We start from the raw sequence: 55974 nt of genomic DNA, 5'->3' as shown, positions 1-55974 counted from the left end.
TATGACATAACGGCGAGGAAACAGCACGCAGAGCTGCTTTTGGTTCTTAATGAGAGCGTTGGAGAACATTTCAGCAGATCATGAGGATGCGCTTTACTTTAGCTGTTTGAAAAAAAAACATGCTGTGGCTGGTGGTTCTGGTACGTTGTGGGTTCAAACCCCACTAGAGGCAACATTTCTAATTTTCGCTTACATTTTTAAAGTTTAAGTTTTTTTTAACCAAATACTTTTATTTTATTTCAGCCTTTACTTCCATTAAAAAGAAATAGCTTTAGTTTACAATAACAACCATACTTCTCTTTAGCTTAGTGTGTAAGACTGTGTCCAAACTAGGCCCAAACTGATTAGTTTAGTTTCCACTAACAAGAATTGTGTCTGCTCACTGAGCAAGCTATTGCTGTGCCATTCAGAAGATATTCTGATGTTTTATGAAGAGCATGATTTTGAACCAATGAGATTTCACTGTGGGCGGAGCACTGTACAATTTTTTTACATTTTTTTTTAAAGTATTATTATTTTTGTCCATACAATGGAAGTCAATGGCACCAAAACTGTTTCATTACCAACATTCTTCAAAATATCTTCTTTTATAATCCACAAAAAAGAAAAGACAAGAAATGACATCAGGGGGAGTAAATGATGACAGATTTTTCATTTTTGGGTGAATTATCAATTTAAGAGGCAATGTCAAATTGAATAAACACATTAACTAAGTACTAAAAAAATTATATTAAAATCTGACACACATGATGCATCCAAAATCGGATACTAATCTACTATTGTCGTGTTGGCTGTAGTAAAGCGCAACGAATGAGGAAACTAACTAGGAAGGCAGGCAAATCAGGAATGGAACACAGTGAAAACAAAACCAAAACAGAAGTGAACATACATGTTACATCTATAAAGTATCTATGAAATCAAACGATTTCAGACGCAGTGACTCAGTTCAGTTTATGGATCTCACTCCTAAAGAGTTCGGATTCATGATTGATCTAAATCAGGTGTGTAAAAAAGGAGGCATACAAAATGTGCAGAACAGTGGATCCCCAGGACCAGGATTAAAAACCACTGTATTATAAAACGATGCATTAACATGTTAATTTTGACAGTGCTAGTCCAAACACCTCCTGGGCCCTCTGTGTGCATGCATTTTTATTTGTGTGTATATACTGAGATATACAGTGATTGCATAAAAAGTGTGAAACCACGGCCTGAAATAATAAACCTCACTTCCTCCAGCGACCTTAAATCAACTCGTGAACCGTGACCCAAACCCCCCAAAAAAACCAGAGCACCAACATGCCTGAAAGTCACATCACCCATGAGTGCACATGCAAAACCACAAGTGTACCAGCATGCCATCTGCACCGTAATAAAATAATAAGTATACACACTTCTGAACTCAGCTGGGTTCTTCTGGAGAGAAGACACTGCTTGTAATGACAGAGCATTTGTTTCTGGTGGCGTGGCAGGTTCCTGAAAGGCAGATGTCCTGAAGGACAGAGTAAATTACTGTGTATCTGTGCGGCCTGCCAACTGTCAGCTCAACTCGTTGCCGATGACCTTGGAATACTATTGTTGCTCCTTTGACTAGGCTTGAGTAATTGCACTCAAAGCTTGTAAGGAAGGACAGTGTGATGGGGAGGGGGACTTTTGAAGACCAAAAACATAAATCAGGTTTAATGTGCGGAGTTAAGTGTAGGTCAGAGACGAAGAGATAGAGAAATACAGTAAGTGTACATGTAAGCTAATATATGATAATACACACACACTGAAACTAACTAAAAAAAGTTTTTTACATGTATGGCATATACTGTAAAGTGTATGGCATTAAACCTATTTACAGGATATAAGTTAAAGCATTAACTTTGGCAGCCCTAAAATGCTACAACTTAATTTTTTTTTAAACTTTATAAAAAATAAACCAACACTTAAAAATACAGACAATTAAACAGCAATGTTTCATTTATGAATCGAGTTACTTCAAACATAGACATGAATGAGACGGTTGAGATGCATAGCTCAGGTAATACTTTGGTCCTTGAAATGTCTGAGAAATGTTTCAGCTCATATTGAGAGCTCTGACTTTCAGTTGAGCAAATCTGAGTCAGTTTAAAGTTGTGATGAAACACAAGTAAAGAGATATTTTCTTCCAAATTGTGACAAACATCTGAGTGTAATGGATTATTGAAAATGAAAGCTGTAGGATGGGGACTTGGTTCTATACATCAGTTGTTGATTGGAGTTTTAAATGTGGGGCTCATACCATGGTAATTAAAGGATTATTGAGTTGAAGAAACCAAACCAATTCATTCAAGATTTATAGGATCATCAACTTTCTCTGTGAACTCAGGCTTTGATCCTGAGTTCATGGAGTGTATGCATGTAACCCCTCCACCCGGGTCCTACTCGCCCCGCTCTGTGCGGGCCTCAAACCCAGGTCTCCGGCGTGAGAGTTAGGCGCTCTAACAAGGAGGCTAAAGACTGCAGCGTCTAGCATCTGTCGCTAGAGCGCCTATTGAGATCAGAGGAGTCAAGTCAAGTTTATTTGTATAGCGCTTTTCACAATACAGATTGTATCAAAGCAGCTTCACAGTATTAAATTAAAATAATACAACAAAGTTTGTTTCAAGAGGAATTTATTGATTGATAAAATTAAATTAAATATCCCCAAAATATCCCCAACTGAGCAAGCCAAAGGCAACAGTGGCAAGGAACCGAAAAACTCCATCAAGTGACCTAATGGAGAAAAAAAAACCTTGGGAGAACCCAGGCTCAGTCGGGGGCCAGTTCTCCTCTGGCATTTATGAGCTAGAGGAGTGAGGTTTACTCGCACAGCGACTAATAGCTGGCCTCCGTTACATGCACATGAAAGTGTGACATCAGAAGTGAACAGACAATCAATGCCTTGAAACATAAAGAAACTGTGATTCACTTCTCGCGAGAGTCGGCACGATTCAATACTCTTTTCTGCCAAAGATTAAGAGATTTTAGAATGTGAAGTATATAAATGCATTTACACAGCAAGAAGAAAATATCTTGCTATATTAGTACAAGTGAAAGTTAGTTAAAATAGTTGATAATATATATAGGTATACAGAGACTCAAAAATATAATGCCACATCTGCCAGCTGGAGTGCCCATGATCAACACCAGAGGACACTCCTTCCGTCTTTGCTACCTCATGATTTCCCAGTACCCATTGCCCGACTCATTAGGTGTGATTAGGTTCAGCTGTGTGTCATTAGCTTGTTAAGCCCTGCCTATTTAAGCCCTGTGTTTTCACTCTTTCTTTGTGAGGTCTTGTTAGTGTCACACTGCATTTCTGAAAGTGCTCGCTTGACTCCATTATTATGGTCCTGTACCTTCTGCCTGGTTTCCAGGATTTCCCTGTTTGATTATCTTCCCTGTGGTTTTGACCCTTCCCTGTCATTTTGATTTTGATTATGGATTACCCTTAATAAATTGCTGCGTTTGTATAATTTTTAAAGCTTTATCTATAGATTCCGCAGCGACCATTGTAAAGCTGCATTCACGGCATGTTGTAATTATCACAATTTCACGAGTTTACACTTTCATATAATCAGATTTAGTATAGAATATGTGTATTTGGTGGCTGTGTGAGGAGAGGGCTCCGAGCTCGTAATTTGGCCTGAATAGTTGGGAGTGAGAAGTTGGGGAGGAGAATGGATTACAATGTCTCATAATTACAATGTGGCGTGAATGCACATTTTGTCCACAAGACCGTAAGTGAATATGATGTGTGCGATTTGGGACAGGACCAAAGTCTTGTCCTCGCCTATGGCTGCAGCCCAGAAACATCCCGAGCACAGCATTTCAAGATGAAAATATGAAAAAAACAGGCACAGAGCAGTGTCTCTGTAGACACTAGTCCACCACACACTAGTGGACCATAAGTAATGATTTAGAGGCATTATCTTTGTATGAGTCTAAACTTTTTTTCTCTCTTGAAAATCCTACATACAGTGCACTTTTAAACATTAGGCTACGAGGTCCAAAAAAATCAAGAAAAAAAGTAAACATGGATGAATTGTTAACAATAAGATCTATGATATTCATTTAGAAAATAGATTCTAAAGGCACATACAAGTCTTTTTCTCATCAAAAGATTATTTGCTAAATAAATGAGCCCCATTTTGAGCCTTATTCTGCTAAGAAAATAAAGTACTGAGGTTGTGCTATGGTGATGGAGTCAGATTGTAATACCATGATACTTTTAATATACTAAAAGATGACCATTTGTACTGTGCTTACATACTCCAAGGTGAAGTATGCATGGTACTTACATGGCACCTTCACGTCACATCTGCCAAAATTCTATTTTGTTAGTTAGTATCCTTACTGACTGTTACGACCTGTGTTTATTTAGCCTATTGTTTCTCTATTGCCCTAGGTTCCTCTTCTCTCCCGCCTTGTTTTGTCTGATTTCTAATAGGTTGTCCAGTGATGGGGTGTAAGAAAGCCATTGGTTGTCCAGTCGGGGCGTGGTCTTTATAAGGGTGCTGCTGGAACTCGTTTGAGAGATCAATGTTGGTTCGGTCGTACTCGGGTTGAGAGCTCCGGAATCCCTCCTCCGGCCGATGATCAAATTTGTGTGTATTAGAGATGTTAATTTGTTCAAGGGAACGTGTATCTTTTTGTAAAATCTGAAACCATTCCCCCTATGTCTAAACAACATATTCTAAAAGTGTGGAGCGTAGGGGTGTCTTGCCTTGTTTATTTTGAAATTGGTTTGAGCTCTGTTTTTGGCAGGGAGTTAGGTGAGTTTTAAATTTGTTTTGTTTGTTATTTTGGCCTTTGGGACACCCTGAAGAGATGCTCTTTTTTTCTCGTGTTATTCCTTAATAAATGTATTATTTTCTCTGCTTAGATTTGTGTATGTGTTTGATTATCGACTGGAGTGATTCGTTGCTGGGATTCCATAACCATAACCACAACCCAACTTTATTTATTACGCCTATTTAGAGTTTCCTATATTCCCCTAGACACGGGGCGTAATACTGACTGTTCCTGCTTCTTTCCGTTTCTCACAAGCTATTTGTTAAAACAGCACGATAAAAACGTCTCCGAGATGCCCTGAGTGCCTCGATCGCCCTGTCACGCCCTCATGACATACAGCAACGGACACACATATCTCAGTGCCACTTTCTCCTTTCTTTCTCTTTCTCCCACTCTTCACAAAGAGAAAGTACAAAGCCATTACATGATGCCAAGACCTTGGAATATGAACAAAAGAGTTCCTTTAAAGTGCGTTTATCTGAGACGGGCCATGATTGGAGGTCGAACGGAGGCTACAACGGTGAGGATGATGGTCCTATTCTCCTTCATCATACTCTAATGCCCCTGGAAGCCTCTGCAACTCAGAGTAATCTCCTGTCAGGTTAATGACAGAGCGAGCGAGCAAGTGATAGCCGAATTGAAGGACACAGGGCGCTGTTACCTGTGTTTCTTTCTTTTTAACACCTGTTCTGTCATCTAAATCTTCTCTGTCATGCACAAGCTTGACAGCGTGATACAAAAGGGAGAATTATAAATAAGCTCTTGGTACACAAGCTTTGTGTTTCTCAGCCACTCGGACACATTTGAGATAATTTAGCACGGATTAGCTGCATCAGCACAACATGTCAGTCCAAAGTTAGTTTTCCTCACACTTAAAGTGCAAGTGTAAAAAACTTGTAAATAGCTGCAAGCAGCAATTATTGGGGTTCAAGCGGTTTATAAGGCTTTTAAGCACGTGCACATTTTTTTACATTTTTATTTAGCAAGCCTGTTACCATCTCAATCATAGATGGAAATGACCACTTACAGCCAATACAGGAAATGTACCATAGGAAATAAGTTTAACAGTTACAGTAATTCATTGGCCGATGGCCGATGCGTTTTTTTTTTTTTTTTTTTGTCAATGTACGCATAGACAATCATGGCACCTCGGACAAAGACACTACATGACAATTTTCAAGTCAATCAGACTAACTGTTGCAAAGTTATAGCTACTTTTAAGTTTTTTTCCGTATTATAGCGCCACCAAGTGGTGAATCTGCAGATTTCTTGGTGTGACCACAGTTCGCCAAAGTTGTTTTTTAAAATAATCTCCAATTTAGGATTATGATATTTTTTTGTCCTAGAGGCAAAGTTATTTAGAATGAGGAGTTCTACCAATGTCGTTCTATGAATGTCGTGGGCGTGTGCCAAAAATCGCGTGATACACAACCCTTTACAAACGTTAAAAACCATTTCTTTCGATTTTCTTCCAGGCCTCTAGTGCTGTGAGTCAAACAGGCCCAGCGAGTTCCGTTCCAATCGGCCTCCATTAACCTTGTCTGTAGGGCTGGGTAAAAAAATATAGATTCTCCGATTTTAATCGATATTCAATTTAACAGAACGATATCGATTCGGGAAATCCCTGCATCGATTCTTGTGCGTGCTTTGCTTGAGGGGATGTGAATATTATCTGTACTTCGCCTCTCGTCCTGAAGATGTCGCCTTCATTCGAGATGCTCCACTTAAAACAAATCAAAACAAAACAAATAAGACAGAGGATCATGGCGGAAGGTCACGGTAGCCAATTGAAGCCAGCGCCGGCGAAATTAAAGTCTGATGTGTGGAAATATTTCATGTTCAAAGGCAGTGGCGGTAAAGACGAGGTCGACAAAACCACTGTCGTTTGCAAGTTGTGTCCGCAAGAGCTGAGATTCTGCAACAACACAACAAACCTACGAAACCACCTGTCCAGACGACACGCTGACAAGCTATTTGATTTTTGTGATTCTGGACAGCAACGGCTAGACGTTGCATTTGCCTGCAAACTACAGTCAGATTCACCTCGCGCTAAGAAAATAACAGACGCCATAGTAATGCTGATTTGCAAGGATTTACGCCCCTACAGCATAGTTGAGAACGAGGGCTTTCAAAATTGTATTAACGTTTTGGAACCACGCTACGTAATGGTAACGCGCAAGTACCTCAGTGAAATGGCGATACCGAAAAGTATGCAGCGGTTAAGACCAATGTCGCAGCGTCTCTACAGTCGGCAGAAAGAGTTGCCCTTACCTGTGACAGCTGGACATCCAGGGTGACTGACTCGTACTGTATGTCACCATCACGTCACTATATCGCAAGTGACTGGACACTCGTGTCGCATGTTTTGCAAACCCGAGCTGTCCACATCAAGTAACATCGCAGCATTGTTGAATGAGGCCTTAAATGAGTGGGGTGGGGTATTACCGAGAAAGAACTGTCCCTGGTTACCGACAATGCAGCTAATATGGTTCGTGCGGCGGAATTAATGAATGTGCTTCACGTCGGTTGCTACACGCACACGCTGAACTTAGCATCGCAAGCAGCACTCAAACTCCCAAAAGTGGCTCAATTGCTTGGCAAAGTCAGACGAATCACTGGCTTCTTTCATCGAAGCAGCCATACTCTGAAAGTCAAACAAAAGCTACTGGATCTACCCTTGCATAAACTGAAGACTGACGTCGTAACTCGGTGGAACAGCGCACTGGAGATGCTAGAGCGGTTCCTGGAACAGCAGCCAGCCATATCCGCAGCGCTGCTCTCACCTGAGGTTCACAGAAGTGAGAAAGATCTCTGCACTTTGTCAGACGCTGACATAACGGCAGTAGAAGATGTAGTGAAGGCTCTGAATCCCATGAAAGCTGCTACACTAGCCATGTCTGAGGAGTGCTCACCAACTTTTTCAGTCATTGGTCCTCTGCATGCACGGCTGTTACAGGAGATGAGAATTGCACCCAGCGACTCCACAATCATCAAGGACTATAAATCCACTATACATGACAACCTAATGTCAAGGTATGTTTACTTGTTTAACATTTTTATCAAACTTTTTTTTTAATTCTGTAGTAGGTGTTGATTTATTAAACTTTTTAAAAATTCTGTAGTAGTGTTGATTTATAGACCCTGTGTAAACTAAATACAGATTTACATACATTAAATAGATTTACAACGATATATACTGTAGATTAAAACAATCAATTAAATGCAATCAGCAACACTTTAATAAATTACTATGTGAAATTGACTTGTGGATGGACGTAACTGCATATGACAAAAAGTTATTTAAATATGTGGAATTTCCTTAATATATGCTGGCCTGAAGGAAACATTGTATACAGCATCAGCACTAGATCCTCATTTTAAGGCCCTTCCCTTCTTGTCTGAAGAGGATCGTGACAACACATTTTCAAGTCTGATGAGGGAAATTGTTAGTATGGAGCAAATGAAAACACTGAATGTAAGTTGTACCAGTGTAGAAAGGAAATAGTGTTTTGGTTTATTTTGATCAGAACTTCCAGATGGTCTTTTCTTTGTGATCATTTATTATCATATTTTAAATGTAATTTTTAATTATTTTATATTTAAGCAAAAAGGAACTGATGGTGCTTGCGGTGAAGTCACTGTGCCTGTTCAGCAGAATGACAACTCCTTGGGTCCTCCTGATGATGTGAGAGATGAAGCCCCCACATCTGCACTGATGGATCTCCTTGGACCAGTCTACAAAGCAGCAGCCCCAGCAACAGAGAAAACTGTCACTGAAATTGTAAAGGAGGAAGTGGCAAGGTACAGGGAAGTGAAACCTGTCCTTCTCTCTGAAAACCCACTAATCTGGTGGAAGATGCATGCAGAAGAGTATCCTCTTAGCACAACAAGCAAAGCGATATCTCTGTGTGCCTGGAACAAGTGTTCCTGCAGAGAGAGTTTTTTCAACTGCTGGTGATGTAATCACAGCGCAAAGGAGCTGCCTTAGGTCAGACCATGTTGACCAGCTAATCTTCTTGCACAAAAATCTGGCAATAAAAAAGATGAGTTGTAGGGCCGTTATATTTATGAACAGTTAGTATGTTTGGGTTAAGGTTAGCAATGTCCAGACAAGGGCTTTATGAGCGTGTTTTAAAATGTGTTTTATTTCTTAAAAGTTTCAAGGTGTTAATGAAGGTCAGTGTTGCATGTTTTTTTTTTTTTTTTTTACAGTAATGAGTATTGTGCAGTTTGTGCTATGTGCATATTTATGAATTCTTGTTAAAGAACTGTTAGTTATGTATAGTAGTTAGTGTGTATACACAATGTCCAGACAAGGGGTTTATGAGCCGTTTTGAATAAAAAATAAAAAATAAATAATTTAAATGTTGCACATTTACAATGTTTTTTTGTTTGTTTTGTTTTTTACAGTAATGTGCACTGTGCAGTTTGTGCCTACATGGTGTGCATTGTATGTGCATATTTATTATTATTTAAATCTGTAACAATGTTTGTTACTCAAAGTTAAAGTAAAAATGAATTAATCATAATTGTGTGGGCCCTGTTGTTATTGCAAATGTGTATTTCAGTAATATAGCTAAGTAGGAGGGTTTCAGTTACCAGCATTTATATTGAAATATGGATTCCATGTCTACAAAATTAACATTAATAATAAAATATTGATATTAATCGATATTGAATCGAAACTTTATAAATAAGAATCGAATCGAATCACCAAATTGTTCGCAATACCCAGCCCTACTTGTCTGATAGCTGCTCAAACTTCATTGGCCAATGGAGGACATGTTTTTTTTAGATACGTCAATGTACCCATAGACAATCACAGCAGCTCGGACAAAGACACGCCATGTCATTTTTCAAGTCAATCGGACTTTACAGTGAAGTATTAGTAGAAGCCGTTTTCATGTTTTTTTTTCTGTTATACCACCACCAAGTGGCCAGTCGCCGAGTCATTTTCAATACGACCACAGAATGAGCTCTTACATAGGGGTGCTGAGTTTGGTGAAAATATCTAATTCTGTTCACGAGTTATAGCCATTTTAGTAAAAGTGGCTCCTCCCACTTCAAGCCCTTACTGACCGGCGTGAACCAAAAAAAATTTTTTTTCATAACCATTGACAATCACACTCGAGAATCGTGCTGCACTGGTTTGGTTCAGATGGGCCTAAAAACCTAGAACTAGTTTGCAAAAGTAGTTTTAAAAGAAAATCTCAAATACCTGAAAATCCCGTCAAAACAACGAGCAAATCTGTTGGGCATGGATTTTGTCCGCCTTGAGCCAAGGATTCCATTGATATAAGACACTTATGCCCAGGGGTGGACTGGCGGGTGCCATCAGGCAGACCAGTCACTTCCCGGTGGGCCGACGTGCTTTTTGGGCCAATACATCTCCTGCTTAAAAATAAATAAATAATTTTTTTTTTTTTTTTTTTGTCTGAACAGCGTACATTGGCGGCCCATTCGTTTAGTTTTGTTTTGCTTAATTGGCGGCGTGGCATTGGGATCTTTGAGCAGGGGCACGTTCAAGTTCAAAACGGTGCGCAACGTTTTGCTACGGTTTCCGGGTTGAATGTCATGTTTCCTGGAAACGGCGTGCACCGGTGTGCAACAGGGTTTGAGATACATTTTCTCTTGTTTGGTGGGTGTGTCAGAACTGCAGTCCAATCAGCAGCAACATGTATATAAAGCACGCGGTATTAAAGTGATCTCGCACAGTGGGTTCAAGGAAAGTAATTTACAAATGTGTTCGATGCAGCTCGGTATACGCAACAACTGAGGATATTAGAAGACATGTTTGTCGTAAGTTTTATTGTAAAAATATAGGATATCAACATAATGATGTAGTTGTTTATATTTTTAGCTTCATTGCAAGTGAAATAAACAATGGTAATTAAGTGCTTTTCCTAAAAATGAGAAAGAAAATACAGGGTATTAAAACAGTATGAACTACAAATAAAGTCAGTATATGAGGCTAAATAGATGTGTTTTAGTCTGAATTAGGTAAGATGTGTGCTTCCATTTCAGTTTCAGCAATCCCTTCACTTGATTGGAATGTTCTCTTTTGTTCTGGGCGGCAAGTGCAGTAACTGTAACATCGGGCATATTTTGTAGTATTAAACACATATTTATACCGAATTCATCAGGCTCCGAAAATTCTTTACAAAGAACACAAAGAATGGCCTTCTCAGCTGCCATAGTTGCAACTCTTGCGTCATCAGAACAGTGTGTTCAACCAGGGGGGCAGGGTTTCATAAAATATTGAAGCTTCCCCGGGCGCCGCCATTGATTAGCGGACCATCACCTGCTGTTAGCATTCCATTGACTCCCATTCATTTTGGCGTCACTTTGACAGCAAATAACTTTACATCTGAGGTGTTTAAAGACTCCATTTGTCCATTAGTTATTTCTAAAGAAACACGAAAATGTATAAAAGGCTCTATTAACTTTTATCTTACGTTACGGCCCCGTAGAAGCAATTTTTGTAAAAATAGGCTAACGATTGCGTCATAACCACGCGACTCTCTGTCGCACAGTAGGGAGATTACCGTATGGACAGGAGGAGAAGCTTGCGGGCAATCGGGGGGACGTGGAGGCAAAATTACAAAGTAATTAATCAGAATACTTAGCAAAAGTTTCTCCTGCTCCAAGCTCATGGACACCTCCTACTCACACTCTCCGTCTCTGCAAGTTTCGGAAGGGAATGATTCAGATTTCTCTTGGCACAGCTACTAGAAGACAGACAGGTTGCTCATGTCACATGTACGTCGTCAAGCTCAGTTTGAGTCTGCGCAGTACAATCAGCCATCAGGAAGTGAGAGCTTCTAATTGACTTCACTTGTCTCCGTTGAATCCAATGGGGTCGCTGTGTCCAGTTTATATACTGTCTATGTGTTCAACGCATCACCGTTTCTGTTTAAAAAACGTTGTGCAACGTTTTGTCGGGGCTGAACGCAGCCCTGGTGTAATGTTTTTTTCTCACAGACCGGCCCATGAAACACGTAGATCAGCGGCCCATTGGTTCTTTTCTTGATTGAGACTGGGCTGGTCCAATCACATCTTTAAACACGCCCCCCTCTGGGCTTTGAGCAAGCGTGCAGTGTCAGTGTGTATGTAGTAGGCCTAGGTTGAAACATTTATGTATATAGGTTAAAATAAAAGAGGAAAAAAAGGACACCCCTTTAAATTTTGTATTGTTCATAAATGTCTGTGCCTTCAACATTCGTCTATTGATGGGTAAATTCATCGTTACATTCTTTGTTGTGGGTAAATAAAATGTTGCTGTTATTATTGTCTCCTGTTTAGCGCTGTTGAATTAAGGTACTGCACCGGGTGCTTCAGAGTTAATTAAACTTTGCCGCAGCTTACAGCCAGTACTCCTGCCTCACAGCGTTTCATTTATCATTCTACAGGTCAGCAAAAACGATTAAAAAACTAGTCGAAACTGATGTTAAATTCTGTGTTTCAAACATGTATATTTTGATTTTTGGTAAGTTGCTGAGAACGACTGTTAGTTTTATTAATACGCATGCAGTAGTAATGAGTCAAATATCAGATTACACATGAGTGACAAATATGTGAATTTGAAGTGAAATGAGAGTAAATGCTCATGTGAAAAGAGTTTAGGAAAGTTTCTAACGTGTTTTATATGTTGATTGTAATTGGATGATAAAGTTTAAGCGAGTTTAATGTACATTTGCTACTGGAGTTCTCTTACGAGAGATACTCTCGTACTGCGTAGAATACGCTAGGGGAAAATCCTTTTCCACGAGAATACTGAAGCCAAAAAAATTATCCTTTAATTTTGTATTAATGTAAAACGCGTTGCGGCAGCATACAGACATAGGCGAGGCAGCTCGCGCGCCTATTGGCTGGTCTGCTGGCAACTGCTTAAGCCTATCGAGCGAGACCTAGAGTGACGTCAGACCCAATGAGGGCGCTTCGCGCCCTCTGCGTCACGTCCCGCCGAGACGGGCGTGGCTTAGGTCTATAAATACCGCTCGCAGGCATTATTTCTCTGATTTTTCATCCTTCAGCGAAGCAACTCACATCTCTGGATCCGAGAAGAAGCCGCGCTGTTGAAGAAGCACCTCAGCGGGACGAGTCGACGAAGCTGCTGGCCGCGCCGCCTTCATCGCCTTCCTGCTGCGCTATCCAGCGCCCATATCCTTTTATTGCACTGTGTGTGTGTGTTCGCCGGCGCGACTCACACTGTCTAAAAGAGCTGCGTCTTTTTCAAGATGCCTGCTTGTGGCTCGTGCAAAGCCACACTCAGCGACGGGGACCGCCATGTCATCTGCGCTTCCTGCCTGGGTCAAGAACATGCAGCTCTCGCGCTCGCTGATGGCGGCTGCCATCACTGCGAGCTGTTGCCATTAGCGACTCTGAGGACTCGCTTGGCACTGTTCAACGAGACTGCGCCCACACCTGCTGTTGTGCCGCGCCGTAAAAAGCGCCGCGCTCAGCGAATCCCGGAGCCCTCTCTCAGCCGTCAAAGCTCGCCGGTGCGCCCGCCTGCTTCTCCGGTTTCATCAGCTTCACTTCCGGACGGACAGCGGCCGCGGTCTGCCGCCGCTTCTGTCGATGGCGCTGATGAGATCGACGCGCTGCTACGAGAGGGGGATTCCTGCTCTCTCATAGCATCAGGCAGTGAGGATTGGGCGAGCTCTGAGGATCCCGCCCCCCCTGCCCGTGCTTCCACGGGAAAGAGAGCGAGCATTGAGGCGGAGCTCATGCGCGTGCTCACTCAGGCCACGGCGAGCCTCGGCCTCGAGTGGATTACGCCTGAGCAGCCTGCTCACAACCGGCTGGACGGCTACTTCCTGCCTGGGGAGCGCGTTTCACCTGCATCCAAGCCAGCGCCTTTTCTTCCTGAGCTTCATGAAGAAGTCGCTAAGTCTTGGGGCTCCCCTTTTTCGGCCAGGACACGATCCTCTGTCTCTTTGGCGTTCTCCGCTGTCGACGACGCAAAGAACAGAGGCTACCACTCCCTACCGCCGGTCGAAGAGGCTATTGCAGCGCACTTATGCCCGCCCTCTGCTGGACGGCGTGCTAAGATGACGCTGCCCTCAAAAGCCTGCCGCACGACGTCAGCCCTGCTCCGCCGCGCTTTCTCCGCCGCCGGGCAGGCTGCGTCAGCGTTGCACACCATGGCCACGCTCCAGATATACCAGGCCGATCTCCTCCGCCAGCTGGACGAGAGAGGACCTGACGCAATCTGCGTGCCGGACTTGAGGAGCGCTACAGACTTCGCTCTTCGCGCCACCAAGTCAGCAGCACAGGCCATTGGACGGAGCATGGCCTCGCTCACCGTGTCTGAGAGACATCTGTGGCTTACGCTCTCTGACATGACTGAGTCAGAACGCACCGCGTTCCTCGACGCGCCGCTTTCCCCTGCCGGCCTCTTCGGAACCTCGGTCAAAGATTTCGCCGATAGGTTCGCTGAGGTGCAGAAAGCGACCCAGGCCATGAAGCAGAGACCGCGCTCTCACTCATCCGGCCGCCGCCCCGCCCCGCGTGGCTCGCGGCAGAAGATTGCGTTTAAGCCAGAGGCCACGAAATCGTCCTAGCACGCCTAGGAAAGCGACGGTGTCCAAGTCCCGCTGCGGCCGGACTTCCACCAAAGCTTGCCGCTCGTCCAGTTCCAGGAAATGTGACTGGTCCAGCGTATTTAGCAGCCAACAAGCCGGTTCCATTACCCGCTTGCCTGCACACAAAAGCCGTTTTTACGGCTACCCAGATAAATCCCTTAAAGAGTGTATTTTCTGGTGTCCCGGCCACGGCCGACGGTGTTTCATGTGTAGAAAAAATGCCCACTACTCAGTGCCCATTCCTACACACAAGCACAGCCCTTCACACAGGGCCCGCGCACATAAAATCGACTCAGATCGATTGCGCTTCAAATGTAGCAAAAGTGCCCACTACCCAGTGCCCACAAACGCTACTTCCCACATGTCTCACGGTCCCTGTAAATACAGGACCAGTATGCATATGCTCTGCTCACGCGAGCAATGCTGTAAAGGTGGTGTATGTGCCCGCTGCTCTGCGCCCACGCCCACACACAGACATGAAACTAGCCCAGCCCTCCTCCCTATCAGCTAAACACTGCGGAGGAGTCGAGCGCGGGCATTCTGCCCGCTGTTATCAGCGCGCCCCCTGCCTCAGATGTCATGAGCGCGACGCTTATGTCACAGCACACAAAAGCCGCTGTATCGCGAGCCGATCAGAGCGTGCTTCGCATCCAGCCCCTAGCTACTCGCGCACCTGCGTGGGAAAAGCTTCCCGGGGTTTCGAGATGGGTGCTGAACATCATAAAAGAAGGCTATTCGCTGCAGTTTCGCCGACGCCCTCGCCGCTTTATGGCGCGCGTCGAGACCACGGTAGAATCGAAAGTAGCTCATCTACTTCGAGCCGAGATTTTGAAACTGTTGAGCAAAGGGGCTATAGAACCCCTATCTCAAGCTCAAAGCGAAGGGGGGCTTTACAGCAGATACTTCCTGGTGCCCAAGAAAGACGGGGGTCTCAGACCCATACTAGATCTGCGGCAGCTGAACAGAGCGCTTATGAAGCGCCAGTTCAGGATGCTCACAACCAGAAAAATCCTCGCGCACGTCCGCCAGGGGGACTGGTTTGTGTCAATAGATCTAAAGGACGCGTATTTTCAAATACAGATAGCGTCACGTCACAGGCGATTTTTGAGATTCGCCTTCGAGGGCCAGGCATATCAGTACACAGTCCTGCCTTTCGGCTTGTCCCTGGCACCCCGTACATTTACGAAGTGCATGGACGCAGCGCTCGCACCCCTCAGATTACGGGGCATACGAGTGCTGAACTATCTGGACGACTGGCTGATTCTAGCCCAATCTCACTCAGAGCTCGTAGAGCACAGGACCATTTTACTCGATCACCTCGAGAATCTCGGTCTCGCAGTGAACTGGGAAAAGAGCTCGCTTTTCCCCAGACAGATTATATCTTTTCTGGGAATAGAGCTGAACTCGCTGCTAATGACAGCACGCCTGTCATCTCAGCGCACACTGGACATTCGGCGCGCAGCCGGCTCGTTCCGCTGCGGCGCGATAGTCCCTCTCAAAGCCTTTCAAAGGATGCTCGGTCTGATGGCCTCAGCATCTTCAGTTCTCCAGTTGGGCCTTCTGCGCATGCGCCCACTGCAGTTCTGGCTCAGAAAGAGAGTACCACGCACAGCGTGGGCCTCCGGTCGGCTTCGCATCAAGGTCAATCAAGCATGCATTGCAGCTTTGAAACCTTGGGAGGCAAAAGACTGGTACCAATCAGGTGTAAGCCTGGGGACTTCCTCGAGAGTGATGGTGGTGTCCACGGACGCATCCACCTCGGGATGGGGAGCGCTACTCGAGGGCAGACCGCTTTTTGGCCAATGGTCAAAGCAGGAGAAGCTCTTACATATCAACTGCCTCGAAATGTTGGCAGTGAGCAAAGCGCTCACGCGCTTTTGTCCCCTCATAAAGGGACACCACGTGCTAATACGTTCAGACAACGTCTCAGTGGTGTCCTACATAAATCGCCAGGGCGGCCTCAGGTCCCTGACTCTGTACAGGCTAACCAGGCGCCTCCTGATATGGGCCCGCAGCAACCTGCTCTCGCTGAGAGCAGCGCACGTGCCAGGGCTCCTAAATATAGGACCAGACAGACTGTCCAGGAACCAGGTTCCGACAGGAGAATGGTCTTTGCACCCACAGACAGTCCAGCTGCTGTGGAAGAAATTCGGCAGAGCGGAAGTAGACCTGTTCGCGTCTCAAGAAAACGCTCACTGTCCAGAATTTTTCTCGAAGAGCAAGGACGCACTGACCCACGAGTGGCCTCGCCGTCCTCTCTACGCTTTTCCCCCCGTCTCCCTCCTGACTCAGGTGGTAGAACGGGTCAGGGAAGAAGGATGCTCAGGGCTGCTTGTAGCCCCACTTTGGATGAGCCAACCTTGGTTCCCAATTGTGATGCAGTTAGCGAGCACCGCCCCGTGGCCAGTGCCTCTGAGGAGGGATCTCCTCTCTCAAGCCAACGGCTCGATTTGGCATCCTCACCCAGAGCTGTGGTCCCTCCATGTGTGGGCCATCAACGGGTACCCGCTGACCTCCCACAGGGAGTGTTAAACACTATCACACAGGCCAGAGCTCCGTCTACGCGACATCTCTATGCCTCAAAATGGTCAGTGTTCTCTAGCTGGTGCACAGCTCGTGGTGTGTCACCCCGGCATTGCGGTGTGACGGAGGTTCTCTCCTTCCTACAGGAGCTGTTGGATAAGGGCAGGTCCCCTTCCACGCTCAAAGTCTATGTAGCGGCCATAGGAGTGTTCTCTTCGACCACGCTCGGCCAGTCTATTGGAAGGAACGATTTAGTCATTCGCTTCCTTCGAGGAGCTAAGAGACTGAATCCTCCCAGACCTCCCACAGTCCCTATATGGGACCTTTCTACGGTACTGGAAGCCATGAAAGGTCATCCATTTGAGCCCTTGCAGGAGATTGATCTTAGACACCTGTCTTTCAAGACGGCGTTTCTTCTGGCTCTCGCTTCAGTGAAGCGCATAGGGGACTTACACGCGCTCTCAGTAAGCGCGACGTGCATGGAATTTGGGCCGAATGACTCTAGAGTTATACTCAAACCTAAGCACGGTTATGTTCCTAAATCCCTCAATACACCGTTCAGAGCACAGGTCATTTCCCTGTCTGCCCTGCCGGTCACTGAAGGAAATATGGACGAAAGCTCCCTTTGCCCAGTCAGGGCGTTAAGAGCTTATGTGTCTCGCTCGTCTGTTTTCAGACAGACGGAGCAGCTCTTTGTTTCGTTCAGCGGGCGTTCTAAGGGACTAGCCGCTTCGAAACAGACCCTATCCAGATGGGTAGTGGACGCAATAGCGCTAGCTTACACAACCAAGGGCATGCAGTGCCCGCTGGGTGTCAAAGCGCACTCCACGAGAAGCATGGCTTCATCGTGGGCATGGTCAAGTGGGATTGCCTTGCAAGATATTTGTATGGCGGCAGGCTGGGCCTCTCCGTCTACTTTTACAAGGTTTTACAACCTAGAGGTTCCCGCACTACAGGCCAGACTACTGTCGGTCTAGTATGGCCAAAATCTCATAACTGGCGCTGTCAGTTATGCAGCTATTGAGTATTGCAATCCTTGCTCTATGCTGCTATAAGGAAGATAGTGGCTAACCCCCCTCTCTTCCAGGATTCCCTGTGAGTCCCCTGGGTGATTATGTACTGTATGAACTCCGGGCTGTCGCCCTTGAGTCTATGGTATCAGATCCCAGCACGCACGGCGTTTTACAGTAGGTTCCCCTAGCGTATTCTACGCAGTACGAGAGTATCTCTCGTAAGAGAACGTACTCGGTTACTAACGTAACCTCGGTTCTCTCTAGAGAGAGGAACGAGTACTGCGTATCCTGCCGTGCCTGCACGCGCTCTGGTTGCTTCGACTATGAAAAACCATAGAAATAATGCCTGCGAGCGGTATTTATAGACCTAAGCCACGCCCGTCTCGGCGGGATGTGACGCAGAGGGCGCGAAGCGCCCTCATTGGGTCTGACGTCACTCTAGGTCTCGCTCGATAGGCTTAAGCAGTTGCCAGCAGACCAGCCAATAGGCGCGCGAGCTGCCTCGCCTATGTCTGTATGCTGCCGCAACGCGTTTTACATTAATACAAAATTAAAGGATAATTTTTTTGGCTTCAGTATTCTCGTGGAAAAGGATTTTCCCCTAGCGTATTCTACGCAGTACTCGTTCCTCTCTCTAGAGAGAACCGAGGTTACGTTAGTAACCGAGTACGTTATCTCGAGGCAAAATGGCAGTGCATGTATGCGTGAACTGGAGCCAAAATGGCGGCGTGCATTTAAAACATGACGTTAGTTTGAAACCAAATGCGAGATTCATTTATGTGACAGTATGAAAATGGAATTAATGTTCATGATGATGTGAAAACAGTAGCATGTCAATGTATTGTGATTGATTATAATGTGTTGCAGAACAAGTCAAGTATAGACAAAATGTGATTTCTGAAAAGCCTTTATTGAAAAGTTATTTTCTTTAATGGAATGTGTTGTTACAGAGAAACAAGTAATTGTTATGTAAAGTTAAATATGTTAATGTTGTGAATATAGAGAGTTAATTAAACTTAGCCGGAGCTTACAGCCAGTACTCCTGTCTCACAGCATTTCATTTATCATTCTACAGAGCCGGCAAAAGTGGTTAATTCACCTCACCCATTCATATCAGGCTTCCCAGCCCTGATGCGGGTAACATGTATCTGTCAAAATAGTCAGAGAGATGGAGAAGAAACGCAAGGAATGTGCAGAGAAATAGCGGAAAAGAAAAAAAAAACAGGCCCTTCAAGTGGCTGATGAGGATAAAAGGATAAGGAGAAAAATTAGTAGAGAACTGGGGTAAGCGGAACTTGTGGAACCCATTGCCCAGTTACAGATTATTTCCACATCTGCATATTTGACGATTACACATTTTACTAGAATTGTAATGAGACGCGTTTGTAAACCATGTTTTCCACCAAAATAAAAGCTTGATGCAGTTTCCGTCAAAATAAAAGTTCATGTGTTTATCTCTTTCAAGTATAGAAATTAGTACAAAACTAATTATGAAAGTTTCTATTAATTTTCAGTGCATTTTTTGCATATGGTTATTACTATCATAGACGTAATATTATAACTATTATTATGTAGTAGTGTAATGTAGACAGGCACTATATCACAACTAAAAGAGTTTTGAGTTTTTCTTTGTTAAATTTGCACACTAAATATGGGTTGGAGCTCTTAAAGGTGGGGTATGTAATTCTCTTTTTTGGCCATTTTTTCAAAATCACTTAAAATCCTATTCCTAACCCACTTACAGCCACTGAGTTAGAAGCACTGAAATAAAAATTAAGCAATTTAATCATCTGTGGAACGGGCAGGACTCGAAAAACTCCAGCCAATCATTTCCAAGACCACCTAGAATCATTGGACAGTAAGTGCGTCAATCAAACGGTCGTACCATCCCCCCCTCCCCCCATCCATGTCCATGTTCTTTGAATGGGTGGAGTCAAAGGAAAGAAGGTAGGACCATTTGAGTTGTGTATTTTCAAAATCTGCCGACCGTTTTGCAAATCACATACCCCACCTTTAATTTTGAACTCTCAAAGTGCACCAGATTGATGAATTTAACATTAAAAAGCACTACATTTTCTTACAGGGGAGCATGCCCCCGAACCCCCCTAGAGGGACAGAGGTCTACTCACCACAGATCTACCAAACATCCTGTTGGAAACACTGGTATTGATGTGCCTATGCAGCTTGTAGCTTGTTTTAGGATTCATCACTGTGGAGTATAGTTCAATTGTATTTTACAATTAGCAATTATTTCACCTGTTAACTTACTCGTTACTACTCACTCATTACATGGCATTAGTGGTTAAGGAATAGGAGTTGGTATACATTATTCAAGGGCGTGCAAAGATCGGTTGTGTTTATGATCATATGTAGTGGGCCAGTCTGGGCCAAAATGCCAGGGCCGATTTTTTTGTCCCAGTCCAGCCCTGCTTGTGCCTACCCCTGATGGTTTAGAAGTTATGAGCCATTTCTTACTTTTGACCGCTGTAGCACCCCCGTCAGGCCGAGCAGGGCGAGCATTGGTGACGTCGTAGGCGGTGTGAGTACTACCAGCCCTCAAAGTTTCAAGTCTCTATGACTTACAGTTTGGTCTGCCTGATCACTTTTAAAGGAGAATGCTGATCCTTGAAAAATGTAACAGTTACAATAGGGTTTCAGTGCTATGCGCTTGAACCCCTAAAAAACGCTGCAATCAAACCCAAATGTCTTTGTACAACTTATATGATATGTTAGCAATGCAAAATAAGGTTGTATTTGTATGCAAATCTTTATTCACAAAGAACAAATTAGATAAATCGTGTGCAGCAATGTGCAATTTGGGAACAAAATCTTTTGAGTCAAATCTTTTCAATGAATCAGTTCACAAATCCGTACAGAATGAAAGAGTCAAATCTGGTAATATCTGTCAATGGTAAACTGCCGTGGAATTTCAGGTTTTCTGGATGTATGGGGAAAATACAAGCCACTTTAAACAGAAAATTACAGAAAATTACACTTACATATACGACATGAATCTATATTTTTTACGGACATACACAGCTGAAACACTGCTGGTTGTGAGGACTGATACGTAGGTGTGAAGACCTTATCGGCAGTTAAAGGGGCTTGCTTTGTTCTTGGATGGAGGGAGGGGGATGATTGAGGGAAGTTTCACAAAATAGCCTCAAAATAGTCTTAATTTAAACTCAAATATAGATGTGACCGGTGATCAGTGGCCGTCTGAATGATTCGCTCATGAAACTGAAAAACTTGGTTTTGGTGATTGAAATTAAGCTGAACCTATAGAGAATGTGAAGATATGTTACGCTGCATTGCTTGAAGCTATTATGAGCTAAATTGTGGCTGCTGTAAAAATGCACAATTGATTCCTAAAAATGTATTCTCTTAATATGCTTGAGACACAATTAACATGTATTTCAAAGTTTGTGCTGCCAGGTTTAGTCATTAAAACTATAATACAGGCAACATTTGTAAGATCTAATCAATATTTTTCACAGTCAAATTCAATGTGGAGGCAAAGCACTGAATGTTACAGAAGAAGATATTATGTGGCATGAACACTAATCTCCATTAGAGTGGGCTCAAAACTGAACTGAGACATGAAATTACAATAAACACCCCAATTAAAATTAATCAGAAAAATGGTAATAAACCATTATCTGTGCATTAAAATGGAATTATGAGAATGTGTTAGAGTATTTAATATGCCACAAGTCAGGGAACAATAATGCAAAAGAACCACTGAATCGTTTTTGGTACTGGTTCATCAAAACTAATTGTCTGAAAGAACAAATTTGCAGAAATGAGTCAGACTTACCATTGCTAATGGATCTCTAAACCTTCAGAGGGTATTCAGGGAAAGGTGGTGACGATTCTCTGGGCCCCCGGCTTTATATATGTTTTTCAAATATCAATATCAATATATATATATATATACAGTATATATATATGTGTCCAGAACCAAGGCCACTGATAAAGTAATCACTGTTGCAATCAATAGTGACAAATTTGTGCATCTCTAAATGTAGCTGTTCTGCAGACTTTATCAACCGCAAGTCAATTAAACTATTCAAGTGTTATGCCAAATGCTTCTAGGTCTCAACTCGATTGTTTTCCATTTTTCTCCTTCTTGTCTATGACATAACAGCATAATTGTGAGAATGCATACTCGAGAATCACTCATTTCCTATACTTCACGGCTTGAAACAATTTAAAACTAAATGTCATGAGGAAGACAAAAAGGAAAAAGAAATGCAAGAGGCTTCCTAAGGCCAGTCAGGCTCTCTTGGTCCCTGTCCAGATGGTGATTTGAGTCTGTTATCCTTCTGCCAGAATTGGCCCAGCTGGGAAGTCATAAGGTCCATTACACACCAATGAAGCCCATTTGTTGATCCCATTTTGAGGGCTGATGTCTTGCTAACAAAGGATCACTTTCCCTCACTGAGGTGCATTTAAAGGCAGCGGGTTTGCTCAGATGTGCACTCGCAGGGACACACACAAACATCTCCGACAGACACGTTTTATAAATACTAAATGATGCCTCCACCTTCGCTGGTCTGTTCTGTCAGACGTTATGTTTGTCTGGGTATGTGCTCGTGTCCTCTGTGTCTGAGAGAATGAAAGGAAGCACAGCGATGAGGAAAAGAGGGGACTTGGGTATTTGAAGTGCACTTGTGTCCCTGTAGAGGAGAAACTGACAGAAGAAAAAGTTTAAACTAAACAAAAGTCACGCTAAGAGTGACGCATGGGTTACGACGAAAGGAAAAATTAAGTGAGCGTAACGATATATTATCATATTAAATCAGAAGTTTGTTCAAGTCAGTAGTCCGACGCTGCGCCTGAAATCGCGTATTGTCTGAGTAGGTACTTCATTTGAATTTAAATTTTCTTCGCAACCGTTAAAAAAGTATGTTCTATAAAGTATGAATATGGTATAAATAAAGTTCGGATGTACTACATCCGCCATGTTGTTACTGACCTACCAGCCAAAGTCACTAGAAGGCAAGCCTGCAACCTTTAGCCAAAAAAGCGTAACAGCTAATGCTAACTCTGCTGTGGCAGTAGCTACACAGGAAAGGAGACCAGAGGCTGTTTTTTTTTATGGATGTCAATAAGAGGCTTCACTACACTGAATAAACTGCTATAATTTAGTTTTAAATATTGTGTTATATTGCATGTTGTTTAATGAAAATAAAAAAATGAAGTGTTCTTTCTATTGCTGCTAGGTTACTCTTCTATTAAAATGATTTATGACTGCTGTGTGCCTATGATGATGATATAGGCCTAATGCTTTTTAATGAATGATGGTAAAAAAATACATATAATTTTAATGAATTGAATATGTAGGCTATTAAATTACAATGAAGTTTTTAGTGTAATCTTAAATGTAGTTTTATGCGCCCTGCAGTGACTATACTTATAGAGATGCCAATAGAGATATTCGTGCTCTTTTTTTCCACAATAAAGCACATTCCACAAACAATGCAGTAATAAATGTTCTATATTTGGTGTTATAATGCTAGTAAACATAGCGATATAACACCAAATATAGAACATTTATTCACAAGACCAACGCTCTAATCTAATATTCACTAATCCACAAGAAACTGATTAACATAAACTGTAACTGACTGTCATAAAACTTTGAACTGCGGTCACTGCAAATAAACGATGGGCTGAGGTCCCTCATGTGATCCAAGTTAGCCATTACGCTTTCTCCAATGGTAAGAGATACAGACCATCTCCCTATAATCAGACACTCTCTGTACCAGTGTCAGTTGCTTCACTTCAGTTTCATCCATAAATCCCATCCCGTGGCCTCCCGGGATGGCAAAGTGTCCATCGAATGCGCACATCAGAAGTAGTAGGTCATTCATAAACACAGTCTCACAGAATTATAATAACTTAAAAGTCATAGCTAATACAGTATAACTTGAGACAGCTAATATTACATTTTACTTCTTAAATGAATCCTCATGAATGCCCTAAATAAATAGTTTAAGACGGTGGGCCCTATTTTATCGATCTAAGTGCATGGTCTAAAGCACACGGCGCAAGTTCACTTAGGGCGTGTCCGAATCCACTTTTGCTAGTTTAACAATGGGAAAAATGATCTAAAAGGGTTGTCCCTATTCTCTTAATGAGAAATGGGTGTGTTTTGGGATTTACGTGTGTTAAACCAATCAGAGTCTCATCTCCAATTCCCTTAAATGCCAGTTGCGCTAGCGCCATGGCAGATTCGCTAAATGACAGAATTTGATAGTGGAAAGACCGAACGCGTCTCCAGAGCGCAAATGGAACTGCTTGTGTGCGAGGTTAAAGTGCGCAAGGAGACCATCTACAGGACAAGCCGGATTCCACCATATCTTTATGTACACAATAATAATATTTTACATTGTAATCCTTTTATTTTAAATATTTGGCATGTTTGTGTGCTGCTGTGCGTCCCTGTGTGTGTAATAAGCAGAGTGTACGTGGACCCGCCTATAGGCGCCCATTACTAACGCGCTCTTAAAAAAAAAAAAAAAAAGACTTTAGACCAGGTTTCAGTTGGTCAATGGCACAGTCTATTTCTGTTGCCTCAAAATAGCAACGCGCCAACAATGCGCCAGAACACACCTCGTTTTCAGACCAGCACGCCCGCCCATGGGCGCAAATGTATTTGCTAATTAAACAACGTGGCGCAGGACATGAAAATGATAACTGCGTCGGACTGAAACTAGCAAAAAACACTTGCGTTTCATTGCGTGGGGTGTAAGATAGGGCTCGGTAACTCTCAGAGGTGTTTTTGGAAAATCTTTTCAATGCCTTTTTTAGGCCATTTGATCTTAAAAAGGATAAAAAAAAAAACATATGTATGTGCATTACATTTAAATAAACAGCCATTTGACCAAAATATCTACAATTACCGCAACCATGGATTTAAAAAAAATAATAATAAAACTCAAATAAGTTGCATTTTCTGTGGGGTCCACTTTTGATTTAATATGCAAATATGTGAATATAATATTTTGCATATTTTAAAGGCTCAAATGGTTAGAGTCATATAAAGCACTTAATACTTAGATTACGTGATGTTCTGTATAGTAATGTTTCGGCCTACATGTGGACTGAGTGGCCCTTCACGATAAGATGAAATGCTCTGATTACCATATTAGAGTCGTTTAACCTCTAAGCTGCAGATCAGCCTGGTTTTAAATGAGTTAAAGACTGTAATTTCAGGTCCTTCAGAGTTATCTTTAAACTATCATTTAGCCTGCAATCCAGAGGACGTTTCTATGCATACTTTCTATCTCCCTCTCTCCCCTTTCTGTTCGCACTCTCATACACACAAGCATATTTGATTAAAAAGTAGTTTGCCACTCAACTTCTCTTACATAATTGGATATGTAAGCCTTTATAGTTTTAAATAGTTTTAAATACAATAGTTTTAAAGTGCAAAATCAAATGTTAAATTATTAATGTAAAATCAATGATTTTTTTCAATCTTGTTAGCTCTTAGAACGTTTTCTGCTTTTCAGAAACATTGCTAAACACATTTAGAATCTAAATGAAGTATAAATGCATATTTCCAAGGTTCTGTATGGGATGCGTACTCTGTATGGGGAATACAGAAAAAGATTTTTTGCCACAACTTACACTTGCATGGATTTATTTAGCAACCTGTCTTTTATTAGAAATTATTAAAATTCCTGTTATTGTCTCGAGAGTCCCAAGTCAAAGAATACATGTTCGATTCTTGTCCCTACAGAGCTGACATCAGCGGTAAAACACCAAAAACTTCTTTCATTAGAAATTCAACCAGTTTCAGTGTCACCAAGCGTCTAAAATAAATAGTTTTCATTCACATTTTACTGCTCTTTTATGCCGTCTTGCCTAAATTGTTTTTGCCGTCTGCCATTTTGTAAACACTTTCTTGATAGATTTTTATACTTCACTGCTGGTTATCTTTTGCTTCTCTATTGAGTCTTTTTAAATATTTACTTTGCCAAATATGTTGTGTCTGAACAGTGTTGTACATAAATCTGGATATGTGGGATTTGTTATGGTTATGTAAAACACGGCCAGATAAACATGTTGAAATAAATTTTCCATTGCCGCATATTCAGAAGAGCACTAATGCTCGTAATGGTCTAACGTCTGTGACGAACTGATGGTATCTTTTCTACACTGCATTTACGATGTGCACTGCGCAATGTTCATGATTTCGAAGTGTGTGAATGTCAGCCCTATCTAACCTAGCAGGGCTATCCGTGTTAACATGGATCTAAGAATAGACTCATGCTGGGAACATTACTTTACTAAAGTCTCTTGTACTGAAAGTCAGACAGGTGCAAGATAATTGGAATGAGGAGTGTGTGTTTGTGAGTTTATCCATGCATGTGTCCTCACAAATCAGTGGGTCATTACGCTGGAACTAGGCATCTTCCATGAGCTTATTTACTGAAGATGAAGCATTACCCATAATGCACCTTTCAGAAGGTGCCTTGTGCCATTTATCTGCTTGAAATAAATAAATAATTGAAAGGCTTGCTCAGCAGAGAGGTACAAAGACAAAGGCGGGAACAGCATGGGCACATCTTCCATGCTGTTGCATAAATTAGTTTAAACATTAAAGGCCAATTTGAGATTAAGATCCTGTAGCTGACGTGGCTCGAGCCCAATCACAGCATATGAATGCACAGTCTCTGGAGAGATTAAATTTATTACTCACATGCACTGACAAATAAGCCTTGGCAGGCCTGGCATCGCTGAGGCTGTGAACACGTACCGCACACATCTACGGGTCACGCAGATGTTGGAATGCATGGGTAATATGTGCGTATAGAGAAAGAGAGAGCGATTGATCTCTCTCTCTCATTATCCTGTTCATGCTGAGAGTCCTCCTGTTTAAATCTTCAGATCTTCTCTTTCAAATATATGACAATGGTCTTCAAACATCTGTAAAAGAGAACAGATTTAACATACTTTGACAGACCTCCAAACCCATGAGTTCTCCAGTCTACACAGAGAACACAGTCTATTAAACCTTCTTAAATGAAATCAAAGCCCATTCAGCTGCTCCATGGGTGTCCCAGTCTGATCATTGAGACATACGCATGGACTTCATCCGCCATATTTTACTTAGAACACAACCAAGACCACATAAATGATATGTGAAAGTGTTTTTGTCCTAACTGGAATCTTTCCAGTATGTGAGATTAGAATAAGCACATTCCAAATAATGATATGTTACCAAAGGTGTTCAGAGAGTAAGTGTGTCCCAATTTGTGCACTTATGCACAATTTTATGCCATTTTGTAGTATAAATACTATGAGTGGTGTGTTCACACTGAAAATTCCAAAAAGATAAAGTGCACTTCAAATACCAATGACACAATTATTTGGAAAAGCGAAGTGTGGGGCCTTGTGTTAAAATAACCGTATACATTACAGTACATAAGTGTAGTGCGTTATTTGGAACAAAACTAGTATTTTAGATTTTTATACTAAATATACTATTTTAGATTTTTTGAATAGTGCATCCATGAATGCTTTTTCTTACGCCAATGTGTGATAAAAACATTAACATCTGCTAAATAAATGAATGTAAATGTGAGGCTCATACATGTCCCAGTACTTAGCTGCCAATGCTTAGATTGAAAGGGGGGCTGTGATGTCAAAACACAAGTTTATGACTTGATTTAGCATCTCCTACTGGTGTATATATCTGCTAACACTTAACTATGCTTAATAAATAATAATACATACTATGCTAACACCTATAAGGAAATATGGGGGTCTGTGATACCAAGACACCAATTAATTGCTGAGTTCCAATTCGCCTACTTATACTACGCCCTTAAAGCATGTACTCTTTTTGTGAAGAAAAAGTACATACAGTACTTTTGAGTCTGCAGCAGAAGAGTAGGCAAGTTTGGAAACCAACTCCTGTCACCGTTTAAACTGCCCTGTCAATTATCTTGTCACAGTTAACATCCTCCCCATTTCATATCATTTAATATCCCACTGTATTGGAGAGAAGTGTAGTAGCACATTGAAATTGAGTGTGGGTCGTTCATGCGGAGACTCTCCTCATGTGTTTATCTCATTTCAACATAAGTTTTCACAAGACTGTTTAGCATGTCCCAATACTGGTGGAGTATCTTAATAGATGCTAACGCTTTGTTATGCTTAGCTAAAGCTTTCCCATCATCAGTGAAGTACATACTTTTAGCGCATAGTAGTCTATAAGTTTGCAAATTGATATGCAGCTAATGTGTAGGGAAGAAGAGAGAGAGACTCCGTAACTCAAAGTAATAAGAAAAGTACAAGTCAAAGCTTTAATATCAAAGCCAACTTCAAATGCTTTAATGATGAATGAACAGTTGTCATGAGCCGTTAGCATTATTCAGCACTCAGAAGGTTCAAATCTTTACCAGTTCTCATGTATTCCCACATATATTACTAGTTTAATCATTTCTGTCCTTAAACTGCTGACTTTGCACATCTATATGAATGTGCGTAGGTGTTTTTTATGAAGTGAGTCTTATCTGAATTTTACTTTCCTTTTTTTAAGTTCCTTGAGCATCAACTTACAGCTGCAGAGACTTCAGTTGGAATCTTTTACAGATGCTGGAGGCACATCAAATCTCGAAAATTAAGTTTCAACTGATCAGTCAGTTCTGATCATATCAATACAATGATAACATGCAGAATGAACCATGTTTGGAACATCTAGACTGCATTATATTGAATAAATTACAGATTAATGAGGATTAATATGATATCTTTAAGATAAGACAAGACTGGAAGTCAAGCATGGAATGGAAAAAAAAATGCAGAGTACTGTATAGTTGCATAATGTAGAGTGGGAGACTCTATAGAAATCAGCAAAGAAACTTCCCCCTCTTCTCCTATTCTCACATATTTCAATATGTGACAACAGGAGAATAGCTCTCTTCTCTCTCCCATGCACAAACGCCTCCCAGTCCATCCAAGCAGAGGTGGCTGGTCCAGAAACTTCCCACCCTAATCTCATTTGGAGTGTGTGCTGTGGATTTGAGCAATTTCGCCTCACTGGAATGCTTCAGTAATGTTGTTAATTGTGATTCATGAAATTGTGAGTCATGATTAATTTGTCAAACCCTGCTCTCCTTCGCAATGGCCCCACTCTCCCTTCTTTCGTTTAATTTTCATGTGCATTAAATAATACACAAATTGGTGGACTTTGGAGGACACTATGTTATTGCGAAGTTATTTAAGACTAAGAAAATCGTTTTAACAACACAGCTAAAGGGAAATTGATTTTGGCCTTCTAAACACATACTGTAGAGTATAAATTAACATGAATTTTTGTATAAAATATAAATCGGCAGTTATGTAATAAACAGCATAGGTTTTAAAATAAATTAAGAAAAACTGACCATTTTATGGGTACAAAAGCAGACACACAATAGAACTGCACAGTGGACAACCAAACACGTAGTACAAGTAATGTACAGCATTCATTCTGTAAAATAAAACTGTCATACTACATTTGCCTGGAAAATAAAATCAAGGGATTATGTAAGATGGTCGTATTAGTTAAGAAATTTGAGACATTCACTAATGTCCTGCTCTTCAAGCCATTCGGCAGTGATGCATGAGAGACTCCAGCAAAACCATCTACATCTATGATAGACAGCTTTGCCGCCTGATAAAATGTGCCTTTACTGGGCTTATACAGTAATTGTTTTTCTGGGTGAGCCAAACTTTGGGGTTTCTTTTCCTAAAAGGAAACCAAAGATTACAACTTCTGAAAATAACTTTTCAATCTACTTGATTGTGATGTAATGAATGAGGGTAAGGACAAAGCAGATGAGAGGAGCAGAGAGGATGAATGTGAAGGGGAAACCCCCGTTTCTCTCCTGCGTGTTGTATAAGATGCGATTTTTGGACATGGTGTTCTTACTGATGCTTCTCCTCCTACACCACTTATGGCTTTGCCATTTGCAAAAATGCGTCAATTGTCTGCAAGCACAGCAGGGTGGGACTGACCTAGTGGGCGTCAAATCCCCCAAAGATCCTATCTGCAGTGAAAGAAGGAGGTTTTAGAACTCAGTTTAAAAAAAATTTGTTCACTTTAAAGGGAAAATGTCATGTTGCCATACAATTTTATATGATTGATACTTTTAGGTAAGAATAATTTATATTTTTTAAAGGGTTCATAGAATGAGAATTCAAATGTTCCTTGATCATTTGACACTTAAGAGTTCGTTATACTATAAAAATACCCTGTAAGTTTCAAAACTCAAAACTTTCTTGTTATTCCAAAAACTGCTTTTATTGAAACCAATGCCAGCAAACGACAGGATCTAAAAAGTGGAGACTTGTGACGTAACACTTCAGCTTTGGCCCCGCCCACTGGAGCGTTAGTGAATAGTGACATGAGAATGAGAAAAGATCGATACAGGATCAATACCATTACCTTCCAAACGATCCTAATGCTAGGATAGTGTTTTTTTCCCCCTCAACAATGTGAATGTCTCAGTAGTGCATTATTTGTTTGTATTCGGGGTATTTGATTATTTGGTCAATTTCGGCGCAGGCTTTACAAACAGACTTTTACGATATGGATCTGCCACCAACAGCACAACAAGTATGTTTATTCTAATGCCTGATCTGTGATCAGTGATTTCTCATGTAATTATTCAAGTTCAGACAGATTATCTCACAAAATATCTTTCAATACCGTTTACGCATCAGTAAATCAAGCCAGTGACTAAACAATCAACTTTACGTTTTTTCTCTTAGTAGGATGAAAATAATCGTATTTAAACTGTGATGAAATTATATAAAGAAAGCGATCAAAGAACGCTCCCTTTCCAATTGGCCAAGCTGTCAATCAAACAGCGCGAGTTTATCTGGACACTTGCCAAAACTCGTTGAAATCAATCTTCGCAAAATCATGACGCTGTTACAATGTACAGTACAACAAAGCTCTTACTGTATTTACATCGTGTTTGCATTGTTATTTGGTGAAAGCCAGAGGTGTAATTTCATACGCGATGAACAGACTGTCTGTCATCTGCTCAATGCTCATCACTGCAACCTTTCATGTGATGGGAATAGATCATTATGATCAATACTTTTCACGATTCCTTAATCTCGATAGCTGTAATAGTAAACATTTTAGAGAGAGTTCCACATGTAATACTAGCTAAAAAATGTCAGCCAATCACAGCAGTAGGCATTTACACTGAAATCTCACAGCAGACACGCCCCTTCAAACAGAGTGTTCAAATCAGAGGCTAAAATTAGGCTTGGAAAAATGCCTTTTATTTATAAATTATGACAAATTTGTATGTTAAAATCATACTAACATTCTAAGGGCACCCCAGGAAACATTATAAAATAATAAAATAATCCAGTCTATGACCCCTTTAAATTGTGTTAACTCAAGAGATACAGATTATTCCTTTATGTATAGAAGTAGCGACAACATTTGTTAACTGAATTAAAACATAAATTGGGAAAATCTGACCAAAAATACACTTTATTGTACATACTGCTCCGAGACTTGGGTTGAAGAACCAAATGCTGCTTTGAGAGTAATCCATAATCGTAATCAGGTATAAGGTCAAAACCACAGAGCAAACCATCCAGAAAATAACAGAAGTCCAAGGCACAAGCAAACAGGGAAATCCAGGGAGACAGCCAGGCAAAAGATAAAGACTATGACACAGAAACCAGAAATAGCGTTCAGAAATGCAACATAACACAAACAAGACTTTGCAACAAGTGAATGAACACACGGGTTTAAAAAGGCAAACATAAGCGAGATAATCACACATAGGTGGCAGGAATCAGATAATGAATCATGGGAAATGCAGTTCATGATACGATCCAAGGAGACAGGAGGAGTTTTGTCAGGTGGCTATCATCGGTACTTCAGTGGACAGGCGTGACATTTATGATGAAAAAATTAATAAAATAAATAATCAATCAATTCCTTTTAGTTAAAAACCATTAGAAACATGGTATATTATAAAAGTGTAACACCAAAAAACACTCTAGTGTCTGCAGGCTCCTTTTGTAAAAGTCTCGCAAAATGAGTCAGTGTTGTCAAAGAAACAACAGATAAAGAAGATTGGTTAACAAACCATCATATCTGCCAGATAATTACAACTTGTACGAAACCAAAAGAAACAAGCTGAAACACACAATGGGGGAAAAAAAGGGATAAGAACTGCAAACTTGGACTGAGGCAAACCCACTTCAGCGAAGTTTCTAGCTTTGTAGTTTCATGAAAGAGCCAACAAATCAATAGTAATGCTAAAGAATAGTAAATTATCTTGTAATGCAGTAGAAGGGAACACATCGAGATGAATACTGTAAACTGTCAAATCTGGCTTTAGTCTGTGTGTGATACACAAAACTGAGCTCCAGCCTCTCACCGAAAGCTTTTAATGATAAATGAGAATTTCTGTTGAATGTTTCAATTGAAATGTCCTTGGGACCAGGCAGCATAATACAGATGATTTTCCTGAACTAAAAGAGATGCATATTCAGCTGTTCTCGCATGCGCGCGCACACACGCACACACTTCCTAAAGAGGAAAAAAAAAAAAAAGAAAGAAAAAAAACCTCTCTGTTGCCACTTTGATTCCGCGCCCCAAAATCCATTAAACAGCACATCTTAAGAAGCTGCTGTTTTTCTTTCTCTTTTACATCCTCCCTTCAGGGGGCCTGAAGAGATTATAGTGTCTGACACATTCCTTTTTCTATTTTTCATTCGTGGTACACTCCTGCTCTGTCAAGTTTGAAGTGAAAGCAATAGTTCATCCAGAAAAGAAAATTCAGAAATCATTTAGGCTTACTGACTTACTATTATTTTGGACTACTTATTATTTTGGATGTGAAACATACGTTACTTTCTTTCTTTTTTGACCATGTCTGTCAAATATGACTTTCAGTGAAAATCTACAAGTTTTACTCTGTTCGTCACACAACGCTATCAAATTACTTCAGAAGACTTGGAATATAATGCATTAGTTGTGTGATTACTGTTATGATGCTTTTATGGTGTGTTTTTATCCTTTTTGAAGCTTCACAGCCACTAGTTCCCATTCGTGTTAAAAAAGAACAGCTTAATTCTTACGCACTTCTGTACATTTCACAATAAAAACAAATAATAATGTAGAATTTCTTGAATTTTGAGCACATGCACTATACCGGTCAAAACTTTGGAATAATATATATATATATATATATATATATATATATATATATATATATTTTTTTTTTTTTTTAAATAAGTCTCGTACGCCATGCACCAAGGCTACATTTATATTAATAAAATACAGTAAAAACTGTAATATTTTGAAATAGAGTATTACAATTTAAAAAAAATTTACACATTTGAATATATTTTTTAAATGTAATTTACTCCTGTGATGACAGCTGAAATTTCTCCATCATTACTCCAGTCTTCATTCACATGATCCTTCAGAAATCATGCTAATGCTGATAAGCTGCTCAATAAACATTTATTATTATTATTACTGTTGAAAATATCTGCTTAATATTTGTAATATATAATAGCAGCTTACAATATTGACCAAATAACAAGAATTTAGCATCATTGACCAGAATGATGCTACAGTGAGTGGTTGCTCGGATGTTCAGGATGGTTTCTTTAATCAAAAGTGTCCACCCTAAGCATTCTGGTCACTATTTGACTCCAGTTTTATAATATATAGCACCAGTTTTATAATAGGCCTATATAGCACCACAAATTATTTACAATCAATCAGGACTGAAGTGCATGATGGGATATTGTTTGTCTTAGGCCACAATACAATTACAAGACTGATCATTTCTGTCACTTGCATCTGCAATAAAAGTAGACAGTTTGGTGTCTGCCACAGTTCTCTGAAACTGTAATCAGATTAATTGTGCTTGTGTATTCTGTATTTAATCAGAAGTGCTATAGTAATCAGTATCGAGCAATCAGCCTGTTAATCAGTAGCGTTGTTACTACAATAATTTCCTTCACACTGTAGGGCACTTCTGCTACTCTTGCCATTTAAATCCACAGAGAAAGTGACAATTAATAGGAAAAGGGCCCAATTTAATGTACTGAAATTAAATTACGATAATACATATTAACCAAACATCTGGATAAGCAATTTTTTTTTGCGTTTCATGCTTTAAGTAGATGCAAATACTTTGCCAGTATTAGAATTGAACACACAACTTTGGAAGATTTGCACCAGTTGCACACATTTCTAAATATATTTTACGGCCACTGAGGAAAGAAAATAATGGTGTCACATACTCTGTATTCATCAGTCGTCATGTCGGCATGTGTGTGCAGGTGTGTATGTTGGTGTGTCGGGCAGATGGTGGGGATGGACAAGACAAGAGGGATCTGCTTTGTGACCTGCTAAAAGGCAGAATAACACCTGGAAAAGACTTAGAGTTGAAAGGGAGGGAAATAATGAGTGGCGAAGACACTCTCGCACACAGACAAATACTCAGAGTAAAAGATAGAGGGCACAAAGGTTAAAACGGGATGCCAGTGCTCTCCGTTTATTTCTCTCACAGCAGAATCTCTCTTACATAAGGGTGGGCTATATGACCAAAATCTCATGAATACATGTCATTTATTACACAATAACGAAATAGATCACAATATAGTTATTTTTCCTGGAAATAAGGTTATGACGCCAGCATTTTAGATGACATAAAAAGTTCACAATTCAATTATTCTAACAGCAAATGAAAAACTAATACTAGCCTATAAGTAAAAAGTTCTCAAGCTTCTTAAAGACAAGTAAACGGTCAGTAATAAAATAAAAGCAAATGATAAACAGAAACAACAACAAACAGGAAAAATAGATACAAATGAATGGAAATGAAAAACACACAAAAAGAGATGTTTAGCAGAATGTTTAAGTCGCTCTTTTCTATAAAGAAAAAACACAAAGCTATCACATTACTTCAGAAGACTTGGAATATAACGCATTAGTTGTGTGATATACTGTTATGATGCTTTTATGATCCATTTTGATCCTTTTTGAAGCTTGACAGCCACTATTCCTCATTCACTTGATAACAAAATTCGGTACTATACGGTTATCCGGACCACACGTGACCACACGTAAATAATTTATCCGGACCACACATGACCACACGTGGTGTAGGTGTAGGTGTGGTCCGGATAACCGTATAGTACCCAAAATTCAGATGGAACACATTCAAATAATCTATCCAATCAGCACGAGAGAAGGCTATATCTGACTCACCTATGTTTCTCTACAGTTTTCTGCATTTGGCCCCGCTCTAAGTGCCCAACACGTCCGAAATTGAGTTCTCCCTATCCGATAAAGAATATTTCGTCCTTGGGGACACTCTGCCTCAAAGCCTAAGGAGCAATTCCCCTCCACCTAACACCGCTGCGAGCCCCAGCATTATCTCGGGCGCTTCGGCCCATCTAATTTGTCCTCGGATGCCAAGACGCCAAGCCCTTCTCTCACCCCGGCCCATTCAGTCATCCCTGCCATAGAGAAATGAACAGTTAAAGTGTTAAGACAAGCCCTGATTAATTCGGGCATTCAACACTCACGCTGAAGCCTCAGATTCCGTCCCGCCCAGCTCCCACTCTCTGCCCCGTCTGCTCATACCCACAAGAGCACTATTTTTGATTGGTTGAATTTTGCATTGCTTTCGGTCACTACACCAAAGTGCAAATCCCAAAAATACAACAGACTTAGCTTTCTTAGCAGGGAAAATACAAGCATAGTAGGCTTGAGACTGAACACAACTGAAAGAAAGAGGCATGCTTAAATAGGCCAACACAAACAAGCTATGAACCCCACAGGTGGGAGAAATCAAATACTAATGAGTGGCAGAAGCTGGGGCCACCTAGTGGCTGGGAGAGTCATTACAGCTCAGTACCAACTAGAGGCAGGGAGAGTCATTACAAGCTGGAGTTACAAGTAGTTACAGTTTTTTTTTTCAATTGCTAACAAGCATCGTCAATACTGAAGCCATATTTTCAAAACTCTTCAATACATTCAGCGAAAATAATCAAAAAAAATTTGTTGCTTTCACACAATGCATTCAATGACCAGATTTTCTAAAATCCATGAACATTTTTGTCATTCATACTTCACCATCTTTGCAGCACATTATGCACGTTAACACACTGCTTTCAAAACTGATAAAAGCACATTCTAATTGAATCCAGCCATCCATCGATCCCATACATTTTCCAAAGCGCTTGTCCTGTGTAGGGTCGTGGGGAGGCTGGAGTCTTTCCCAGCATCTCGGGTCATAGGCAGGAAAACACCCTGGACAGATGGCCGGTCCATCACAGACACACACGTAAATATTCAGTATTCACATTCGCACGTACAGGCAAACTTACAGTCTCCAATTCACCTGTCCTGTATGTCTTTGGGTTATGAGGGAAACGCAGAGGAAACACGGACAGAACATACAAATTCCACAGCTGATATGAATTTTGTATTATTATCTCTATTGCGGTTATGTTCATGTGGCATATGTTCATGTGGCTAGAGTTCTTAGAACCAGGAAGTATGACCATATTAGCCCGGTTCTGTCAACACTGCATTGGCTCCCTATTAAACATCATATACATTTTAAAATATTGCTGATCACTTATAAAGCAATAAAATGGTTTAGCTCCACAGTACTTGAGCGAGCTCTTAACGCATTATAGTCCTTCACGTCTATTAGGCTTTTAAAAATTCTGGCCAGTTGCTAATATCAAAATCGACTGCTGGCGGTAGATCCTTTTCCTATTTAGCACCAAAACTTTGAAACAATCCTCCTACCATTGTCCGGGAAGCAGACACACTCTGTCAGTTCAAAGCTAGACTAAAAACACATCTCTTTGACCTAGCATACACATAACACATTATAGACTTCTATAATTCAATGTTAGGCAGCATAGTTTAGGTCAGCCGGAACCGGGAACACTCCCCATAAATCCTGATGTACTTAATACATCATAATAAGGATGCCGTCTACACTAATATTAGTCTCTCTGTTTATCCGAGGTTTACCGCAGTCCGCCGGATCCAGGCCGTATCCAGATCCGATGAAGGACCTGCACCTGGACATGATGACAACGCAGTCCTGAAGTGTCAACCAGTCCCTCCCTGTTTACTGAAGTCAGCTGGATCCCGGCCGTATCCAGATCAGATGGTGGACCTGCACCTGGACCCATCCATGACGCATCCCTGAAGTGCCAGCCACATCAGCCCTGTGAAGGCCTCATCGACACGACCAATCTGATTTCTGACCTGTAATGCTGCCTGAATCATAATCATACACTGTTCGTTCATTGGCCAGAGGAGAACTGGCCCCCGACTGAGCCTGGTTTCTCCCAAGGTTTTTTTCTCCATTCTGTCACCTGATGGAGTTTTTGTTCCTTGCCACTGTTGCCTTGGCTTTTGGCTTGCTTAGTTGGGAACATTTAATATTCAACAATATGCCTTACTGGATCTGCCTTACTTAAGGTGGACAATTTTCTTCTAGAAACAAACTTTGTTGTATTATTTTCATTTTATCACTGTGAAGCTGCTTTGATACAATCTGTATTGTAAAAAGCGCTATATAAATAAAGGTGACTTGACTTGACTTGACTTGACGTTGTAACAAAAGTATAATGGTGTATGTGCAAAAGTCTTAGGCATGTTAATAAGACTTTTGACGTTAATAAGACCCCCCCCCCCCCCCCCCGAAAAAAAAAAAAGGTTTTAAGTCAGTTATTTACATCTTTTGCTGTGTCAGTAGGAAATATCAGTTTACATTTCCAAACATTCTTTTTGCCATTAATTGTAATAATCCAGTGAGATTTGTGTATGCACAAGGAGTCTGACAACAGCCGGTATGATCTGATCTCACCATCATCGAGTCCGTCTGTGATTACATGAAGAAACAGAAAAAACTGAGACAAACTAAATCCAGAAGAACTGCGGTAACGTCTCCAAGATGCTTGAAGAACTTGGTATTAACATGCCTAAGACTTTTGCACAAGATGTACACCATTACACTTTTGTTACAACGCCACATGAACATAACCGCAATAGAGTTAATAATACAAAATTCATATCAGCTGTGGAATTTCCACCGGTCTACCAGTATATCTCTGAGTCTGACCCCTACCTGACACAATGCTGAGCAAAAGAGAAGTTCTTAGTGACATAGAACATAGACATAGACATAGATTTATTCTGTTTGTTTTAAGTACTGCATAGTAATTCATCTCAGTTTGTGTGTGTGTGTGTGTGTGTGTGTGTGTGTGTGTGTGTGTGTGTGTGTGTGTGTGTGTGTGTGTGTGTGTGTGTGTGTGTGTGTGTGTGTGTGTGTGTGTGTGTGTGTGTGTGTGTGTGTGTGTGTGTGTGTGTGTGTGCGTGTGCGTGTGCGTGTGCGTGTGCGTGTGCGTGTGCGTGTGTGTGTGTGTGTAAAGCGGAAAATAAATTCTCTAACGCAGTGTAAATAGGTCACTTCTAATGAGATTCAAAACATTAAAATTCCTCAAGGCTCCAAACTTTCAAATCCTTGTTAGGGGTGTGGACTGCATCTTAAATGTTACCTATTATCAGAGGCAATACAAGCTCATTTTTCCCCCATTTCAAAACAAAACATTTCATCTTAGTCACGGCACACAAGGGTAATTACTCCGTATAGTCATCGTTTTGTTGCCGCATGTAAAGCATCCAACTGCAGACAGAACTTTTAATTAAGGTTGCATATATTATTCATTGCTGTTCGAGGACTTCTCAACATTGAGTTGACTGTACTTATAAACAATTCTAGCATGTATTTTCATTAATGATACTTTATTTTCCTCTGTGCACAGCGTAGGGCCTACTGACTTTCTGATAAACTGCAAAGAATAAAAAAGGGAAGAGGATGAGACCACAGACCCCAGAGAATGAAACAAGTGTGAACAGACTGTCACAGCAACCGCTGGGTGGACATTTCCTGAAGTTTTGACGAGACTAAAATAACTTGCTCTCTTGCACTATTAGAGTTATAGAATATTAGTTTGACTCATGCATCACCAGTACATTTCTTTGAACTTGGTGGTCAAAGAACAAATCCTGTCACAGTAAAACAATAATCTAAATAATAAATGTGGATGTTCAAATCATGTTCTTAATTATCAGATCAAAACTTTTCTTGTACTTAAGACTTATGACACATGATCTTGGACTTCACACATCTACCTCATAAAAGTTTTGGTTTGTTGTTTGGTTCTCTTTAGTGTTGATAGTCAAACAGGCAAAGATGAGCAGATCAGCAAAACTCAACAGAGCTACTCAGACTGAGAAAGCATTTAGCATTAGATGTTAATGTCTAACTATAAGACTAAAGATATCTGAGGTTATTTATGAGAGTGTGAGCAGGACTGAACTTCAGGACATTGCAGTGATGTTCAGGAAGTGCATGTGTCCTCTGGTCAGAAATCACTGAATTGAACCGATTATTATCTAAAAAATGAATCAGTATCATTTCACACAGAAAGCAGCACTGAACATCTAATGCTGATCTGTTGATGGATATCATTTGTAGATTTAAACAGCTTTTAACATACTAGTTTTATGTCACGTGATCTTGAGCTTCACACATTTATTTTTGACAGTTTCGTTGTTTACAAAGTTGTAGGCGATGATAAAAGCAGAAACGCAGAAGAGACGGGCAGAGCTGTATGACTGAAAGAACATTCAGCATTATCACAGAATAATCGCAGAAATGTCTAATGATATTTATGATGATGTGATCAGGAATGAGTCTAATGGAATGAACAGAGAGAGAGTTGACATGGTGGTGGCTATCTATAAGAGTGCAGATTGTGTGAGAGATCATGACTTCAGGACAGAGACAAACACACACCAACCGCTTCAGCAGACAGGTAATCATAATCATTTCTTTAATAAAATCATCATAGTCTGCACATTTAGTCATTTAACATAATATCTGTGGTGTTCAGGAAGTGATTCTGTGAGGAACAGAAGCTCCAGAGCAGCTGCAGTGTGTTTGGGGCTGCTGTGTGTTCTTCTGCTGACTGCAGTCATAGTGCTGTGTGTTCACATCCATACAAAGAGCACAAACTACACAGAAGAGAGAGATCAGCTACTGACCAACATTACCAACCTGATAGAAGAGAGAGACCAGCTACTAAACAAGAATATAAACTTGAAAAATGAAAGCAATGGATTGTTAAACCAGATTAACAACCTGATTAAGCAAAGAGACCAATTAAATCAAGCGACAAATGAACTGAAGAGCCTTTGTGAAATGGGTAATTTTGAACTGCAGCTAAACAAATATACATTACTAAAAACAAGTTGCATAATTCATTATGAATGACGATAAAGTCCTAATAGTTGAACTGGTTGTGTTTACAGATGAATGGATTCACTATAAATGCCATTATTACTTCATTTCCTCTGATAAGAAGAACTGGACTGAGAGCAGAAGAGACTGTAGAGAGAGAGGAGCAGATCTGATCATCATAAACAACAGAGAGGAACAAGTGAGTGAAAGATAGTGGGTCTCATTCACTAAAAATTGCGTACCCTATTCGTATCTATATACACATATATGAACTTCTCACAAAAAGTTTATGAATGTTTATGAATTCTGAGTTTTCTAAATGTTTTAGAAATTTTAAACTTAAAAAAAAAAAAATGAAAGTCATTGATGAATCATGATTTGTTCGTACGCATATTTACGCACAAATCCGTGCGCACGCTTGCTTAGTGAATGAGACCCAATGTCTTTGTGTGTGTGGCCCCGGTAAACCCAACGTTATGAGTTATTATATGGGCCTATGTATTTTTTCTTGAAAATGTAAAAGTGCAGAATGTTTTCTGTGAGGGTTGTGTTTAGGGGATAGAATCAGTTTGTACAGTATAAAAATCATTATGTCTATGGAAAGTGTGTATGTGCTTGCTTTGGATGGATGTGAAATTATATGTTTATATGAAGTCAGTTGAAGTTTGTCATTATCAGATTACAATATAATTGTTCTTCTCAGGATTTTGTTCAGAAAATTTCTGCTGGTACTAACGTCTGGATTGGTCTGACTGACAGTGTTGTGGAGGACACATGGAAATGGGTTGATGGAAGCACACTGACCTCTGGGTGAGAAATTACTGAATTTAACTGATTTTTTTCCAATAGTAATATTCACAGGTATGAAATCACACAGAAAGCAGCACTGAACATCTAATGCTGATCTGTACTTTCAGATTATGGACGTTTAAAGAGCCTAATGGAGATAGTGGAGAGAACTGTGCACTAACTCATTCAACAGGATGGGCTGATTATCCATGTAAAGATAATTATAAATGGATCTGTGAGAAAACCATTAAAACAAGTAATTAAATCACATGTTTATGCTGTAAATTACGAACAGACACAAAGGTCCTTCTCTCTTTAAGACAACCTAAGCAAAATATACACACATAGGTTCTCTTCCTCAGTAAAATGTACTTAAATACTTATGTATGATGCATTATAAAGGTATTCATAATGTACGTTATAATGCATTTTCTCTTTTCATAAATAATTGTAACCAAAGTTAAAATGCATTATAATTATTGCAGATTCTTTGTTACATCTGAAATTGTTTGTTTGTCATGTTTTAATGCATTATAAAGGCGCAACAAGTATTAGAATGTATTAGAATGACTGTGGTTACAACTATTCATGAGATCATTCAATGCTTTATAAGTTGAACTACAATAAATAACTAAAATGAATTATATATAGAGACTTTAAGTAAAGTGTTACCAAATAAATATTCAATTAATCACTTGTGGCACTATAATAAATAAATGTCTTATACAATTATTTGTATTTGATTATTATTTTGTCCATGTCTTTGAGTGTCTGTATCTCATGTTGTCCATCAATGTGACTAATATAGAGGAAGCAGAATTCTGTGATAATTTAACATTTAATCCTTTAGTAGGTGTCATGGGAGACCCTGTGAATTTTTGCAATTTTAGTCTATATAACAAAAACTACAAAAGTAAGTTCTAAGAGCAGGTGTTGGAATACTTTACAGATGTTTGTCTGCATCTGTGTTACTGATGACTGTATAGACTCACTCTGATGAACTTCTTCTAGTGTTACGACACCGTCTAGGTTGAGTCCGCAACATAAACTGGAATTGGCAACTAAAGATCCTTTGTACACTTTTATTTACAGAACCACACATGAAAGCATAACTTCAGGGGTGAGCAAAGGCCAAAACAAGAAATAAACTCCTGACAGAAAACGTATAAATTCCCTTACAAAAAAAATAAAAATAAAAATACAATACAATAAATGACCCTATTCCTATCTAATGAAAAACAGAAGAAAGCAGTATTTACAAAAGAAATGGCACTCACCCCCTACAGCTTCCAAGTGTGGAAAAGATATTTACATTACAGAATATAAAAAGCAAACTCAAAACCAAAATTCACACTGCACACAACAGCTAGCCTGGGAAAACCCAGACGAACTTCTGGCAAATTTAGAATTGCTCTGCAAGTAAGTCTGGCCAAGAGCCCATTCAAGCCCATTTCCAATCTTTCAAAATCTTGGCACCAATCACAAACATTGAGGCGGGCTTTACACGATGACGATCGCTCTGATTGGTTTTAGGTCAATCCACTTGCGCCTAGAGGCATTTGAGCGATGTACGTTGGTGACGCCCCTTTGGAAATGGGATGTGAATGAAGCTTCCCCAGACCCACTCTCAGTTACGACTGAGAAGGGTCTGGTGTAAACCAGGCTACACAACAGCCAGACCAACAGGCAAGCTAGCAGTAGCAACACACTGGGTGCTTCTCAATTCTTATTTGTGCATCATCGTTTCATTTCCTTGTTTCCTTTCCTCGCGTCTCAGCTCCACCCCCTGTAGGATGCAAGGGAAGGCAAGGAAAGAAAATGAAGACGGAGGAGTCGAAGGAAAGCTTATTTGTAAATCGGAATATTCTTGATCACTCAAGGGTTACTTCACTGCTTCATCAGCTGCGCTCAAAGGATCTGCCCTTATGTTTTTAAAGTTTGGTTATTAAAGAAATGAATACATAATAAAGATAAAGCAAGATGCCCTGTTGATATATGTGTGATATATGATTTATTTAAACTGCAAAGGTAAAGCATAAATGAAAATTATTGTGACAGATGTGAAGGGGGAGGAGAATTTATACGTGCGTCAGGTTTCTCGACAAGAAAGACTTCCGCATAGGAAACACCTGTGCATCCTCACTCATAACTCCTCTGGAAGCTTCCTAACTCCTCACTCCTCACGGTGCAATTCGAAATTTGAGATGTCCTTCAAGATGGCTGAGCTTGATCGATTTCCGGGTCATGGAGGACGGAGGAGCGAGGAAACGAGGAGGGATATTGAGAAGCACCCACAGTTGCAAACACAGAATAACACATGCAATTGAACAACAGGAAATCACAGGTTGAGCAGAGCTCCCTCTGCAGGCACTCCAGATACTTTTATTCCCCCTTGGTCCCATTAGCACCAATCACATCTGGAGATCACTTTGGTCTGATCCAATCCTTTGAAAGAAAGGGCGGGACAAAAGAGAGAGAGGACCAGCAAAGCAACACATATACAATATGGGTCTCAGGACGTAATACAGTATTCACCAGGAAGTGACTCTGAAAGATGATGCTGCACTTTATACGTCTTTCTTAATTCAGCCACTTCCTCCTATAGCAGCTTCAGTATCTTCATTGCCCTTCATTCACTTTTAACCTCTTTACTACACTGCCACTTTTGCTGTCTGTACCACTTCTAACTCGATGCCTCGTTTATCTTGTCTATCAGGTCTTCATCAGAAACATTTCAGTCATTTGATAGCTTTTCACTTCTCACAACAGTCCAGTACTTACTGATTTCCAAAACCTTCTGTATTAACCCAAAACTAAATTGCCCAGAACATCTGACTTTCTTTAACTCAGCTGCTCTGAACAGCCTGAGCAGATTCCTGAGCATCTTAGGTGATAATTATGAGTCTGTGGTATGAATAATAAATTATCTAGTAATGTGTTTCCTGTCATCACTTATTCTTATTCTAAACTTGTAAATCAGAATGTCATGTGATGTTTGACTTCACACATTTCTCTTATGTCAGTTCCGTTGTGTTTAGATGTAAGTGTTGTTAAAAGCTGAACCAGACGGGAGAGACCCGCAGAGCAGCCGAACTAAACAACACAAAACTCTGTGTTATAATGTCTGACTATAAAAGACTAGAGATATCTGAGGTCATTTATGAGTGTGTGAGCAGGACTGAGCTCCAGGACATGAACAGAGAGAGTGTGGAGTTGATGCTGGATATCTGTTACAGTAGAGATCATGACTTCAGGACAGAGACAAACACACGCCAACCGCTTCAGCAGACAGGTAATCACATTCATTTCTTTAATAAAATCATCATAGTCTGCACATGTTCAGTCATTTAACATCATATCTGTGGTGTTCAGGAAGTGATTCTGTGAGGAACAGAAGCTCCAGAGCAGCTGCAGTGTGTTTGGTGTTGCTGTGTGTTCTTCTGCTGACTGCAGTCATAGTGCTGTGTGTTCACATCCATACAAAGAGCACAAACTACACAGAAGAGAGAGATCAGCTACTAACCAAGATCAACAACCTCACAGAAGAGAGAGACAAGCTACTAAACAAGAACAGATTAAACCAGATTAACAACCTGATTAAGCAAAGAGACCAATTAAATGTGAGAAGTGAAACGAAGTGCCTTTGTGAAATGGGTAATTTTGAACTGCAGCTAAACAAATATACATTACTAAAAACAAGTTGCATAATTCATTATGAATGACGATAAAGTCCTAATAGTTGAACTGGTTGTGTTTACAGATGAATGGATTCTCTGTAAATGCCATTATTACTTCATTTCCTCTGATAAGAAGAACTGGACTGAGAGCAGAAGAGACTGTAGAGAGAGAGGAGCAGATCTGATCATCATAAACAACAGAGAAGAACAAGTGAGTGAAAGATAGTGGGTCTCATTCACTAAAAATAGCGTACCCTATTCGTATCTATACGCATATATGAACTTCTCACAAAAAGTTTATGAATGTTTATGAATTCTGAGTTTTCTAAATGTTTTCGTAATTTAAACTTAAAAAAAATTTAAGTCATTGATGAATCATGATTTACATACAATCTTGACATTGTTATTGTATTGTTTAAAGGACACTTTGCTTTTTTATGCTATTCTGTAATAAACTAAATGTAATATTCAAGCGTGCCGCACAAGCCCTGAAAAGTGAAGCCAAAACGTCTCGATCGCCCCCCGGTGACTGGTCCTAGTATAGGTCATAAACCCAGCCTCCCCGTGTTATTCAACGGGACTTGAGACCAACTAAACAATTTAATTACACTTCAAATATCTTTTTTCCGAAGGTGGTTTCTGTCATTTACTGTAGTTTTTATCACGCTGATGTAAATTAATTTTAAAATAAGCTATAAAAACGGTGGTGTGACGTCATGATTGACAGCTGTGATTGACAGGTTCTCTGAGCGAAGTAGTCACTGAAGCAGCAACAGACTTTTTTGGGGGGATCTTCGGAGGACTGAGGAGATTGGAGCTTTAAATTTAATATCTACATTTCTATAATTAATTATTTCACACCGAGTGTGAGGGCGGGGCCTTGATTTTGCGGCTTTACTTCCTGCTCACTACTGCGCAGATCTGGTCCCGAAATCGCTACTGCGCAGACTCAAGCCCCACACACTGGCAGTGTGGTGAACAAATGAGTCCTACTGAAGAGATGAGTCCGAGCTTAGGACCCAAGCAATCGGATTGGTTCAAAGCACGTTTTATGGGTAATCGCTTTAGTGCCTGGTTACAAAATCACTTTATTATAGAAGACGTTTGTACTACGTTATAACGAGTCATTAATGTATTTTAACTTATACGTTTCATAAACTAGTATTTAACCGAAGCTATAGATTGTGAAATTAAACATTTCTAGTTGTTAGTGTGTTTTTTAGTTAGCTTAGAATTAGCATAGCATACAGCTAATGTTATCCGATGATCGTGCTAGCTGAGCTTTACCTGAGCTTATACTGCCCTGATACTGCCTTACCATATTCACAGCAATTCGTAATGCAATTATAATTATGTCATTATTTTTTATTGTAATAATCAAATCAGCACAATATGTTACAAGTACACTTTTTTTTTATTAAAAGAACATAAAATAATGTTTATTTGTGTATATTACTATTTTTCTTATTAACAGTTTAGACAGCTCACGTTAGCTACAAGTTATCGCAAGAACAGATTTAGATCAGGCATACTATTGGCATACTAATGGGTTCCTAAGCACGGACTCATCTCTTCAGTAGGACTCATTTGTTCACCACAGCGGCTTCAGTTCTCACCAATGGAAGAGAGCGAAGGGGCGTCGTCCATCTTTTTTTACAGTCTATGGTAATATTATAGCGTTAAAATAAATCCATTACACTCACAACACTAACTTTTATGTACTCAAATATGATAATTAGCCAAAAAATGCATAATTAATAGTGTAATTATATTCAGTAATATAAATAAACGTGTGTATTGATGAGTTAAAACTTCCACAATGTTTAATATAACATAAATTTCATGTATTACTAGTTACTATTTCACCCCTACATTATCCCATGCAAATTATGTTCCCATGGCTTACAGAAGGAAATTTTGGAGCCAAAGAACATGATTGTTCAACCTTCCAGAAACATCAGTTTTGGAAAGTTTGGACATAATATTTTGAATAATCAAACAGTGGCAGTTTCCAGGTATAATCATTAAACTTATGTCAATACAAGCCCTTCTGACATTCTGTGGTGAGCTGAACTTCCTGTACCTATACATATAAATACTTTTCCACACATCAGGACATATATCAGGAATATAATAAGGTCCACCTCAGCTGCTAGTATTAGTTAGTTATTTTCTTTATTTGTTAACTCAAATAAAATAAAATAAATTATATTTTAGAACACTCTCACCTTCACTGGAACCTTCCGAAAGTAAATACAGGTATGACTCAGAAAACGGATAGAGGAGCGAGACAAATGAAGGCTGATGATATCTATGAAAATGCTGATTCAATAAGAGGTAAAATCACGAGAGACAAAGGACACTCAATTGCAACGAGACTCCAGCCACCTGAACTTACAGGTACAGAGTTTAATAATTAATACTTTTCCTCATTAAAAATAAAAGCACAAATGTATTGATAAATATTTGAAGGCACAAACAGTAGGCTTTTAATACTATTAAATGCTAAAGAAGATAATTATTCAAATCATATATTTTATTTTCAGGAAGTGATTCTGTGAGGAACAGAAGCTCCAGATCAGCTGCAGTGTGTTTGGTGTTGCTGTGTGTTCTTCTGCTGACTGCAGTCATAGTGCTGTGTGTTCACATCCATACAAAGAGCACAAACTACACAGAAGAGAGAGATCAGCTACTAACCAACAATACCAGACTCAGAGAAGAGAGCGATCAGCTACTAACCAACAATACCAGACTCAGAGAAGAGAGAGATCAGCTACTGACCAACATTACCAACTACACAGAAGAGAGAGATCAGCTACTAACCAAGATCAACAACCTCACAGAAGAGAGAGACAAGCTACTGACCAACATTACCAACCTGGTAGAAGAGAGAGAGCAGCTACTAAACAAGAATATAAACTTGAAAAATGAAAGCAATGGATTGTTAAACCAGATTAACAAACTGATTAAGCAAAGAGACCAATTAAATCAAGCGACAAATGAACCGAAGAGCCTTTGTGAAATGGGTAATTTTGAACTGCAGCTAAACAAATATACATTACTAAAAACAAGTTGCATAATTCATTATGAATGACGATAAAGTCCTAATAGTTGAACTGGTTGTGTTTACAGATGAATGGAATCTCTATAAATGCCATTATTACTTCATTTCCTCTGATAAGAAGAGCTGGACTGAGAGCAGAAGAGACTGTAGAGAGAGAGGAGCAGATCTGATCATCATAAACAATAGAGAGGAACAAGTGAGTGTAATATGTGTGAGAACTTGCTTCAGATGGATGTGAAAGTCAAATTAATTTAGTCTTTATCAGATTACAATATAATTGATTGTCTCCTCAGGATTTTGTTTGGAAATATTTAGCTGGTACTAAAGTCTGGATTGGTCTGACTGACAGTGATGTGGAGAACACATGGAAATGGGTTGATGGAAGCACACTGACCTCTGAGTGAGAAATTACTGAACTGATTAATATCTAATAAATTATTCTCACAATCAGTATCATATCACACAGAAAGCAGCACTGAACATCTAATGCTGATCTGTTTCAGGTTCTGGATGGAGAATGAGCCCAATGGACAAAGAAGAGAGAACTGTGTTCTAACGGTTGTAGGAGAATGGGCTGATCATTCTTGTACAGAGGAATATAACCGGATGTGTGAGAAAAGCCAAATGTAAGCCACTGAATGAAATGCATATTTATTCAGACAAATTGTAACATCCATAGACCGTTTCAGAATCTCCTGGGTCATTTAACAAAAAGTAACAAAAAAATATGTTTAACTCATTTTTAATAGCCGCTTTCATTACTGTAACAATTTCTGGATTTAATTTTTAAGGTTTTGGCTGTCAGTCAATGATGAACTCTGTCGGTTGGAAATATCAATATGGCTATTCAAACACTTCTGGTGACATCACTATCTGCAGGCCGTTTTGAATTTTATGACTTCAATGAATCAGAAGTCTCGCACATTCACAGAAAATAGCTTACTTCCACTAGCGAAAAAAGCACAGCTAAAGTAGTTCCAGGCAGGTCTGTATTACAGTTCTGAATCACTTCGACTAATTATTTCAGTTATTCCAAAGTACCATACAGCCTACAGTACATCAGCAAAAGAACCGTTTTGCGTTGTGGCCTCATTTCCACCAGTTTGGGAACCACTGAGTTAGGAATAGGGTCGGGTTTATTGTAACAGGTGCCACATTATTTGCAAACACAATAGAGCATTAACCTTTTAGCGGCACTCACCGGACATTTTAATTCAGAACTGCAGAGATAAACATACAACAACATACATAATAAAACGTTGTCAGATTCATGTTCATCTGTTTCGGATAAGTTTCTCATGCTTTGTTCACACATATATAGCAGCATAAAAGTCAATTACAGATGTTACAACTTCTCATCACAGACAATTGCCATAACTGATTTACCAGTATTTCTCAAAAGATCCAGTTTACACATCTCTAAACAGTAATTTACCAGTCATTTTCCAGAAAAGACTGTTTGTGTGAAAGCACATTGTAACTCCAAAGAGCAAGAATGCTAAAAGATGTAAAATACTGTAAGTATTTCTAAAGTAAAATATATGACATCCAAGCCTATTTTATAGGTTTGAAATTCTCCTTTGAAATTTTACATTTTATTTCATTTGACTTTTATTTGACAATTTTCTTTTCTTTTCTTATATGTAACTTAAAATACTATTGTGCATAGTATACAATGAACATGAAATAAAAACAGTTTCTTATGAGATATTACTTGCTCATCTGTCCCTATAAAGCAGTAAACTTTTCATTAGTGATGAAAAGTGAAGAAAAAGTTTATATGACTATACGGAATATACAAATAAATAACGTTCAAATGTCAGATACTTTACAAGGCAGTGAGTTTTGAGCACTTTCAGAAAGATTTGAACCATTACACAATATTTTTATTAATTAGTCAGCGTTTTTGCTGCAGAACTTTGGCAAAATCTATATTCATTCAACTAGGGCCTTAGCAATATAACTTAAATCATTTCAAATCAGACAAAACAAGCTTTAAAATAAAACCGTTCAAATGATGGGTTGATAACAGCACACTGACCTCTGGGTGAGAAATTCCTGAATTGAACCGATTATTATCTAATAAATTATTCCCACACTTAGTATCATATCACACAGAAAGCAGTGCTAAACATCAAATGTTGATCTGTAGATGCAGGTCCTGGTATGATATAGAGCCCAATGAACAAAGAAGAGAGAATTATGCTTTCATTTTTCAGGATGGGTTGATAATTCATGTAATAAGGTTTATCAATGGTCTGTGAGAAGAGATTTTAAATGTCATTAAACCATATTTTGTTAATGCAGTACATTATGAACATAGTACATCAAGTTTTTTTTCTCTCTTAAAGAAATAGTTCACCCAAATATGAAATTCTGTATGTTACGCATTTACTTCCATATTAACCTGGTGTTGTTCTAAAGCTGTATGACCTTTCTTTTTTACTGATGCATAATAAAATGATCCTTAAAGTGATCCTTAAGTGTTCTGAAGGCATATAATTGCTCAGCTTAAAATTTGTCCTGTATTGCAATGTTTTTATGACTGTTTGAAATATGCAAATAAAGTTCAAATGTCACTTTCAAGCCAGCGAGTTTGAAGCTGCTGTTTTCTTTCTGTACTGTACTTTGATTTATTTGATAAAGAGAGAACAGTTTCAAATCAAGATCCTCACCAACATGACAAAACTTGACCAGACATTGTGTTTTCAGAAATATCTTTACAATAACAAAGTCTTCTACTAACTAATCAACATCTTTGCTGTAGAACTCGTGGACAGTAATATAACTAAACTTCACACAGATGTAGGTTAACTGTGGAAAAAAATCGAAACTTTGGAAGCATTTGTATTGAGCTAAAGCATAAAAACATCAAACATAACAGCACTGCGGAGAGGCGAATATCTGCACGGGTCTTTATGTCAGTAACTTTCTCTTTATTCTCAAGGCCACGATTTTTGTCCTTGATGGTAAAAACTTGTTCAATAATTCACCTCACACCGTTTACCAACAGCGTCAAGCGTTCAGGCTAACTGAGGCTTGAATGATAAGTACTGTATTTACAGGGTTCAACACACACTAACACGTCTTTTCCTGAACTTGGTTATCCTGAGATCCTAGATTCTTTCTCTAAGTCTGTTTGCATTTACCACACTCTGTGAGATGCTACGGTTTGTTCTTTGAAGAAAAAAAACACCCTTGCAGTTGTGTTGTGTAAGCATGGAACCATGCAGTGTTGGCTTTTCATTTTTAACCACTCAGAGTGTGATCACATGCTGTGTTCAAGTACTCCTAGGATTTTGTTTACAAGATCAGAAATAGTGATTTTCATAGATAAAAAATATCTATATTTTTGGTCAGTGTGGACTTGCTGGAAAATGTTATATTTCTTTCTCTAAAGGAAGCTTTTTAGTGATAATGCAACATAAAGAGCTAAGGATGTGTGTAACTGTGTTTAATGGGAAATATACAGTAGTTTGTCTTCTAATAAACTAGCTAAATTTGTTAAATCTCTATTTTGCATCGTACCGTACACAAAATGTGCAAAAACTGTGTAAGTTCATATGAGTATTCATGTTGCCCAACTCGTAAATATGATAATCCTGAGGAGGGTGCACCATTACATCCAACCCTTTGAGAAACGCTCACAGGTACAGTAGGGCTGCATGATTAATACTATTTTAATAGCGATCAAATGAAAGTGCTATACAGTCAGTCTGTTACATCTTGGTTTTGTTCTATTTTATTTTGTAGTGTTTTGTTCCCATTGTTCCTGTTTTCTGTCTTCTTATTTTAGTTCCTGTTTCCTTTGTTTCATTGACGCTCACTGGCATCCGGTGTGGTGGACCCAACGCTGATGACGGGAGGAGGGTTCGGCATTCCAAGTCTGGTGGGCTTTCAAGTCTGGTAGTCTAAAGTCTGGTGCTCTCAGTGTTTCCAAGTCCAGTGGTCTCAAGTAACGGTGGACCCAGTGCAGCCTATAGTCTGGTGGTCCCAGAGGTCCTACCGCCATCGGCTGCACTTCCTATAATGGCAGTTGCCATCTTATGGGCCGCACATCATTCTCCAGCTCCAACCGAGGCGGTAGCATCTGCTACAGCTCCTCCTGAGTTGGCAGCGACTGCTACTGATCCTTTCGAGGCGGCAGTGACCACTTCTGTACCCTCTCCCTGCACTGTTATGGCCAAGGAGGCCGCCTTTGAATTCTCTGTCTGTCCTGACATGACCATGGAGGTCGTCCCTGAATCATTTCCCTGCCCTCACATGACTACATTAAATATTGATGAAGATGTTAAGAAAAAATTATAATGAAAATGTAATATCGTGAATTTATTTAGCAAAATGCTCCTCTCTAGAGTTCACATTAAAAAGCGCCAAAATGGTATTTGTTTGAATTTCGTAATAAAATTTACGGATTTTTAAATTTGAGGCTTTGTTTCCTATCAAAATGAACAAAGGTCATTGCAATTAATGGGATGGTATGCACGCTACAATCATGTTTAGTGAAGTTTTATTCAAGCATAAACTGAAAAAAGCATAGACTAAAAGATCAATTCTTGGGATTTTAGGAAAATATATTGGTTTAACAAAATGAGAATAGATTAAAATCGAGAAATCAATATTTTCAACCCAGTCCTACTTCACACAGACATTGGGGGACAGAGTGAAACGTTTATGCTAGAAACAATGTCAAAGATTAGCTTTCAGACAATATCATTTTTGGCTTTGGGAGCAAAAGGAAATCAATGCTTACTGCTGACCATCTAGAGAAGCAAAAAATGCTAGTTTAACTGCTGAGTAGGATACACCAGGAACCTGAAGCCCTGAAGCAATATCTAGAGTAAACTGATCCTGATTGAGACAGAATGACATGTAGGTGCTGAGACATCTATGTTGCTCAATGATCAAATGCAGTGCCAGCTGTTATTAAGGACAAAATATGTACATTGAAGAGTAGGACGTATAGAGCCTCAGGACCAGGATGTTGGATTGCTCAGAGAGTGCCATTCCACATTGCTTTGCACTAGTCAACAAGCTGATTATTAAGTTTAGTGGTTGTCAAGCCCAAGATTTCAACCTTGAAATGTCAACAAACACAAAATGGCGGTCGATTTTCCAACAAACAAAAAAGACACAATTATTCTGTATAAATCTGTTATAGGTCTAAAATAATATGTCTGCCTCAGCATAACTACAGTATAAAAAAACCAAGTAAATTAATCAATGAGCAATGAAAAGATTTCTTGCTTTTAAAACTAATTTAATCCCAGGCAAGATTAGATTCAATGTGCATTTGTTTATCACTAAAGCCCCTTTTGGAAAGGATTTTATTTGTCAAAAGTGTTTGTCAAAGATCCAGAAAGGTATTTTTTCATCCATCAGGAGAGAGATTTGGTTCATTTTTCCATCCAGCCGTGAGCCAGCCCATCATCCTCATATCCTCCGGCTAAAGCAAGGATTGGCAGGGGTTTATGCAATCCAGTCTGCTTTGGAGCACTAATACTGCGATGAGCTGCTCCACTATACAGCAGGAACAGATAGTGCTGACAACCACAGGCACAACTCAGACAAATAAGCATGTAATGATGCACATGAGCTGCAATGATACAAACTCACACGATCAGTCTGTGTCACATTTATAGACAGTTTAAAGAAAAAAGGCTTAACAGCATACAATGACATTCTAGAGCAGTGCTTTTCAAACTAGGAAAGTTTTAGGGATAATTTAAATATGTTAGATACTCAAACAATAATACAATATTACAGCTTCATGATAAATAAATTGTATATGTATGTATAACTATGTTATAGTGTTATATATCATTTATTTATATATTTTCATATAGTGTTTTTATTATTACATTTTCATATATTATATAATTAGTTATTATTATAATTAGTTATAATTTGTATGCATAATTTAAATATGTTAATCATATATGTTAATATAATAATATAAAATATATTTTTTCTCTAATTTTAAATGGGTTCTTATACATAAAAATATATAGTTGTCTTTATTTTATGTCCCAATTCTAGAAAACGTACAACTTTTTGGGACAACAGCTTGGGGCGTTTTTTTTGTTCTAGTACAACATGGGTGTTCTGTTTGGGGTGTTCAGATACTCTTGGCCATATAAAGTTAGTTCTTCAACTTTTTTTTCTTTCCACTCTCTCTCTCTCTCTCTCTCTCTCTCTCTCTTCACGCACACAAATACAGATGCATTCATGCGTAACAGCAGACTCTGCAATATCCATGCTGTATTTTGGGGCAGTAGGGAATTATCCATGAATGGAGCAGGGCCCGAGAGTTCAGTGTGGACCCAGAGAGTGCTGGAGGCTCATCAGATGGGATCGGCCTAAACTGGGAGGGCAGTGTTCTCGACGTCATTGGAATCACAAAACCAGCTTCCCCCAAAATAGCCTGACGCGTCCAAGCACAAGCCTCTGAGGCCTATAACAACAGACAGCAGAAAACAGAAAAGACAGTGTACGGGACGGTCCGAGGAGTCACATGCCCAGAAACATAATTTTCTCTTACTCGTTCTGTCATAGTCTTTTAAAATTTTCCCCTCAGATGTCTCCTACCATCCACCTCCTTTTCAATAAATCCAAGCTGTAACAACCACAATTTCCGAAATGTTTTGACAGACATGGCCATGTTCGCTATAATAGTTATTTCCTTTTATGGATTATTTGCAAATCCTCTTTTGAACGCACAAAATCAGCAGATTTGTGACTTCACCTCTAAAGACACGCAATTTACTTTCTCTGCCCCATCTTTCAGTACAGACTTCAATTGAGTTGGCATTTATGAAAAGCATATATGCTCCCAGACAGCATATAATCCAGTGCTATTACGGCTGAACTGTATTTCAACAAATGCCAGAGGTGGCAGGACTAATTTGCAACAACAAACAGAGGAGAATGTCTCCTTTTGAAGACGATGGTCTGAAGGATGATGTTCTGTTGTCTGTGTTCTCAGAAAACATTTGAAAAATCTTTAAGCTCTCTGCAACCATACAGACCTCTCACAATGTGTTCATTTTCCTCACACACTGACAGAAAATCTTTCAAAATGAGTAATTAGTGGAGTTGCTGTTTTTAATGTCACATCACTACACCATCAGGACTGCCTTTGCACACATTGCACTTTGTCAGTTAAAAGCCAAAATAGTGTCTGACGTGCCCAGTGGTGCCGAAACAGTCTTGTCATTTCCATTACACTATCCCTGTTCCGTACGCACCTCCTTAATCTTCTCTCCAAATGTCTTTTGGGTGAAGGGTGTTTTATGATATCATATCCTGTTGCAGCTATTTTAAGGTCATTGCTATTCAATCAATCTGGCTCAATCTGGGAAGTGTCATGCTCTGAAGAAGATTAAGGTTACAGGAAAAAAAACAAGTGATATCTAATCAAATTCTGTGTGGAAAAGTGAGACATTGTTTCAGAACTGTTACAGGCATCGTCACAAACAGTGAGAGAAGTCGAATGAATTTACCACAGACATTCATCCAGGGGAACATTCTGTTAATCTGTTTTCTGCGTCATCTCTGAGTAGGCATATGTCCAGTTATAGGATTTATCCTAAAATGTTTCCTAAATGTGTGTGTGTTTGTTTTGACTCAATCATTCAGTGACTTTTATATTTAAATTTATTTTTTTTATATTTAAGTATAAGTATTAATATTTAAGTTTTAATACTTAAAGCTGCAGTCCGTAGTTTTTCCTCTTTGTCGCCATCTCTGTTCGAAATCTGCACTTGCAGTTATTCGCGGAATTATCAACTTTACGTGGGTTGTGCATCGGCACGGCACAGCGCGGATGAATCCAATGTTTTGAGGAGAATGTGCGGCTGTCAGTCACCGCGCCGATGTGGATCCTGTCATTCGGAATCACAGATTCTACTTTTTGGAAGTATGACCAACATAAGAATTTTCACCGGAAAATGTCATCTGAACAAGTGAGTTACATCCTCTTTTGTTCTGACCAACTAAGGGAAAAAAAGCATTGCAGTAAATCGCGCTGATTAAATCTAACGATTGCGTATCATATCACGAAAAACCGTGCAAATTATACTTTGTTCTCAAATTGGTAATGTTAATAACATCAGCATTGAGTGACTACATTTAATGCCCTTCCGATATTTATCCTTTTAGCATGGGCCCGGTTGCAGTATCTTT

At 39.8% G+C, this 55974-nt stretch overlaps 2 protein-coding genes and 1 long non-coding RNA gene across 7 annotated transcripts; all 3 read left to right on the top strand.

Annotated features, from left to right (window-relative positions):
* Window positions 1-7684: 7684 nt before the first annotated feature.
* LOC309489705 lies at window positions 7685-8934 on the top strand. The gene is made up of 3 exons (XR_014202484.1): window positions 7685-7887; window positions 7926-8275; window positions 8405-8934. It is a non-coding gene; the product is annotated as an uncharacterized lncRNA (long non-coding RNA).
* A 30507-nt stretch (window positions 8935-39441) lies between these two features.
* On the top strand, window positions 39442-41781 carry LOC309489076 (uncharacterized protein). The gene is made up of 5 exons (XM_082157607.1): window positions 39442-39835; window positions 39914-40225; window positions 40332-40459; window positions 40964-41070; window positions 41178-41781. Exons 1-5 carry the CDS (start codon window positions 39676-39678, stop codon window positions 41311-41313), a joined length of 843 nt encoding a protein of 280 aa, XP_082013733.1. The 5' UTR covers window positions 39442-39675; the 3' UTR covers window positions 41314-41781.
* Window positions 41782-43723: 1942 nt separating this feature from the next.
* On the top strand, window positions 43724-49639 carry LOC309489074 (C-type lectin domain family 4 member M-like). 5 transcript variants are annotated; one of them, XR_014202334.1, is made up of 6 exons: window positions 45202-47126; window positions 47273-47752; window positions 47859-47986; window positions 48084-48190; window positions 48294-48938; window positions 49133-49639. XR_014202334.1 is itself a non-coding variant. In XM_082157600.1 (5 exons), the coding sequence occupies exons 1-5, from the start codon at window positions 44170-44172 to the stop codon at window positions 48418-48420; spliced, it is 816 nt and encodes a 271-aa protein (XP_082013726.1). In that variant the 5' UTR covers window positions 43998-44169; the 3' UTR covers window positions 48421-49639. The 5 variants fall into 5 exon arrangements, 4 of the variants coding, with proteins under 4 accessions (XP_082013727.1, XP_082013726.1, XP_082013725.1 ...); XM_082157600.1 differs by lacking the exons at window positions 45202-47126; window positions 47273-47752 and adding exons at window positions 43998-44341; window positions 44422-44703 and having other exon boundaries at window positions 48294-49639; XM_082157599.1 differs by lacking the exons at window positions 45202-47126; window positions 47273-47752; window positions 47859-47986 and adding exons at window positions 44019-44341; window positions 44422-44703; window positions 44810-44937 and having other exon boundaries at window positions 48294-49639.
* The last annotated feature ends 6335 nt before the right edge of the window (window positions 49640-55974 follow it).

The sequence above is a fragment of the Leuciscus leuciscus genome (genome assembly GCF_965113295.1).
Source record: "Leuciscus leuciscus genome assembly, chromosome: 24".
Lineage (NCBI taxonomy): Eukaryota > Metazoa > Chordata > Actinopteri > Cypriniformes > Leuciscidae > Leuciscus > Leuciscus leuciscus.
This window is presented reverse-complemented; position numbering and strand designations above follow the sequence as displayed.

Bases quoted from the DNA above. Each gene is read 5' to 3' on its own strand.
- LOC309489074 (XM_082157598.1), top strand. From the start codon at position 46,988: ATGACTCAGAAAACGGATAGAGGAGCGAGACAAATGAAGGCTGATGAT. The intron at 47,753-47,858 runs GTAATTTTGAAC...TTGTGTTTACAG, and splicing joins GAAGAGCCTTTGTGAAATGG to ATGAATGGAATCTCTATAAA. The intron at 47,987-48,083 runs GTGAGTGTAATA...TTGTCTCCTCAG, and splicing joins TAAACAATAGAGAGGAACAA to GATTTTGTTTGGAAATATTT.
- LOC309489076 (XM_082157607.1), top strand. From the start codon at position 39,676: ATGTCTAATGATATTTATGATGATGTGATCAGGAATGAGTCTAATGGA. The intron at 40,226-40,331 runs GTAATTTTGAAC...TTGTGTTTACAG, and splicing joins GAAGAGCCTTTGTGAAATGG to ATGAATGGATTCACTATAAA. The intron at 40,460-40,963 runs GTGAGTGAAAGA...TGTTCTTCTCAG, and splicing joins TAAACAACAGAGAGGAACAA to GATTTTGTTCAGAAAATTTC.